We start from the raw sequence: 61,019 nt of genomic DNA, 5'->3' as shown, positions 1-61,019 counted from the left end.
GATCCCGAAGGCGTCAGAACCTGGAGTCCATGAGCTCTGCTTCACGCTGGACGATGTGTCCCGACACAGCGACTGCTGATATAACTGGTTAACGATCAATCACCATTGAGTGTTTGATCGTTGATCTTGCTGTTGATTGGCTGTGATGCTGCTGATGCTGAGCGGCGTCTCTTCACCCTCCTCACATCGACCGGGCCGCCTTCTTCATTCTGGACGTTTCCACAAGCCTTTGGTCTGTTGGGGGAGGAGCCTGGTGGGTGTTCCTGACGTCTGATTGGTAGAAACTCGTGAGTGAAGCAGCTGGAGCTTCAGAAACGAGCAGACGCCTACACTCGGTGCCAAATCCACAAAACACACACTCCTAATCCAGCCCACACACACACACTCCTAATCTAGCCCACGCACACGCTCCTAATCCAGCCCACACACACACACTCCTAATCCAGCCCACACACACTCTCCTAATCCAGCCCACACACACTCTTTATCCATCCCACACACACCCTTCTAATCCAGCCCACACACTCTTAATCCAGCTCTCACACACACTCTTAATCCAGCCCACGCACACACTCTTAATTAAACCCACACACACACACTTTTAATCCAGCCCACACACACACACTCTTAATTAAGCCCACACACACACTTCTAATCCAGCCCACACAAACTCTTAATCCAGCCCACACACACACACACACACACACACACACACACACACACACACACACACACACACACACACACACACACACACACACACACTCTCTTAATCCAGCCCACCCACCCACACACACGCACACTCACTCTTAATCCAGCCCACACACACACACACACACACACACTCTTAATCCAGCCCACACACACACACTCACTCTTAATCCAGCCCACACACACACACTCCTACGTCTTCTTCTCTGGTAACCAGGAGAAACGATGAGTCAGCACTTTGCTTCAGACAGGAAGCTGACGGCTTGACAGGCGGGAGTCGTAGTGGAGCTCCTGCTTGTGCGTGTGTGTGTGTGTGGGGGATGCTGCTACACACACTTTGTAGTCATGATGGTAAAATGTAGAAGTAGACACTGTTAGCTTGTAGCTTAGCTTGGAGAAGTTTGTACATGATTGTGTGTTTGAGTATTAGAGGAGCAGATTGAGGCTCCGCGCTAGTTTTCGGTGTGTCTTTACACTCTTCGTTCGCTCTTTTTACACTTTATACTCGACTTTTACTAAGATTAACGTGACTTTTGTAGATAGTTAGTGGTTTTCCTAGCAAAGCTTTGCGCAGCGTGTTTCTGAGCTGCTTCTGATGCCGTTCACTGTTTCAGATGGTTCGTCAGAGTCCTTCCACTCTGCTCACGTTTCAGCTCTTTCCCTCACTCTCGGCGGATTTCAGGCCTTTTAGGACAAAACAGTGTTCAGTACCAACAGATTTATGAATCGGCGACCATGTTTTTATTTCCACGACAACAAAGTCGTCATGTCTCATGACGGGAGAATCAGGTGAAACGAGAAATATGTGCCTTTTATGCCCAAAACAACCTGAAACAACCATTATGTAGCAGATCAGTAGAAGCTAGCCTGATCCTTCCTGTAATTCTACTATGTGCCACCAGGTGGTGCCGTGAGTCACTTTCAAGCTACCAATTAACAAAGTTATTTTCCAGGAGTCAAAATCCTGAGAAAACCTGAACACAACACGAATGCAAGACTCTGATTTTTTCTCAACTTATCAAAGCGCTTTATCATTCAAAGTTTTCTTGAAGATATAAAAAGATGACTGGAACTTCTTTCACGGGTTTTGTCACAAAATACCTGAGGTGCTGCCAAAGTAAAGATGTTTAAACCAGACATGACGAACTCCTTTTAGTTGTGATATCTAGAAGTGAACAAGATAGTAAGTGGCCGGCGTCGGCCTGCAGGCTTGGTGTTTCACCTCTGGTCCCTGGAACTGTCTCAGTGATGTGCGATACCAAGTGAAACCATCCATACCGATATGATGGATGCCATACCGATGCCACACTGATTCTTGACACTTTGGGGTGCAGCCTAATAGTCCCTCCTATCTCCTTTCCTATCCACTTCTCCTTAACCCCAGATGCATTTAAGAGGCAGCCATGATAAGGAGCGTTGTATTCTCAGTAGGCTCAGGAAAGGAGGCTCAATGCTTCCTTTAGAACCTCCTTTAGCCTAGGAAACACTGATGCTTCCTTTAGACCTAGGAAACAATGATGCTTCCTTTAGAACCTCATTTAACCTAGGAAACACTGATGCTTCCTTTAGAACGTCCTCTAGCCTAGGAAACACTGATGCTTCCTTTAGCCTAGGAAACACTGATGCTTCCTTTAGCCTAGGAAACACTGATGCTTCCTTTAGTGTCTCCTTTAGCCTAGGAAACACTGATGCTTCCTTTAGACCTAGGAAACAATGATGCTTCCTTTAGAACCTCATTTAACCTAGGAAACACTGATGCTTCCTTTAGAACCTCCTTTAGCCTAGGAAACACTGATGCTTCCTTTAGCCTAGGAAACACTGATGCTTCCTTTAGAACCTCCTTCAGCCTAGGAAACACTGATGCGTCCTTCACCAAAGGAGACCAGATCATGCTGCCCCACAATTCCTTGCGGTCGTTCTTCTTTTCCTGTGATTTACATTCAAACCTTGTGATATTGGACATTATATCAGTGTTTAGAGTCGCAGGGGAAAGTGAGACAATCTGCTTTTACACTACGTTTTCACTCACTTCTAGTTTTTTCACCACAACAGATGTCACTCACCTTCACCTCCGTCCATTATTAGAACACCACTATTAGGAAGTGTGGTCTGACTGTCACAACAACCTGACTGCCTTTCCTTAACTCCTTTAGGAAGTCTCCCAACACCTCTCCTTAACTCCTTTCGGAAGTCTCCTAACACCTCTCCTTAACTCCTTTCGGAAGTCTCCTTAACTCCTTTATGAAGTCTCCTAACACCTCCCCTTAACTCCTTTCGGAAGTCTCCTTAACTCCTTTATGAAGTCTCCTAACACCTCTCCTTAACTCCTTTAGGAAGTCTCCTAACACCTCTCCTTAACTCCTTTTGGAAGTCTCCTAACACCTCTCCTTAACTCCTTTTGGAAGCCTCCTAACACCTCTCCTTAACTCCTTTTGGAAGCCTCCCAACACCTTTCCTTAATCCTGTAACATCATCCACAGTGTTAAGGAGAAGTGGATAGGAAAGGAGATAAGAAAGCCCTTAAACACGCTTAACGCTGAACGTTGAAGGAATTGAGTTTGAGTGGTGAGATTAACAAAAAGGTATTTCATTTGAGATTACAGACCCTGACATCTGTTAGTCTTGATCTGAACACTGATCAGTTTGTGGAGCAAAACTCAGGAGAGCAGAGATCAATAACTTTCACCTTGAACAATAAATAACCAACGTAAATACTGATGTTCAACATGAACTAATCCATGGACGAGGAGCGTTTGGCATCTGCACATCACTGACACACACACACACACACACACACACACACACAGTTCTCTTTGCCTTAGCTCCACTCCGCCCCACAGGGACACGCTGCAGCTCACATCCAACACACCTCAGTGCACCTGAGCAGGAGCACAGCCACAACCTTCCTCCTCTTCCTCCTCCTCCTCCTCTTCTTCTTCCTCCTGCTCTGTTAACTGAATGTATCTGACATCTTTTTGGGCTGAAATGTTCGACTTGTAGCAAAAAAGTAAAAATCACCAAAGATGCTGATCCCTGATCGATGTATCGGGGCCGATCGATGTATCGGGGCCGATCGATGGGACTGATCGATGTATCGGGGCTGATCGATGGGAGGAGAGTAGGCTGTGGGATCGATTGATCAGGTCTGGTCAGAGCAGGACAAACTAAGTCTGTCTTGGTAAAACTTTTCAGAACCGATCAGAGAAACTTGATCAGCTGCCAATCGATGAAAACATCGATTGAACTATCGACAGTTTGACTGTTTCCTAATACATTGATCTGCTGTGAGGTCTTGATCCTCCTGCACCTGATTCCTCACAGAGCTGAACCTGAATGTAACGTGAACCGGGTCAGAACCCTGACCTGTTAGGGCTCCAGTCCAGCAGGGGGCAGCACATGTAGCTCTTAGTGTGATTAGCTTTATATACACACACACACCACACACCACACACCACACACACACTGCATGCTTTCCTCCGCTGGTCGTAGTTCAGTCATTGACTGTTAGAAGTGTAACTGTGAACTTTGTCTTGTGTCTCATTGAACCTGCAGCAGTTCTTTCTTCATCTCAAAAAGAATAACTCCAAAATAAAAGCTTGAAAAGATGCAGAGACTCTGTTTTGTCTTTAATGTAACGTCACAGTGACTTTGGCTCATGAAATTAAAATTACAAAACACACATGAACAAGACAAGTGGACACATCAGAAACAGGTGACAGTAGAAGGGGCGGGGCTCTGATGGTCAGGTGACAGAAGTGGGCGGGGCTCTATGATAGTCAGGTAACAGAAGTGGGCAGGGCTCTATGACTGCCAGGTGACAGAAGTGGGCGGGCCTCTACGATAGTCAGGTGACAGAAGTGGGCGGGCCTCTACGATAGTCAGGTGACAGAAGTGGGCTGGGCTCTATGACTGCCAGGTGACAAGTGGGCGGGCCTCTACGATAGTCAGGTGACAGAAGTGGGCTGGGCTCTATGACTGCCAGGTGACAAGTGGGCGGGCCTCTACGATAGTCAGGTGACAGAAGTGGGCTGGGCTCTATGACTGCCAGGTGACAAGTGGGCGGGCCTCTACGATAGTCAGGTGACAGAAGTGGGCTGGGCTCTATGACTGCCAGGTGACAAGTGGGCGGGGCTCTACGATAGAATCAGGTGACAGAATTGGGTGGGGCTTTATGACAGTCAGGTGACAAGTGGGCGGGGCTCTACGATAGTCAGGTGACAGAAGTGGGCGGGGCTTTATGACAGTCAGGTGACAAGTGGGCGGGGCTCTACGATAGAATCAGGTGACAGAAGTGGTGCTCTTTGAGACATTTATTCAACATTTGCGATATAAATATAAAATCAAGTTTTGCAAAAGATCGTACTCCAACCTCGCTTCTTCGGGTGGAGCTTCTTCCTGTTAAACGTCAACATCGTCGTGTGATCGTCTGAAATGTTTCTGTGAACATCGAGAGTGTGTGTGTGTGTGTGTGTGTGTGTGTGTGTGTGTGTGTGCGTGTGCGCATCAGACGGCACTGTGCAGTGGAGTCCCTGCGCTGTGGGTGGGGGAGGGGGAGTGTTCGGGGGAGGACAGGGAGTGGGTGGAGGCCTCTCTCTGCAGCTCCTCCACCCTCCGGTGCAGCTCTGCTCTCAGAATCAGCAGTTCCTTCAGGGTCTGATTCACCGGCACCTGCAAGTCACACAAGGCAGTATGGAGTTCCTCAGGGTTCTGCCTCCGGACCTGTGGAAGTTCACCAGGAAAGTCCAGGAACTTCCACTGCATGCAGATGATACATGAATCTATTCGGTAATGAGGTCAGGGTGGGATGGGGGTGGGGGTTCAGGGTCAAACTAGTGAACCCCTCCACCCTGGTGGATGCAGCCTACCTGTGGTCTCATGCGGGGGTTCCAGCGGGCGTAGTAGCTGGTCCACAGCTCCAGGTGTCTGGACGACACCAGAGGATACAGGACATGGTTCTGGTAGTCCACATAGAACGGGTTGGTGAAGTCCTCAGGCTGGCTGGAGAGAATCAGTCACCCACAGGGAGTCAGGGAGGAGACAGGAAGCGATGGCGGAATGACAGGAAGTGGGGGTGTATAGGAGATGGTGGGGATGACAGGAAGTGGGAGGGGGTACCTGTTGATGTAGGACCAAAGGGACACGGTCTGGCCCTGAACCTCCTGCAAGACAAAAACTCACTGGGTGAATTAGTAACAAGGTGAGTCACTGACTCAGTGAGCCGAAGACCCAGTGAGACAGTGACTCAGTGACTGGGTGAGTCAGTGACTGGGTGAGTCAGTGAATGGGTGACTGGGCTCAGACCCGCTACCTTGGTGACTCGCTCCTGCTCGCTGTTGTAGAGGAAGGTACCGAACAGGCAGCTGTACAGGTGATCCAGAACCGTGACCAGGAACAACTCGTTGAACTCAAAGGCTGCTGGGAACTGGAGTCAGAACAGAGTCAACGCTTAATTCCAGGTCAGACCATGTCCTGGACCAGGTCCAGGTCTGACCTGAAGACCCGGGAGGAACCAGACGCATCCCAGCCAGCAGAAACGTTTGATTGAATCACAATGAAGGTTCATGAAGAAAATACAGAGGAGAAATGAATCGTACAATCAGACCGGTTCAGCCCTGAAGGCCACACACACAAAGTCCACCAGCAGGCACCTCCTGGAGGTAAGACCTGGACCTGGTTCCAGGCTGAACAGGCTCCAAAAGTTAAAGCTCCACGTTCTATAGATCAAAGTCATGATGTGTTGGAACCGTTTCTGTCTGTCTGTCTATGTTTCTGTCTCGTTTGTCTGTCTGTTGCTATCTGTCTATGACTGTCTTTGTTTCTGTCTGTCTCAGTTTCTTTCTCTGTCTCTGCCTGTCTCTGTGTCCATCTCTGTTTCTGTCTCTGTTTCACAATGAGAGAAGACGACCTCTGACCTGTCGAGTCATCTGCCAAACGCAGTCGATGAACTGGACGAAGAGTGGCGAGCGCTCCGAGTTGGCGTGGTTCTCATCGCCATGTCCGACTCGCTGTAACACACAGAGCAAACACACCAGGGTGGAGGCTAAGGGTGGAGGCTGTGACCCACTGAAGAGTTGTAATGTGCTCCACCCTCAGCATGGTGGTGTAATGTGCTCCACCCTCAGTGTGGTGGTTTTATGTGCTCCACCCTCAGTGTGGTGGTTTTATGTGCTCCACCCTCAGTGTGGTGGTTTTATGTGCTCCACCCTCAGTGTGGTGGTTTTATGTGCTCCACTCTCAGTGTGGTGGTGTAATGTGCTCCATCCTCAGTGTAATTGGCTCCATCTTCAGTGTGGTGGTGTCATGTGCTCCACCCTCTGGGAGGTAGAGGTTTAATTTCTTACAGCAGAAAACTTGTGTCCAAAGCTGATCCACTCCTTCTCCACCAGAACCTGCAAGAACATCCCATCATTAGTGTGCGTGTCTCAAGTTGTGTGTCTGCTTGTCTGTCTGGTTGTGTGCGTGCGGTTGTGTGTCTCTAGTTGTGTGTCTCTAGTTGTGTGTCTCTAGTTGTGTGTGTGGTTTGTCTCTAGTTGTGTGTCTCTGGTTGTGTCTGGTTGTGTGTCTCTAGTTGTGTGTGTGTGGTTGTGTCTCTAGTTGTGTGTGTGTGGTTGTGTCTCGAGTTGTGTGTGTGTGGTTGTGTCTCGAGTTGTGTGTGTGCGGTTGTGTCTCGAGTTGTGTGTGTGTGGTTGTGTCTTTAGTTGTGTGTGTGTGTGTGGTTGTGTGTCTCTAGTTGTGTGCATGTGGTTGTGTGTCTAGTTGTGTGTGTGTGTGTGTGTGTGTATGGTTGTGTGTCTCTAGTTGTGTGGGTGTGGTTGTGTCTTTAGTTGTGTGTGTGTGGTTGTGTCTCTAGTTGTGTGTGTGTGGTTGTGTCTTTAGTTGTATGTGTGTGGTTGTGTGTCTCTAGGTGTGTGTGTGGTTGTGTCTCTAGTTGTGTGGGTGTGGTTGTGTCTTTAGTTGTACGTGTGTGGTTGTGTCTCTAGTTGTGTGGGTGTGGTTGTGTCTTTTGCTGTGTGTGTGTGGTTGTGTGTCTCTAGTTGTGTGTGTGTGGTTGTGTCTCTAGTTGTGTGTGTGTGGTTGTGTCTTTAGTTGTATGTGTGTGGTTGTGTGTCTCTAGGTGTGTGTGTGGTTGTGTCTCTAGTTGTGTGGGTGTGGTTGTGTGTCTTTAGTTGTACGTGTGTGGTTGTGTGTCTCTAGTTGTGGGTGTGTGGTTGCGTGTCTCTAGTTGTGTGTATGTGGTTGTGTCTCTAGTTGTGTGGGTGTGGTTGTCTCTAGTTGTGTGGGTGTGGTTGTGTCTTTTGTTGTGTGTGTGTGGTTGTGTCTCTAGTTGTGTGGGTGTGGTTGTGTCTTTTGTTGTGTGTGTGTGGTTGTGTCTCTAGTTGTGTGGGTGTGGTTGTCTCTAGTTGTGTGTCTCTGGTTGTGTCTTTGGGTGTGAGTGTGGCTGTGCCTCTAGTTGTGTGTAGTTGTGTACCTGGAAGCCGGTGAGTGTGCGGTAGTATCCGTCCAGCATCATCATGGCCAGCGAGGTGAGCTGAGCGGTTCGGTCCCAGCCGTCGCTGCAGTGGACGACCACCGAGGTTTTCCCCGCCTCCAGCTTGTCTGCCACCTTGGCGGCTCCGCCCAGCAGCAGCTGACAGAGGAGACACTGGGCATGAGCAGATGTTCGCTCCACCCACCACATCCCGCCCCCACCCCTCCACCCCCACCCCTCACCCGGATGTACTCCAGCCAGTGCGTCTGGTCCACTGCCGTCAGCCAATGAGCTTCGTCGATGGACGGGTACAGAACCTCCTTCATCTTCCTCAGAGACTCTCGCATCACATGGATGTTCGGGATTTCCAGGAAGTTCAGCTCAACGTTGGGGTAGAAACTCTCACTCTCATACCCTCCATCCTTTGCCTGGGGGGGGGGGGTATAAGGTCAGAATCCACCTTGTTGATGACAGCCATGGTGCTCTGCCGGTCGGGGGGGGTAGATCGGGGAGCAGTAGAGGGGGTTGGGGAGGCAGTAGGAAGGTATCTTGTTGGGGTGGCAATGCTGCTCTGGCGGGTCGGGGGGCAGTCGGGAGGTCAGGGAGGCAGTAGGGGGGGCAGTAGGGGTGTCAGGGAGGAGGTTATGAGATGGGGGGGGGGGCAGTAGGGTGGTACCTTGTTGATGACAGCCATGGTGCTCTGCCGGTCGGGGGGGGAGTAGGTCGGGGAGCAGTAGAGGGGTCAGGAGGGCAGTAGAGGGGGTAAGGGGGGCAGTAGAAGGGGTTGGGGAGGCAGCAGGGAGGTATCTTCTTGGGGGTGGCAATGCTGCTCTGGCGGGTAGGGGGGCAGTCAGGAAGGCAGTGGGGGGGGGGGGGACAGGGGGAGTAGGGGGGGCGGTAGGGGTGTCAGGGAGGAGGTAGTGGGGTGGGGTGGGGGGGGGGCAGTAGGGCGGTACCTTGTTGGTGACGGCCATGCTGCTCTGCCGGGCGTCGAACACACTCAACTTGTGTGACTGGGCGTTGGCGTCCATGACGAGCTGCAGGAAACGCTCGTCCTCTTTGCAGCGACGGTCTGAAGGTCCAACCAGCGGCTGGCTGCAGCGGATGATGGCCGCCTGAGAATCTGGGTGGATCCACGACAAGACCTGCGGGACCAGGACCAGGGTCACTGACCAGGACCAGTACAGTAAACGGAACAGTCCCTGCTATTGCCAAATAGTCCCTCCTATCTCCTAATAGTCCCTCCTGTCTCCTACCAGTCCCTCCTATCTCCTAACAGTCCCTCCTATCTCCTAACAGTCCCTCCTATCTCCTACCAGTCCCTCCTACCTCCTTTCACATTTACTTCTCCTAAACCCCAGATATGTTTTAGTGACCTGTGTTGGTACCTGGTTAGACTTTCTTGGAGACAAAGGTGTCCTCAGTCCTAGGAGATCTCCAGAAATGACATTTTGTCCCAACCTGGGCCTCGGTGAAAAGAGACTTGGAGCGCTGGCAGAATACGTTCCCTCAGCTCTTATGTCAAATGCTCCCTTCATATTTATCAAAGAAAACTAACCGAGACATAGAGAAGGCTTTTCCTCAATTGATCTGGCAAAGCAACAAACTAAAGCAGAGGCTAAAGACATCGCAGCTACATGCAGACATGGACGGTCTTTCTATGATTAACATGCTATGCTATAGCTGCAGCCACCTCTGGTCTGGGTTCCAATCATACATGAAGAAAGCCTGAAGGACAACAACTTACTGTCCTACCAACAACTGCAGGATACATTCAATATTCATAAAGAGTATTTTCGGGTAGTCTACAGATCACTCCTTCCTCTGCAGACGTCTCTTACAGCATCGCTGCTGAGGGATTCCTTCTGAAGTGTGAAAACAAAAATCTATCTTGAGCATCATTGTTAGCACGTCTTGGCTCTTCCGTTACATATAATTGTCCAGACATCTCTCATTAATGGGAAAAAGACTTGGGGTCAATCCCAATTCTATTTTTGAGTGAGGGGTGAGGTACGATGTTTATTCATAGGTTTTTAAAAAAGATGTCTTTTACTGTATATACAAGTGAGGGTGGAGGCTGTGACTCTAGGTGTTAGGAGGCTTCCTAAAGGAGTTAACCCCTTAGCCCTCCGCCTACCCCTTATCCCTCCACCTCAAAAATGAGGGCAAGGCAAAGGGATAAAGGTTTCGGCCCTTAGATTTGGGACACCCCTCTCCCTCTGCCTCTGCCCCCCCCCCCCCCCCCCTCCCCCCACCTCTCGCTCCGTCTCACAGTTTTGACATCATAATACGGCGCCGTTATATCAGCAGAGCTGAGCCACGGATGTTTGTTGATTTTCCAGCAGGAGCATCGTCCTGCCGTCCAAAATTCAACGTGTTGCAGTAGCTTGGCTGCTTTGTTTCCTTGTTTGCTCGGGGGTCCCTGTTTTCAAAACACCCATATATAAAGACTTTGGAACTCTACAGTGTAATAATAAAATGTTATAAACACGGTCTCTACCAAAGAAATACACACAGAAGCTCCATACGGCAGCGCTACTGCCGTTCTTACTGGTATAAAAGACAACAGGTTTATATAACTTTAGAAGCGTATATATGTGAAATGCGAGTCCTTCGGCGCCATGTTCTCCTACCCCTCTGTTTAAGTGTGCATCTGTAAACGCTTCGTTTTGAGGGGTGAATAGCCCTTCCCCTCACCCCTCCACCTCTGCACGGTAATGAAATGTGACACCCCTCAGACTCTCGTGAACGCGCATTTCAAAGGGGTAGGGGTAAGATGAAGGGCTAAGGGGTAGAATTGAGACGCAGCCTAAAACAATCAATATATTGAGGATGATTGGCAGACACCCATACGCTTGATCAGGTCCATAACTACTTGTAATCGGTGAAGAGAAACTCGGATACTTCACAGGCTGCATCCTACTCCCGTCATCGTAAACAAGTTTGACCGCTCAATTTCACCTCTAGGTACTAAATGCAACTTGGAAAGGGGGACGTATTTCCACTGCTTCTGGGAATGCTAATTCGTTTACAGATTTTGGCCACTAATCTCAAAAGAAATGTGTAGGATATATAAAAAGAAAACGTATAAAGACCCCAGGGTTTTCCTCCCCAGACCTACATCTCTCCACATCACACTATAAGCTGTTTGAAAAACTTCTTCTTGTTGCTCTGAAGTGTAAAACTACAATACTGGGTCAAAACGCTGCCACCTAGTGTCACTATCTGGTACAGCGAGATCTTTAATGCCGTCACTCATTAGAGGCTACAAGTTATGACAAAGAGTAAAGAGCAATTATTTGTAACAGTTTGGAGACTTTCATAAATTAAGGCCAATTCATGGCCTTAATTTAGGAACAAGACGGAAGTTGGGTTCTGCCGAAACGTCAGCAGGAACGTGGTGTTCCCCCTCTCTAATCACTATCAGTCATGTTTTAATCAGATTTAGCTTCCAACATTGCTGCTGTCTGATGGGGTTTTGTTTTTGTTTCTATTTTCTGTGTGCATAAAAATAAAATGTGTGAAAAAAACAAACAAACAAACAAACAAACAAACCAGACTGACCGGGATGCGATGCCTCGCTCTGAACATCGACACCCGCTTCACGTCGTCATCGGCCATGTTGGAGGGAATCACCAGGACGCTGGGGTACGAGTCGCACAGCTCATAGCTGCTGTTCAGCCGGCTGATCGTCCAGCTCTCGTTAGGGAGGCCCTGGCAGGAAGGGGAGGAGTCACAGTCAGGACGAAGAGGAGTCACAGTCAGTCCTTTCTCCTCATCTATGGACTTTACCAACCCCCCGGATGACATCACGGAGTTAAGGAAAGGTTTGAGGAGGCTTCCTAAAGGAGTTAGGAAAGGTGTGAGGAGGCTTCTTTAAAGGAGTTAGGAAAGGTGTCAAGAGGCTTCCTAAAGGAGTTAAGGAAAGGTGTTAGGAGGCTTCCTTAAAGGAGTTAGGAAAGGTGTTAGGAGGCTTCCTAAAGGAGTCAAGGAAAGGTTTTAGGAGGCTTCCTTAAAGGAGTTAGGAGGCTTCCTTAAAGGAGTTAGTAAAGGTGTTAGGAGGCTTCCTAAAGGAGTTAGTAAAGGTGTTAGGAGGCTTCCATAAAGGAGGTAGGAAAGGTGTTAGGAGGCTTCCTTAAAGGAGTTAGTAAAGGTGTTTGGAGGCTTCCTAAAGGAGTTAGGAAAGGTGTTAGGAGGCTTCCTTAAAGGGGTTAGGAAAGGTGCTAGGAGGCTTCCTAAAGGAGTTAGGAAAGGTGTTAGGAGGCTTCCTAAGGGAGTTAAGGAAAGGTGTTAGGAGGTTTCCTACAGGAGTTAAGGAAAGGTGTGAGGAGGCTTCCTAAAGGAGTTAAGGAAAGGTGTTAGGTTTCCTAAAGGAGGCTTCCTAAAAGAGTTAAGGAAAGGTGTTAGAAGGCTTCCTAAAGGAGGCGTCCGAAAGGAGTTTCCTAGGCTAAAGGAGGTTCTAAAGGAAGCATCAGTGTTTCCTTGGCTAAAGGAGGTTCTAAAGGAAGCATCAGTGTTTCCTAGGCTAAAGGAGGCTCTTAAGGAAGCAATGAGCCTCCTTTCCTTTGCTTATTGAGAATTCAGTCTTGGCAATCATGGCCGCTACACAAAACACTTCCGGGGTTCAGGAGAAGTTGGTAGGAAAGGAGATAGGAGGGACATTTCCGACGTACCCAAGGGGTCAGTCAGGAGGCAGGAAGAGGAGAAGTCATAGTCAGCTGTCGTCTACTCTGACTGACTGTACTCTGATTACCTGTCGTCTACTCTGACTGACTGTACTCTGATTACCTGTCGTCTACTCTGACTGACTGTACTCTGATTACCTGTCGTCTACTCTGACTGACTGTACTCTGATTACCTGTCGTCTGTACTCTGCTGCTGCGTCGAAAACCTTCCAGCCATCGACTGGAAACTTCTCCTGATACAAGAAGGCGAATAGAGGCTGCAAGAGGAGGAAGAGCCATTAAAACACACACACACACACACACACACACACACACACACACACACACACACACACACACACACACACACACACACACACACACACACACACACACACACACACACACACACACACATACGCACACGCACATGCACAGTGGAAGTGTTCCAGAAAGCGTCCCACCCAGACAAGAAGTGACAGGAAGAGTTGCACCCAAACAGGAAGTGCCCCATCCATAGAAGAAGTGTCCCACCCAGATTGGAAGTGTCCCATGCAGACATGAAGTGTCCCACCCAAATAGGAAGTGTCCCATGCAGACAGGAAGTGTCCCATGCAGACAGGAAGTGTCCCATGCAGACAGAAAGTGTCCCACCCAAATAGGAAGTGTCCCATGCAGACAGGAAGTGTCCCATGCAGACAGGAAGTGTTCCACCCAGACAGGACGTGTCCCATGCAGACAGGAAGTGTCCCATGCAGACAGGAAGTGTTCCACCCAGACAGGACGTGTCCCATGCAGACAGGAAGTGTTCCACCCAGATAGGAAGTGTCCAATGCAGACAGGAAGTGTCCCACCCAGATAGGAAGTGTACCATGCAGACAGGAAGTGTCACATGCACACAGGAAGTGTCCCACCCAGACAGAAAGTGGATGTACTGGCCTGGTTGTTGGACAGAGGAAAGGCATGTTTGGACAGCAGCTGCACCACATCTGGCTGGTTGTCGTCCGTCTTGTAGGCGAACCTTGGACTCCTCATGTCCTGAAGCACAGAAACAACAATCATCAACACGAACCTTAAGGGGAAGCAGTTCCTATACTTATTCCCCTCTAGAGCCCTTCTATAAACCATCTATAGCCCCAGTATAAACCATCTATAGCCCCAGTATAAACCCTCTATACTCTCTCTACAGCCCCTCTATAGAGACTCTGGGCCGTACCTTGCAGACCAGCTCCAGGCCCCTGGTACTCTGGCCCTGGTTGGGGACACTGATGGCCTCCAGCCGGCTGATGACTCCCAGGTTCACGTCCAGGGCAAAGGGAGAGTCCTGCAGGAGGTCAGAGGTCAGCAGACTGCAGTGTGTGTGTGTGTGTGTGTGTGTGTGTGTGTGTGTGTGTGTGTGTGTGTGTGTGTGTGTGTGTGTGTGTGTGTGTGTGTGTGTGTGTGTGTGTGTGTGTGTGTGTGTGTGTGTGTGTGTGTGGTGTCCTGTACCTTCTCCACACTGCTGAAGTACAGCTTGTAGTCGGTGACGGTCAGAGTTCCGTTAACCAGACCGCTGAAGGGACAGATGTACATCACATCCTTCACTGTAAACACAAGAACCTCCGTCACCTCCACCCTGGTGGTGTACACATCAAGAAACTCCATCACCTTCACGTCAAGAACCTCTATCACCTCTACCCTAGTGGTGTACACATATAAACTCCCTCAACTCCACCCTGGTGGTACATGTCAATAACCTCCACCCTGGTGGTGTACATGTCAAGAACCTCTGTCACCTCCACCCTGGTGATGCATGTCAATAACCACCCTGGTGGTGTACACATCAAAAACCTCCATCATCTCCACTCTGGTGGTGTACACATCAAGAACCTCCGTCACCTCCACCCTGGTGGTACATGTCAATAACCTCCGTCACCTCCATGCTGGTGGTGTACATATCAAGAACCTCCATCACCTCCACCCTGGTGGTGTACACATCAAGAATGTCTGTCACCTCCACCCTGGTGGTACATGTCAATAACCTCCATCACCTCCAACATGGTGGTGGACATGTTAAATACTTCCATCACCTCCACCCTGGTGGTGGGCACATCAAAAACCTCCATCACCTCCACATCAAGAACCTCCATCACCCCCACGCTGGAACTTCAAGGTTACAAGTTAACGTAAATGTTTCGTCGAGTTTCCTCCACCAGGCAGCTCTGAACCGTTAATGAATGCAGATCCAACCTGAGGGGCGTGGCCTCTCCCGGGGGGCGTGGCCTCTGCTGGGGGAGTTACCTGTAGTCTGGACCGTCTCTCCTGGGAGCAGAGGAACCTGGTCCTGGAACATCTTCACCTGAGCTCCGAACCTGAGAGCCGGAAGGTTCTGTGGACAGGAGAGCAGTCAGCAGCACTACAACTTCACCACTGACGCAAACTACAACCAGCGGGGGAGCGCTACACACCACACAATGAATGAATGAATGAATAAATGAATGACTGCAGAAACGTTGACTCTTCAGGTCCTGGAGGCTGCAGCCTGAATGTTCTTCATTCTCCTCCTTTGCCTCCTGCAGGTTCTGATGGTTCACCACCAGGTTGAGCACAAAGCCAGAGAACCAGCCTCACTACAATGAGCCTGTTGTGAGAACATGAAGGACTGCAGCCTCCAGGGCCTGAGGCACTGACCTCTGATGAATGAATGAATGAATGTAACTGGTAGAAAACAAAGGCCGAAACAGACGGGGAAGAAAGAAAGAAAGAAAGAAAGAAAGAAAGAAAGAAAGAAAAAAGAACTTGCCAAAGAGGCTGACGGATGCTCAGAATCACTTTCATCCAGAGAGTCCTGCTGGAGGGGAAGAAGAAAGGAAAGAGAAAGGAAGAACAGAGGAAGGAGAAAGGAAGAACAGAAGAAGAAAAAAGGAAGAACAGAGGAAGAAAAGAGGACGAATAGAGAAAGAAGAGAGGAAGAAGAGCGGAAGAAGAGAGGTTAAACAGATAAAATCTCATTAAATCCTTTCAAAGTGTAAGAACAAACAGGACGGGTCAAAGGTCACGACTCTTCTCTCATCTGAGCTATGAATGAACACTTGAGTGAAGTGGTGAACAAGTCAATTTAATAACTGTGAGAATTGATCTACTGACCAGAACCTTCAGATCTACTGACCAGAACCAACCAGATCTACTGACCAGAACCAACCAGATCTACTGACCAGAACCTTCAGTTCTACTGACCAGAACCTTCAGCTCTACTGACCAGAACCAACCAGATCTACTGACCAGAACCAACCAGATCTACTGACCAGTCCATGGTCTCCTCTCCTGGAAGAACCAGGCTGTTCAGAGACCTGACCAGCAGCTGTCACGAAGGAACATCAGAGCAGAACATTGAAGTATGGGGGATCTATACTGAAGCAGCAGGGGTGTCTACACTGAAGTAGTATGGGGTCTATACTAAAGCAGTAGGGGGTCTATACTAAAGCAGTAGGGGGTCTACACTGAAGTAGTATGGGATCTATACTGAAGCAGTAGGGGGTCTACACTGAAGTAGTATGGGGTCTATACTAAAGCAGTAGGGGTGTCTATACTGAAGTAATGTGGGTGGTCTATACTGAAGCAGTATGGTGGTCTATATTGAAGCAGTACGGGGGTCTATACAGAAGAACTACGGGGGAGTCTATACTTAAGTAGTATGGGGTCTATACTGAAGCAGTAGGGGGTTAATACTTTAGTATGGGGGTCAATACTGAAGGAGTTTGGGAGTCTATACTGAATCAATATGGGGTGTATACTGAAAAAGTAGGGGAGTCTATACTGAAACAAGAAGGCCGTTGCTGGGCTAATCCCCCGCCGGAGGGCTTTCTATTTTCTCACAAAGCAGCTCTAAGGCAGCACACTTGGTACACTAGAGGGTGTTCCATGGGTCCTAGTAGATCATTATGTAGAATCTGAAAGGTCTTCTTCATAAGCTATGTCAAAATACGTCTCCAGAGCCCAAAAGGTGTTTTTATGCACTTAGTGACCCTGTGACCTGATATGCAAATTAGGTCCTGGTCACCATGGTGCCCCTTCTCCCCAGGTGGAGTGTCCATGTGTGAAGTTTGGTGACTGTGGGCCCAGGAACTGCTGAGAAATGAGGAGAAATGTTTATATGAAAATACATGTATTGTGCAAACTTCAGACCCTACCAATCTTCAAGGTCAAGGTCAGGTCACTTGGTGTACTGGAGGTTCTCCCTGGAGTGTGTATCATGTGTGTATAAAATTTCAGAGCCCTACCTCAAAAACCTAGGCCTCCAGAGCCCAGAATGTGTTTTTTAGCACTTCGCGACCCTGTGACCTACTTAATATGCAAATTAGGTCAAGGTCACCATAGTATCCCTTCCCCCTCTGAGATGTATCCACATGTGAAGTTTGGTCACTGTGGGCCCAGGGGTTGCCGAGCTATAGGTAGAAACGTTCGAACGGACGGACGTACGGAGACTGTTTCAAGATCCCCCTTCGGGGCCTATCAGCCACGGCGGGGGATAAAAATAGGGGAGTCTATACTGAATCAGTATGGGGGTCTATACTGAAACAGTTGGGGGTCTATACTGAAGCAGTAGGGGGTCTATACTGAAGCAGTAGGGGGTCTATATTGAGGTAGTGGGAGGTGATGGAGTGAAGAAGAACATCAGGCCTGCCGGGACCCGACCGACTGCAGATCCAGAAGGAAGGAGCTGGAGCATTCACACTGTAGTGGAGCATTCACACTGTTGTAGAGCATTCACAGTCATGGTACATTTACACTGTAGCGGGGTACTGACACTGTAGTGTAGCATTCACACTGTGGTGGTGTACTGACACTGCAGTGGAGGATCACACTGTAGTGGAGCATTCACACTGTAGTGGAAGATTCACATGGTCGTGGAGCATTCACACTGTTGTAGAGCATTCACACTGTAGTTGGGTACTGACACTGTAGTGTAGCATTCACACTGTGGTGGTGTACTGACACTGCAGTGGAGGATCACACTGTAGTGGAGCATTCACACTGTAGTGGAAGATTCACATGGTCGTGGAGCATTCACACTGTTGTAGAGCATTCACACTGTAGTTGGGTACTGACACTGTAGTGTAGCATTCACACGGTCGTGGAGCAAACCCTGTAGCGGAGCATTCATACTGTAGGAGAGCATTCACACTGTAGTGGAGTACTGCCAGTGTCGGGGAGCATTCACACTGTAGTTGGGTACTGACACTGTAGTGTAGCATTCACACTGTGGTGGTGTACTGACACTGCAGTGGAGGATCACACTGTAGTGGAGCATTCACACTGTAGTGGAAGATTCACATGGTCGTGGAGCATTCACACTGTTGTAGAGCATTCACACTGTAGTTGGGTACTGACACTGTAGTGTAGCATTCACACGGTCGTGGAGCAAACCCTGTAGCGGAGCATTCATACTGTAGGAGAGCATTCACACTGTAGTGGAGTACTGCCAGTGTCGGGGAGCATTCACACTGTAGTGTAAATAATGTGTTCAATATTTATTTGTGTTTGTGTAGTAAAATCAGACAAATTGCATCTAATTGCCTCAGAAAGTTTCATGGACAGAAACAAAACAATATCTTTTCACGCAGACAAGCCGATTTACGTCCAGCACACCTAATTCATTCATTCATTTATTCATCCATTCATTCATTTGTTCATTCCTTCGTAATCTGGTTTGATTTGATCTGTGCAGCACAGTCTTACCCTGGGAGTCATCCTCTTGGACACCTGGAGGTCACACACACAAGATGCAAACAGTGACTCAAACACTCTGAATTAAAATAGTTACATCGAGCTACAGCGCTACAGAGCAACAGAGCAACAGAGAGCTCCAGAGAGCGACATAGACCTACAGAGCAAAAAAGCTATGTAGAGCTACAGAGAGCTACAGAACTACCTTGAGCTTCATAGAGCTACAGACCTTAAGAGTGACAGAGCGACGTAGAGCTACGGAGCAAAAGCGCAACAGAGAGCGACATAGAGCTACAGAGCTACAGAGTGACGTAGAGCCATGGAGCAATGTAGGGCTATGGAGCAAAAGAGCTATAGAGAGCTACAGAGCTACATAGCAAGAGTTACAGACCTAAAGAGCTACAGCACTACACAACTACAGCGCTACAGAGCGACGTAGCGCTACAGAGCAACATAGAGCTACAGAGCTAAAGAGCTCCAGAAAGCTCCAGAGCTACTGAGCTACAGCGCAACAGAGCTACGGAGCAAGAGAGCTACAGAGCTACAGCGCTACAGAACAACAGAGAGCTACAGAGCAAAATAACTACAGAGAGTTACATAGAGCTACCGAGTTACTTTAATGGAGGAAAACCTGCACAAGAGCTGAAAAGAAAGTGAAGACTGTAAACCACAGAGAAAGACAGGAAACACATACACCATGTCCTCCTTTATCACTTCATCTTACATCACTTCCTCCTGCATCACTTCATCTTACATCACTTCCTCCTGCATCACTTCTTCTTAGATCACTTCCTCCTGCATCACTTCCTCTAGATCCCTTCCTCCTGCATCACTTCCTCTAGACCACTTCCTCCTGCATCACTTCCTCTAGACCACTTCCTCCTGCATCACTTCTTCTTAGATCACTACCTCCTGCATCACTTCTTCTTAGATCACTTCCTCCTGCATCACTTCCTCTAGATCCCTTCCTCCTGCATCACTTCCTCTAGACCACTTCCTCCTGCATCACTACCTCCTGCATCACTTCTTCTTAGATCACTTCCTCCTGCATCACTTCCTCTAGATCCCTTCCTCCTGCATCACTTCCTCTAGACCACTTCCTCCTGCATCACTACCTCCTGCATCACTTCTTAGATCACTTCCTCCTGCATCACTTCCTCTAGATCCCTTCCTCCTGCATCACTTCCCCTAGACCACTTCCTCCTGCATCACTTCTTCTTAGATCACTTCCTTCTGCATCACTTCCTCTAGATCCCTTCCTCCTGCATCACTTCCTCTAGACCACTACCTCCTGCATCACTTCTTCTTAGATCACTTCCTCCTGCATCACTTCCTCTAGATCACTTCATTCTGCATCACTTCCTCTAGATCACTTCCTCCTGCATCACTTCCTCTATATCACTTCCTCCTGCATCACTTCCTCCTGCATCACTTCCTCTAGATCCCTTCCTCCTGCATCACTTCCTCTAGACCACTTCCTCCTGCATCACTTCTTCTTAGATCACTTCCTTCTGCATCACTTCCTCTAGATCCCTTCCTCCTGCATCACTTCCTCTAGACCACTACCTCCTGCATCACTTCTTCTTAGATCACTTCCTCCTGCATCACTTCCTCTAGATCACTTCATTCTGCATCACTTCCTCTAGATCCCTTCCTCCTGCATCACTTCCTCTAGACCACTTCCTCCTGCATCACTACCTCCTGCATCACTTCTTAGATCACTTCCTCCTGCATCACTTCCTCTAGATCCCTTCCTCCTGCATCACTTCCCCTAGACCACTTCCTCCTGCATCACTTCTTCTTAGATCACTTCCTTCTGCATCACTTCCTCTAGATCACTTCCTCCTGCATCACTTCCTCTAGATCACTCCCTCCTGCATCACTTCCTCTAGATCACTTCCTCCTGCATCACTTCCTCGAGATCACTTCCTCCTGCAGAAAAGAAAACCAGCTTCTGTTGGTCTTACCATGAAGTCAGGTTGTCTTCCAGCCTATCACATGATGAGAGATACTGTTAGTGGTGTGTGTGTGTGTGTGTGTGTGTGTGTGTGTGTGTGTGTGTGTGTGTGTGTGTGTGTGTGTGTGTGTGTGTGTGTGTGTGTGTGTGTGTGTGTGTGTGTGTGTGTGTGTGTGTGTGTGTGTGTGTGTGTGTGTGTGTCACCTTGCTGTCAGGCCCAGAGGAGGAGATCTGACTGGAGATGGTGGCAGCGATCAGCTGTTTGCACCATTCAACATGAGAACCTGAAGGACTGAACACAAAACAGGAAGTGAATGAAAAACTGCACTGAGTCCGTCTCCATCACCCATCATCCACCATCCATCACCATTCATCCACCATCCATCACCATTTATCCACCATCCATCACCATGCATCCACCATCCATCACCATTCATCCACCATCCATCACCATTTATCCACCATCCATCACCATTCATCCACCATCCATCACCATTCATCCACCATCCATCACCATCCATCACCATTCATCCACCATCCATCACCATTCATCCACCATCCATCACCATCCATCACCATTCATCCACCATCCATCACCCATCATCCACCATTCATCCACCATCCATCACCATTCATCCACCATCCATCACCCATCACCATCCATCACCCATCATCCACCATCCATCACCATTCATCACCCATCATCCACCATCCATCACCATCCATCACCCATCATCCACCATCCATCACCATCCATCACCCATCATCCACCATCCATCACCATTCATCACCCATCATCCACCATCCATCACCATTCATCCACCATCCATCACCATCCATCACCCATCATCCACCATCCATCACCATCCATCACCCATCATCCACCATCCATCACCATTCATCACCCATCATCCACCATCCATCACCATTCATCCACCATCCATCACCATTTATCCACCATCCATCACCATTCATCCACCATCCATCACCATCCATCACCATTCATCCACCATCCATCACCCATCATCCACCATTCATCCACCATCCATCACCATTCATCCACCATCCATCACCCATCATCCACCATCCATCACCCATCATCCACCATCCATCACCCATCATCCACCATCCATCACCCATCATCCACCATTCATCCACCATCCATCACCATTCATCCACCATCCATCACCCATCATCCACCATCCATCACCCATCATCCACCATCCATCACCATCCATCACCCATCATCCACCATCCATCACCATCCATCACCCATCATCCACCATCCATCACCATTCATCACCCATCATCCACCATCCATCACCATCCATCACCATTCATCCACCATCCATCACCCATCATCCACCATTCATCCACCATCCATCACCATTCATCCACCATCCATCACCCATCATCCACCATCAATCACCATCCATCACCCATCATCCACCATCCATCACCATCCATCACCCATCATCCACCATCCATCACCATCCATCACCCATAATCCACCATCCATCACCATCCATCACCCATCATCCACCATCAATCACCATCCATCACCCATCATCCACCATCCATCACCATCCATCACCCATCATCCACCATCAATCACCATCCATCACCCATCATCCACCATCCATCACCATCCATCACCCATAATCCACCATCCATCACCATTCATCCACCATCCATCTACCCATCCATCACCCCAGGAGATGCCGGTACGGAGTTCTAAGATGGTGGTGTAAGGCGCCGCCATACTTAATTCGTGCTCGCCTCCATCTTGAAATGATGCAAAGAGAGTAGCAGTAGTTAAATCAGTATAGATGAGAGTATTGGTAGTTATATCAGTATAGATGAGAGTATTAGTAGTTATATCAGTATAGATGAGAGTATTAGTAGTTATATCAGTATAGATGAGAGTATTGGTAGTTATATCAGTATAGATGAGAGTATTGGTAGTTATATCAGTATAGATGAGAGTATTAGTAGTTATATCAGTATAGATGAGAGTATTAGTAGTTATATCAGTATAGATGAGAGTATTAGTAGTTATATCAGTATAGATGAGAGTATTAGTAGTTATATCAGTATAGATGAGAGTATTGGTAGTTATATCAGTATAGATGAGAGTATTAGTAGTTATATCAGTATAGATGAGAGTATTGGTAGTTATATCAGTATAACTACTGCTAGTAATACTTTATTGCCTCAAATAGCAACGATTTCATTTCTTTTCAGAAACGTTTGTAGATGTTTGCAGTTCTTCCATCTGAGCCTGGATCAGTCAGAGGCTGTGTTTTGATGATATGTTGAATTCTTCAATTTTCAGATCCTCCTATGTACCAGTATGTCGGCGCCCTAACGCCGCCATCTTGATACCGCACTGGCAGGGTTTCAATACTGGAGGTCATGCTGCGGATCATGTACCACTGCCTCCCGCTAACAGTGGCGCCGTGCTTCAGAATAAAATGGCAGCGATCCCTGGAAGCGGCCATATTGTCGGCCATCTTGGATTCTCCACTGGCAGCCTCTCCATCACCCATCCATCCATCACTCATCCATCATCCAGACATCACCCATCATCTATCCATCCAACATTCATCCATCACCCAACCATCCAACATTCATCCATCCATCAGTCACCCATCCATCCATCCATCATCAATTCAACACCCATCCATCAGTCACTCATCCATCCATCATCCATCCAACACCCATCCATCATCATCCATCCAACACCCATCCATCAGCTACCCATCCATCCAAAACCCATCCATCAGTCACCCATCCATCCAACACCTATCCATCCATCATCCATCCAACACCCATCCATCAGTCACCCATCCATCAATCACCCATCCATCCAACACCCATCCATCCAACACCCATCCATCAGTCACCCATCCATCCAACACCCATCCATCAATCATCCATCCATCATCCATCCAACACCCATCCATCAATCACCCATCATCCATCCAACACCCATCCATCAGTCACCATCCATCCATCATCCATCCAACACCCATCCATCAGTCACCCATCCATCAATCACCCATCATCCATCCAGCACCCATCCATCAGTCACCCATCCATCCATCACCCATCCAACCATCCATCAATCACCCATCATCCATCAGTCACCCATCCATCCAAGACCCATCCAACACCCATCCATCCATCATCCATCCAACGCCCATCCATCAGTCACCCATCATCCATCCAACACCCATCCATTTCGCATGTAGCAAGCACGTGTGTCAATCAGACCAAATTGACCAGCATTCGTAAACGCGCGCACACGCACGCGCGCTCTCTCTCTCTCACTCACACACACACACACACACACACACACACACACACACACACACACACACACACACACACACACACACACACACACACACACACACACACACACACACACACACACACACACACACACACACACACGATGTGTCGGTATACTGTAGTATCGATGCAGTAACGAAGGACCGACCTGTCCAGCGGCTCCGCGGCCCCCGGTGCTCCGGTAGCGGGGCACCACGGCTTCCTGCCGGGCCCCGCTCCTCCGGTCTGCCGCTCCATCCGCCTGCTGCTGAGCTCCGGTGGGTCGGAGACGATCCGGTCCGTCCGGTACAGAGAGAGCGTGGGGTCGAGTATGTGTGTGTGTGTGTGTGTGTGTGTGTGTTAATGAATGTGTATTGGTTTAGGAGTGTGTTGCATCCAGCGGATGTTGTGGTTTCATCTGCTGTTCTTCTTCCTGAAGCATCTCGGACACAGACTCCGCCCCCTTCACGTAGCTCCGCCCCCCTCAGCATATTTACACGAGCCCGGCCCTCTCACTATAGTCCCGCCCACCAGCCGCCCACACAGCGGAGACATTGATGACGTCAGAGAGGAAGTGTCAGAGAAACTGAATATCAAGTCTATTTAACAGAGTTGTACTGAAGAAACGTTTTGAGGACTCAGTCCACATTGAACCGACTGTTTTAATGACGAACGAACACACACACACACACACACACACACACACGCACACGCACGCACACACAAAAGACAAGGTAAATGTAAGGTGTCAAATATACAAAGCAGTTGATTACGTGTAGTTTCAGATTCAGCAGGGTTACAAAGACCAATAAAACTCTAGAATAACTCCTGATTCTAATATAGACCTATATAACTAGAAAAACTGAAGAACATGCCTCTAGCAGACGATATAACTCTAGAACTGAAGACCTGACTCTAGCAAAGACCTACATAACTAGAATAACTGGGGGGGGGGGGGGGGGCACGACGTTCAGGGTGTGTGAGGGAAGGTGAACCACCTTCCCAATGAACCACCTGCTGATCAGGAAAATGTAGACCCCCTGGAGGAGGGTGTGTGTGTGTGTGTGTGTGTGTGTGTGGTGGTCCTGTCAAGACTGACTGGACGTTACAGGACCTGGTCATCTAGACTGGACGTTACAGGAAAACCGGCCGGCACAGAGACAGGAGTCAGAAATCCTTAAATTAATTTAATCAGTAATATTTACAGGAACGATTCTTCCACCAGCTGGAGGACCGAAGACGATTGACAGAAAGGAGAGAAACTATGAAGCTAAATAGTTTGGAGACGCAATGGAACCAAGAGGAAACTTTTTATAAAATTACTCCATAAAATACCTGTATTGTACAACAATAGACCTTTAGACAGTAAAATAGGTTTCCATTGAGGTAATTACATCATATTACAAAATAAAAAAAATAGATTTTTTATTCCCTAAAAAGCCAAAGACCTGCAACACACTCATGTTCCTGTGATGTCCCTGCAATGTCCCTGTAATGTCCCTGTAATGTCCCTGCAGACACACCAAGTTTGAAATGTACCAAAGGAAACCCACTGAAACCAGGTGACCCCGGTGACCCTGGTGACCCCGGTGACCCTGTCTGCAGTGTTCGGATGAAAGCAGCTTGAGGCAGGCTGTGGCCTCACTGCAGCTCTCTGGCGCCCCCAAGAGGAGCAAACCAGGAGGCTTGTTAGAGGAGAGAGCAGGAGACTCCTTGGAGGAGAGAGAGCAGGAGGCTCATTAGAGGTGAGAGAGCAGGAGGCTTGTTAGAGTAGAGAGAGCAAGAGGCTTCTTGGAAGAGAGAGAGCAGGAGGCTCCTTAGAGGAGAGAGAGCAGGAGACTCCTTGGAGGAGAGAGAGCAGGAGGCTTCTTGGAGGAGAGAGAGAGAGCAGGAGGCTCATTAGAGAGAGAGAGAGAGAGAGAGAGAGAGAGAGAGAGAGAGAGAGAGAGAGAGAGAGAGAGAGAGAGAGAGAGAGAGAGAGCAAGAGGCTCCTTAGAGGAGCGAGAGAGAGCAGGAGGCTCCTTGGAAGAGAGAGAGCAGGAGACTCCATGGAGGAGAGAGAGAGCAGGAGGCTCATTAGAGAGAGAGAGAGAGAGCAGGAGGCTCATTAGAGAGAGAGAGAGAGAGAGAGAGAGAGCAGGAGGCTCCTTGGAAGAGAGAGAGCAGGAGGCTCATTAGAGGAGAGAGAGCAGGAGGCGCTATAGAAGAGAGAGCAGGAGGCGCCTTAGAGGAGAGAGAGCAGTAGGAAGGACATCTAAAAGTCAACACATCCGATTGTCTTCTGGCTGACGGTACCAAGTAACGGTCTCTACAGAGTGAATTAAGTGAAAACAGAACCAATAGAGTCAGTAAAGAACCAATAGTCATTAAAGAACCAATAGAGTCAGTAAAGAACCAATAGAGTCAGTAAAGAACCAATAGTCAGTAAAGAAGCCATAGAGTCAGTAAAGAACCAATAGTCAGTAAAGAAGCAATAGAGTCAGTAAAGAAGTAATAGTCAGTGAAGAACCAATAGAGTCAGTAAAGAACCAATAGTCAGTAAAGAACCAATAGAGTCAGTAAAGAACCAATAGTCAATAAAGAAGCAATAGAGTCAGTAAAGAAGCAATAGAGTCAGTAAAGAAGCAATAGAGTCAGTGAAGAAGCAATAGAGTCAGTAAAGAAGCAATAGAGTCAGTAAAGAAGCCATAGAGTCAGTAAAGAAGCCATAGAGTCAGTAAAGAAGCCATAGAGTCAGTAAAGAAGCCATAGAGTCAGTAAAGAAGCCATAGAGTCAGTAAAGAAGCAATAGAGTCAGTAAAGAAGCAATAGTCAGTAAAGAAGCCATAGAGTCAGTAAAGAAGCCATAGAGTCAGTAAAGAAGCAATAGAGTCAGTAAAGAAGCAATAGAGTCAGTAAAGAAGCAATAGAGTCAGTAAAGAAGCAATAGAGTCAGTGAAGAAGCAATAGAGTCAGTAAAGAAGCAATAGAGTCAGTACAGAAGCCATAGAGTCAGTAAAGAAGCAATAGAGTCAGTAAAGAAGCAATAGAGTCAGTAAAGAAGCCATAGAGTCAGTAAAGAAGCAATAGAGTCAGTAAAGAAGCAATAGAGTCAGTAAAGAAGCAATAGAGTCAGTACAGAAGCCATAGAGTCAGTAAAGAAGCAATAGAGTCAGTAAAGAAGCAATAGAGTCAGTGAAGAAGCAATAGAGTCAGTGAAGAAGCAATAGAGTCAGTAAAGAAGCAATAGAGTCAGTAAAGAAGCAATAGAGTCAGTACAGAAGCCATAGAGTCAGTAAAGAAGCAATAGAGTCAGTAAAGAAGCCATAGAGTCAAAACAGAATCAATATAGAGTCATTCTAGCAGAGCACCATGTGGTTGCAGACCTCTGGATTGGAGTATATTGATATTGCGGAGGAGCTGGTCAATACTGCTGAGGTGGGCGGAGCCTAACCAAGTGACAAACATTCTGAGAAACACATTCCACATCAAACCTCAAACACCTGGTTAAATCTAGAAAAATAGGTGAGTGACTTCCTGTGAGGAAGAGGAGAAAGAGGAGTATAAGGAGGAAGAGGAAGAAGAGGAGGAGGAGGAGGAGGAGGAGGAGGAGGAGGAAGTCGACTGGCAGCCGAAGCTCCAGAATTAGAGAGACTCTAGAACCAGTGACGTTTTGTAACAACCAATAACGTCAGAGTCTCCAATACTGTGAAGGATCGATCGTATTAATGCAGTAGTGGCCGTGATCGGGTTCATTTATTGATAAGACGTCATGCTGTTTCAGTAAATGACTGGATTATTGATCTGTTATTGGTTGTTACCGCGTCATTAAAGGGACAGGAAGTGGGATTAACCCTTGCTGTGCTGGAGGCACTGCGCCACCTTTGTGGGGCAAAGTGGATTCATCCACCTAAAATGAAGCGAGCTGTGTGTGCATACACACCGTCTCTCCTGAAGTGAGTGTGTGCTGCAGAGCGTCAGCACCGTGTGTGTGTGTGTGTGTGTGTGTGTGTGTGTGTGTGTTAAGGCGTGGCTGGACACCAGAGTGTAGAAAAGAGTGGAACAAGGCCGTACGGTGACATATTGCATAAACACCACGTTAACGTTACACTGATTATCTGAGACACTTCTTAGACCTACACTCATCCATTCCCTGTGTGCGTGTGTGTGCGTGTGTGTGTGCGTGTGTGTGTGTGTGTGTGTGTGTGTGTGTGTATAGCCCTCAGAAAGGAGTGTGTAGGTGTGTGAACTGCTGCGATGGCGAGGAGGTGGAGTTGGAGGTGTCGGAGAGTTGCAGCTGCTCCAGTTTCTTCAGGTACTCGTCTCTGAGAGCAAGAAGCTCCTTGTAGCGCTGTTCCACCGGACTCTGCTGCTGCACACACACACACGCACACGCGCACACGCACACACACACGCACACGCACGCGCGCACACACACACACACAAAATGTTTACAATGTTTCTTCAAAACATCAGATCCATAACGGAAAGTTCTGTAAAACATTCCATAATGTAACATTCCATAATGTAACGTTGCATAACAGAACGTTCCATAATGTAACGTTCCATAATGTAACATTCCATAACGTAACATTCCATAATGTAACGTTGCATAACAGAACGTTCCATAACGTAATGTAACGTTCCATAACATAACATAACATTCCATAATGTAACATTCCATAAGATAACGTTCCATAACGTAATGTTCCATAACATAACATTCCATAACGTAACATTCCATAACATAGCATTCCATAACGTAACATTCCATAGCGTAACATTCCATAACATAACATAACATTCCATAATGTAACGTTCCATAATGTAACGTAATGTTCCATGATGTAACATTCCATAAGATAACATTCCATAACGTAACATTCCATAACATAACATTCCATAACATAACATTCCATAACGTAACGTTCCATAATGTAACGTAATGTTCCATGATGTAACATTCCATAAGATAACGTTCCATATCGTAATGTTCCATAATGTAATGTTCCATTACGCAACTTTCCATAATGTAAAGTTCCGTAATGTTCCTTAACGTTACGTTCCATAACGTAACATTCCATAATGTAACATTCCATAATGTAGCATTCCATAATGTAACGTTCCATAACGCAACGTTCCATAACGTAGCGTTCCATAACGTAACATTCCATAATGTAACATTCCATAACGTAATGTTCCATAATGTAATGTTCCATCATGCAACTTTACATAATGGAAAGTTCCGTAACATAACGTAATGTTCCTTAACGTTACGTTATGGAACGTTACTTTATGGAGTGTAAGGACGAGACGAGCTTCACCCTGAAGCAGTGAAGTCATTAAGGCAGTTAAGCATCACAGATCTATCAGGAACAGTTGGTGAGTCCTTCATTATACAAGAGACTCATCCTAATGCCTCACTCTAACCCGACAGACATTTGGCTTCCGAGATTAAGACTTCATTGTCTTCCCAAAACGTCCTTGAGTTGTTAATGTTTTCTGTAGTCTCAGCGAGGTAGTACTTGCATTTATTACGCAATTGACTAAAGTGCAGCCAATCCTTCGAGAAATCGTTAGAGGAACATTAGAGCAGGGTGTCAAACTCAGATCCCGGAGGGCCGAAGCTCTGCACGTTTTCCACGTCTCCGTCCACTGAATGTCCTGACGCTTCATCACCAAGTTCCGCACAAAGCCAGAGAACGAGCTGCTCATTGCCATCAGCAGTGTGGAAGCAGGGACACAACCAAATCCTGCAGGGCTGCGGCCCTCGAGGACCGGAGTTCAACACGTGTGCATTAGAGGAATCGTTAGAATTTTTTATTTAGCCGTTATTTAGTCAGAAGAACCATATTGACTCTCTTTGACAAGCGTGTCTTGGAGAGCTGGGGGCGGAACCATTAGAAGAATCGTTCGAGGAACCACTAGAAGAATCGTTCGAGGAACCATTAGAAGAATCGTTCAAGGAACCATTAGAAGAATCGTTCGAGGAACCACTAGAAGAATCGTTCGAGGAACCACTAGAAGAATCGTTCGAGGAACCATTAGAAGAATCGTTCGAGGAACCACTAGAAGAATCGTTCGAGGAACCATTAGAAGAATCGTTCGAGGAACCATTAGAAGAATCGTTCGAGGAACCACTAGAAGAATCGTTCGAGGAACCATTAGAAGAATCGTTCGAGGAACCATTAGAAGAATCGTTCGAGGAACCATTAGGACAGTGTTTTTCAACCTTTTTGAGCCAAAGCACACTTTTTTGTTTGGAAAAATCTGGAGGCACACCACCACCACCTGAAAATATTAAAATGTGAAACTCTGTAGCCTCTATTAACAATATAAAGCCATTGTCATCAAAGTTTTATCAACAGGAATCAAATAAATACAGAAAAAAAAGTATTTCCCAATTTCTTTTTTTAATAGTGACTCCCTCAGTGTGAAACCTGGACCTGATGGATGAAGAGCTGAGATCCTGGTTCACATTCTTCCTTTTCAAAAACTTCTCCATCACTGTCACTGACACAGTACTTTGATACAAGATGGTAGCAGGAGGTGGAGATGAACCACACTGACGTCTGTTAAGTTTCCATTTCAACGGCAAAGTTCTGTGCTGCCATCTAGTGGTGAAGAGTATTTATACATGATTACTCTGCAACACACTGCTCTCACAGCTGACAACGACTGTGAGAACAAATGATTGTTAGAAAAAAATGTGAAATTGGATACTTTCCCACGGCACACCTGACTAGATCTCGTGGAAACACCAGTGTGCCATGGCACAGTGGTTGAAAAACACTGAATTAGAGGAACCACTAGAAGAATCGTTCGAGGAACCGTTAGAATCGCGAGAGGAACTATTAAGAGGAATTTGTTAAACCGTTAAGAGGAACCGTCAGGTCTTGGTCCCACCCAAGGGGACCTGAAGCCATCCCGGTGAGGATGGTGGAACCGGAGCGAGCGAGCGGGGGAGGGGTACCTGGTGTCCCACGCGAGGGTTCCAGCGGATGTAGTAAGTCACCCACAGCTCCAGGTGGCGCATGCTGGCCACGGGGTAGAGCACCCGGCCGGACTCCGGGGTGTAGAAGGGGTTCAGGTAGACCTCCGTCTGGCTGTTGACCAGAGACCACAGCGACACCGTCTTGGACCTGACCTCCTGCGGCACACAGGGGCCGGCGTTAGGGCCTGACCTTTGACCTCTGGGAGGGCGGGGGGGGGGGGGGGGGGGGGGCAGGTGCCACTCACCTGCTGCTCCCGGGCGCTCTCGCTGTTGAACAGGAAGGTTCCGAAGCGGCAGCTGTACAGGTGATCCAGGACGGTGAGCAACAACTGGTCGTTGAACTCAAAGGCTGTGGGGAACTGAGAGGTATAGACAGTCAACGCTCAGCATGAAGGGCAGTAGGGGGCAGTAGTGAGGGCAGTAGGAAGGGCAGTAGGAAGGGCAGTAGTGAGGGCAGTAGTGAGGGCAGTAGGGAGGGCAATAGGAAGGGCAGTAGGAAGGGCAGTAGTGAGGGCAGTAGTGAGGGCAGTAGGGAGGGCAGTAGGAAGGGCAGTAGTGAGGGCAGTAGTGAGGGCAGTAGGAAGGGCAGTAGGAAGGGCAGTAGTGAGGGCAGTAGTGAGGGCAGTAGGGAGGGCAGTAGGAAGGGCAGTAGTGAGGGCAGTAGTGAGGGCAGTAGGGAGGGCAGTAGGGAGGGCAGTAGGGAGGGCAGTAGGGAGGGCAGTAGGGGGCAGTAGGGAGGGCAGTAGGGAGGGCAGTAGGGAGGGCAGTAGGGAGGGCAGTAGTGAGGGGCAGTAGTGAGGGCAGTAGTGAGGGCAGTAGGGAGGGCAGTAGGGAGGGCAGTAGTGAGGGGCAGTAGTGAGGGCAGTAGTGAGGGCAGTAGGGAGGGCAGTAGTGGGGGCAGTAGGGAGGGCAGTAGGGAGGGCAGTAGGGAGGGCAGTAGGGAGGGCAGTAGTGGGGGCAGTAGGGAGGGCAGTAGTGAGGGCAGTAGTGAGGGCAGTAGGGAGGGCAGTAGGAAGGGCAGTAGTGAGGGCAGTAGTGAGGGCAGTAGGGAGGGCAGTAGGGAGGGCAGTAGTGAGGGCAGTAGGGAGGGCAGTAGTGAGGGCAGTAGGGAGGGCAGTAGTGAGGGCAGTAGTGAGGGCAGCAGGGGGCAGTAGTGAGGGCAGTAGGGAGGGCAGTAGTGAGGGCAGCAGTGAGGGCAGTAGTGAGGGGCAGTAGTGAGGGGCAGTAGTGAGGGCAGTAGGGAGGGCAGTAGGGAGGGCAGTAGTGGGGGCAGTAGTGAGGGCAGTAGGGAGGGCAGTAGGGAGGGCAGTAGTGAGGGCAGTAGGGAGGGCAGTAGTGAGGGCAGTAGGGAGGGCAGTAGTGAGGGGCAGTAGTGAGGGCAGTAGTGAGGGCAGTAGGGAGGGCAGTAGTGGGGGCAGTAGTGGGGGCAGTAGTGAGGGCAGTAGGGAGGGCAGTAGGGAGGGCAGTAGTGGGGGCAGTAGTGAGGGCAGTAGGGAGGGCAGTAGGGAGGGCAGTAGTGAGGGCAGTAGGGAGGGCAGTAGTGAGGGCAGTAGGGAGGGCAGTAGGAAGGGCAGTAGGAAGGGCAGTAGTGAGGGCAGTAGGGAGGGCAGTAGGAAGGGCAGTAGTGAGGGCAGTAGGGAGGGCAGTAGTGAGGGCAGTAGGGGGCAGTAGTGAGGGCAGTAGTGAGGGCAGCAGGGGGCAGTAGGGAGGGCAGTAGGGGGCAGTAGTGAGGGCAGTAGGGAGGGCAGTAGGGAGGGCAGTAGGGAGGGCAGTAGTGAGGGCAGTAGGGAGGGCAGTAGGGAGGGCAGTAGGGGGCAGTAGTGAGGGCAGTAGGGAGGGCAGTAGGGAGGGCAGTAGTGAGGGCAGTAGGGAGGGCAGTAGTGAGGGCAGTAGTGAGGGCAGTAGGGAGGGCAGTAGTGAGGGCAGCAGGGGGCAGTAGGGAGGGCAGTAGGGGGCAGTAGTGAGGGCAGTAGGGAGGGCAGTAGGGAGGGCAGTAGTGAGGGCAGTAGGGAGGGCAGCAGTGAGGGCAGTAGTGAGGGCAGCAGTGAGGGCAGTAGTGAGGGCAGTAGTGAGGGCAGTAGTGAGGGCAGTAGTGAGGGTAGCAGGGGGCAGTAGTGAGGGCAGCAGGGGGCAGTAGTGAGGGCAGTAGTGAGGGCAGCAGGAGGCAGTAGTGAGGGCAGTAGTGAGGGCAGTAGTGAGGGCAGTAGTGAGGGCAGCAGGAGGCAGTAGTGAGGGCAGTAGTGAGGGCAGTAGTGAGGGCAGTAGTGAGGGCAGTAGTGAGGGCAGTAGTGAGGGCAGTAGTGAGGGCAGTAGTGAGGGCAGCAGGAGGCAGTAGTGGGGGCAGTAGGGAGGGCAGTAGGGAGGGCAGTAGTGAGGGCAGTAGTGAGGGCAGTAGTGAGGGCAGCAGTGAGGGCAGTAGTGAGGGCAGTAGGGAGGGCAGTAGAGAGGGCAGTAGTGAGGCAGTAGTGAGGGCAGCAGGGGGCAGTAGTGAGGGCAGCAGGGGGCAGTAGTGAGGGCAGCAGGGGGCAGTAGTGAGGGCAGCAGGGGGCAGTAGTGAGGGCAGTAGGGAGGGCAGTAGTGAGGGCAGTAGGGAGGGCAGTAGTGAGGGCAGTAGTGAGGGCAGTAGGGAGGGCAGCAGGGGGCAGTAGTGAGGGCAGTAGGGAGGGCAGTAGGGAGGGCAGTAGTGAGGGCAGTAGGGAGGGCAGTAGGGAGGGCAGTAGTGAGGGCAGTAGTGAGGGCAGTAGGGAGGGCAGTAGGGAGGGCAGTAGGAAGGGCAGTAGTGAGGGCAGTAGGGAGGGCAGTAGTGAGGGCAGTAGGGAGGGCAGTAGTGAGGGCAGTAGTGAGGGCAGTAGTGAGGGCAGTAGGGGGCAGTAGTGAGGGCAGTAGTGAGGGCAGTAGTGAGGGCAGCAGGGGGCAGTAGTGAGGGCAGTAGGGAGGGCAGCAGGGGGCAGTAGTGAGGGCAGTAGGGAGGGCAGTAGTGAGGGCAGTAGTGAGGGCAGTAGGGGGCAGTAGGGAGGGCAGTAGTGAGGGCAGTAGTGAGGGCAGTAGTGAGGGCAGTAGTGAGGGCAGTAGTGAGGGCAGTAGGGAGGGCAGTAGTGAGGGCAGTAGTGAGGGCAGTAGTGAGGGCAGTAGTGAGGGCAGTAGGGAGGGCAGTAGTGAGGGCAGTAGGGAGGGCAGTAGTGAGGGCAGTAGTGAGGGCAGTAGTGAGGGCAGTAGTGAGGGCAGTAGCAAAGAGGGTAACCAACCTGCTTGGTCATCTGCCACACACAGTCGATGAACTGGACAAAGACGGGTGAGCGGTCCTGGTCAGCGTGGTTCTTGTCTCCGTGTCCTATCCTCTGGACACACACATCAATCACGTGTTCGTTATGACAGGACGACTGGAACCGTGTCATCGTGTGCTTGTTTCACATTCAATGTTCCCTCTGTTGAAGTCTGACACTGAAGCAAATCCACATCTATGAGTCAGATCTTGTGTTTTCAGTGTGGAGGTGCAGCTCTATGCTTTTGGTGTCTTTCTAAGCAAGTCTTCAGTCCTCCTCCTCTTCAGCTCCACCTTTTTCCCTCACCTCTCCGTCCCTGTCAGAAACATGTGGAGGCGCATGACGAGGTGACGTCCGGGTGAACAAGGCCACACGGAGGGGCGTGGCGGCGGAAGTGACGTCATTTGGCCTCACGAAGCCGTGGGGAGCTCGCAGACGTGTCAGGTATAGAACAGCCTTAAAGGTTGTGGTTCTGGTGACTGTAAAGGTTCTGGTTCTAGTGACTGTTAAGGGTGTGGTTCTAGTGACTGTAAAGGTTGTGGTTCTGATGATTGTAAAGATTCAGGTTCTGATGATTGTAAAGATTCAGGTTCTGATGATTGTAAAGATTCAGGTTCTAGTGACTGTTAAGGGTGTGGTTCTAGTGACTGTTAAGGGTGTGGTTCTAGTGACTGTAAAGGTTGTGGTTCTGATGATTGTAAAGATTCAGGTTCTGATGATTGTAAAGGTTGTGGTTCTAGTGACTGTTAAGGGTGTGGTTCTAGTGACTGTAAAGGTTGTGGTTCTGATGATTGTAAAGATTCAGGTTCTTGTGACTGTAAAGGTTCTGGTTCTAGTGACTGTTAAGGGTGTGGTTCTAGTGACTGTTAAGGGTGTGGTTCTAGTGACTGTAAAGGTTGTGGTTCTAGTGACTGTAAAGGTTGTGGTTCTGATGATTGTAAAGATTCAGGTTCTGATGATTGTAAAGATTCAGGTTCTAGTGACTGTAAAGGTTGTGGTTCTGATGATTGTAAAGGTTCTGGTTCTAGTGACCGTAAAGGTTGTGGTTCTGGTGACTGTAAAGGTTGTGGTTCTAGTGACTGTAAAGGTTGTGGTTCTGATTACTGTAAAGGTTGTGGTTCTAGTGACTGTAAAGGTTGTGGTTCTAGTGAATGTAAAGGTTGTGGTTCTAGTGACTGTAAAGGTTGTGGTTCTAGTGACTGTAAAGGTTGTGGTTCTGGTGACTGTAAAGGTTCTGGTTCTAGTGACTGTTAAGGGTGTGGTTCTAGTGACTGTTAAGGGTGTGGTTCTGATGATTGTAAAGATTCAGGTTCTGATGATTGTAAAGGTTGTGGTTCTGGTGACTGTAAAGGTTCTGGTTCTAGTGACTGTTAAGGGTGTGGTTCTAGTGACTGTTAAGGGTGTGGTTCTGATGATTGTAAAGATTCAGGTTCTGATGATTGTAAAGGTTGTGGTTCTAGTGACTGTTAAGGGTGTGGTTCTAGTGACTGTTAAGGGTGTGGTTCTAGTGACTGTAAAGGTTGTGGTTCTAGTGACTGTAAAGGTTGTGGTTCTGATGATTGTAAAGATTCAGGTTCTGATGATTGTAAAGGTTGTGGTTCTAGTGACTGTTAAGGGTGTGGTTCTAGTGACTGTTAAGGGTGTGGTTCTAGTGACTGTTAAGGGTGTGGTTCTAGTGACTGTAAAGGTTGTGGTTCTAGTGACTGTAAAGGTTGTGGTTCTGATGATTGTAAAGATTCAGGTTCTGATGATTGTAAAGATTCAGGTTCTGATGATTGTAAAGATTCAGGTTCTTGTGACTGTAAAGGTTCTGGTTCTAGTGACTGTTAAGGGTGTGGTTCTAGTGACTGTTAAGGGTGTGGTTCTAGTGACTGTAAAGGTTGTGGTTCTGATGATTGTAAAGATTCAGGTTCTGATGATTGTAAAGGTTGTGGTTCTAGTGACTGTTAAGGGTGTGGTTCTAGTGACTGTAAAGGTTGTGGTTCTGATGATTGTAAAGATTCAGGTTCTTGTGACTGTAAAGGTTCTGGTTCTAGTGACTGTTAAGGGTGTGGTTCTAGTGACTGTTAAGGGTGTGGTTCTAGTGACTGTAAAGGTTGTGGTTCTAGTGACTGTAAAGGTTGTGGTTCTGATGATTGTAAAGATTCAGGTTCTGATGATTGTAAAGATTCAGGTTCTAGTGACTGTAAAGGTTGTGGTTCTGATGATTGTAAAGGTTCTGGTTCTAGTGACCGTAAAGGTTGTGGTTCTGGTGACTGTAAAGGTTGTGGTTCTAGTGACTGTAAAGGTTGTGGTTCTGATTACTGTAAAGGTTGTGGTTCTAGTGACTGTAAAGGTTGTGGTTCTAGTGAATGTAAAGGTTGTGGTTCTAGTGACTGTAAAGGTTGTGGTTCTAGTGACTGTAAAGGTTGTGGTTCTGGTGACTGTAAAGGTTCTGGTTCTAGTGACTGTTAAGGGTGTGGTTCTAGTGACTGTTAAGGGTGTGGTTCTGATGATTGTAAAGATTCAGGTTCTGATGATTGTAAAGGTTGTGGTTCTAGTGACTGTTAAGGGTGTGGTTCTAGTGACTGTTAAGGGTGTGGTTCTAGTGACTGTAAAGGTTGTGGTTCTAGTGACTGTAAAGGTTGTGGTTCTGATGATTGTAAAGATTCAGGTTCTGATGATTGTAAAGATTCAGGTTCTAGTGACTGTAAAGGTTGTGGTTCTGATGATTGTAAAGGTTCTGGTTCTAGTGACCGTAAAGGTTGTGGTTCTGGTGACTGTAAAGGTTGTGGTTCTGGTGACTGTAAAGGTTGTGGTTCTGATTACTGTAAAGGTTGTGGTTCTAGTGACTGTAAAGGTTGTGGTTCTAGTGACTGTAAAGGTTGTGGTTCTAGTGACTGTAAAGGTTGTGGTTCTAGTGACTGTAAAGGTTGTGGTTCTAGTGACTGTAAAGGTTGTGGTTCTAGTGACTGTAAAGGTTCTGGTTCTGATACTCACTGAGGCAAACTTGTGTCCAAAGCTTATCCATTCCTTCTCCATCAAAACCTGCACACACACACACACACCCACACTCTTACAGCTTGAGAACACAGCTGTGAACTGAGCAGGGGTCAGAGGTCAGAGGTCACTGACCTGGAAGCCTCTCAGTGTGCGGTAGTGGCAGTCCAGCATCATCATGGCCAGAGAGGTGAGCTGAGCGGTTCGATCCCAGCCGTCGCTGCAGTGGACGACCACCGAGTTCCCCCCGGACACCTTGTCAGCAACCTGGATGGCTCCGGACAGCACCAGCTGGAAGGACAGCGCCACCTTAAACACCGTCTTTACACCACCTCAACATCACTGGCTGGAAGGACAGTGTCACCTTACTGCCTTAACACAACTTTAAATACCCCCTTAACTCAACTTTAAATACCCTCTTAAATCCACCTAGTTATGCCTCAACTCCATCTTAAAAATCGCCTTAACACCACCTTAAATACAACCTTAACATCGCCTTAAATACCACCTCAACACCATCTTAAAGACCACCTTAACACGACCTTAAATACCACCTCAACACCACCAGCTGGAAGGACGGCGCCACCTTTAATACTGCCTTAACTCCACCTTAAATGCTGCCTTAATACCACCTTAAATACCACCTCAATACCACCAGCACGAAAGACAGCGCCACCTTAAATACTGCCTTAACACTACCTTAAATACTGCCTTAACACCACCTCAACACCAGAATCAGAATCAGAACCACCAGCTGAAAGGACAACGCAACCTTAAATAGTGCCTTAACTCCACCTTAAAAACTGCCTTAATACCATCTAAAATACTGTGGCGGTTGCTAGGATCCAGGCGAGAGGCCTGGATCCTAGCAACCGCCACAGTGCCCAAAGGAACTATGGGTAAAGGGGCGGCTTTTGCGCTCTCCCACGCTGAGGCTTTTGTGGGCTGTTCCAGTGTAGTTCTGTGTTCGCTACAATAAAGACGTGTTCCAAGATTCAGCTCTTCGTCCTGCCACAATACCACCTTAACACTGTCCACCTGGACCAAGTGAACTGGGAGTTCCCACCGGGAGGTGGTTGAACTGGGAGTTCCCACCTTGACGTGCTCCAGCCAGTGGGTGGACTCCAGGCTGGACAGCCAATGGGACTCCTCCACGTTGGGGTAGACGATGTCCTTGAGCTTCTTCAGAGATTCTCTCATGACGTGGATGTTTTGGATGTCCAGGAAGACGAGCTCCGCATTCTGGTACTCATCACCCTCATAGCCTCCACCAGTGGCCTGCAGGGGGACCACGTCAACACGTCAACACATGAAGACGTCAACACATGAAGACATCAACACGTCAACACATGAAGACATCAACACGTCAACACGTCGACACATGAAGACATCAACACGTCAACACATGAAGACATCAACACGTCAACACGTGAAGACGTCAACACATGAAGACATCAACACGTCAACACATGAAGACATCAACACGTCAACACATGAAGACATCAACACGTCAACACGTGAAGACGTCAACACATGAAGACATCAACACGTCAACACGTGAAGACATCAACACGTCAACACATGAAGACATCAACACATCAACACGTCGACACATGAAGACATCAACACGTCAACACATGAAGACATCAACACGTCAACACGTGAAGACGTCAACACATGAAGACATCAACACGTCAACACATGAAGACATCAACACGTCAACACATGAAGACATCAACACGTCAACACATGAAGACATCAACACATCAACACATGAAGACATCAACACGTCAACACATGAAGACATCAACACGTCAACACGTGAAGACATGAAGTCGTCAACACTTCAACACGTCAACACATCAACACATGAAGACGTCAACACATGAAGACATCAACACGTCAACACGTGAAGACATGAAGTCGTCAACACTTCAACACGTCAACACATCAACACATGAAGACGTCAACACATGAAGACATCAACACGTCAACACGTCGACACATGAAGACATCAACACGTCAACACATGAAGACATCAACACGTCAACACATGAAGACATCAACACGTCAACACGTGAAGACGTCAACACATGAAGACATCAACACGTCAACACGTGAAGACATCAACACGTCAACACATGAAGACATCAACACATCAACATGTCGACACATGAAGACATCAACACGTCAACACATGAAGACATCAACACGTCAACACATGAAGACATCAACACGTCAACACATGAAGACATCAACACGTCAACACATGAAGACATCAACACGTCAACACGTGAAGACATGAAGTCGTCAACACTTCAACACGTCAACACATCAACACATGAAGACGTCAACACATGAAGACATCGACACGTCAACACATCAACACGTGAAGACATGAAGACATCAACACATGAAGACGTGAAGACATAAACACATGAATCCATCAACACATGAACACATGAAGACATCAACACATGAAGATGTGAAGACATGAAGACATCAACACATGAAGACGTCAACACATGAAGACGTGAACACATGAAGACATCAGGACATGAACACATGAAGACGTGAAGACATCAACACATGAAGACATCAACACGTCAACACAGCAACACGTCAACACTTGAACACATGAAGACATCAGGACATGAACACATCAACACGTGAACACATGAAGACGTGAAGACATCAACACATGAAGACGTGAACACATGAAGACATCAGGACATGAACACATGAAGACGTGAAGACATCAACACATGAAGACATCAACACGTCAACACATCAACACATCAACACGTGAACACATGAACACATCAGGACATGAACACATCAACACGTCAACACGTGAACACATGAAGACGTGAAGACATGAACAAATCATCACATGAAGACCAGGCGAGGCCAGTCCAGATCGAGTCCTGGCTGGTCCAGACCAATCCAGATCCGGTCCAGACCTGGTCCAGGCCGGTCCAGACCCGTGGAGACCTGGTCCTGGCTCACCTTGTTGGCCACGGCGTTGACGTTGGGCCGGGCGTCGAAGATGGTGAGCCTGCTGGTTCCGTTGGCCTCGCGGATCAGGTCCAGGTAGCGCTCGTCGTCACGGTTACGTTTGCCCGACATGCCGACCAGAGGCTGACTGCAGCGAGTGATGACGGCCTGGTTCTCCCTGTGGATCCACGACAGAACCTGGACACACAGGGAACCCTGCTTAAACACACACCTCTAGTGGCCGTCTGGGGTGGTGCTGGACTGGGTCCTGCTGCTTTACTTTGAAAAGTTCAGTTCACAACCACTTCCTCTCTTACCTTCTGCAGGATTGATTAACATACCAGGATATCTCCGTTATCTGGATTAATATACCAGGATATCTCCGTTACCTGGATTAACATACCAGGATATCTCCGTTACCTGGATTAATATACCAGGATATCTCTGTTCCCTGGATTAACATAACAGGATTTCTCCGTTACCTGGATTAACATAACAGGATATCTCCGTTACCTGGATTAACATAACAGGATATCTCCGTTACCTGGATTAACATGCCAGGATATCTCCGTTACCTGGATTAATATACCAGGATATCTCCGTTTTCTGGATTAACATACCAGGATATGTCTGTTCCCTGGATTAACATACCAGGATATCTCTGTTACCTGGATTAATATACCAGGATATGTCTGTTACCTGGATTAACATACCAGGATATCTCTGTAACCTGGATTAACATACCAGGATCTCTGTTACCTGGATAAACATGCCAGGATATCTCTGTTGCCTGGATTAACATACCAGGATGTCTCTGTTACCTGGATTAATATACCAGGATATGTCTGTTACCTGGATTAACATACCACGATATCTCTGTTCCCTAGATTAACATACCAGGATATCTCTGTAACCTGGATTAACATACCAGGATATCTCTGTGCCCTAGATTAACATACCAGGATATCTGCTACCTGGATTAACATGCCAGGATATCTGCTACCTGGATTAACATGCCAGGATATCTGCTACCTGGATTAACATGCCAGGATATCTCTGTTACCTGGATTAACACGCCAGGATATCTCTGTTACCCTAACCCTCACTGTGATGTTATCCAGAACAAATCCTGCTCCAGAGCAGGTTAGACATTCAGTGTCAGTTACCATGGTGATTTAATCTGGGAAGATGTGAACCAGCGTTGTAGTACGGAAAACCTGAGTTAATCCTGAAGTTACATGGATAAGAGAAAGCCTGAGTTGTAGTTCAGGACCATGATGATGTCCTGCAATGATGACATGTGATGTGATGTAATGATGTGATGATGTCATGTGATGGTGTGAAGATGTGATGTAATGATGTGATGATGTCATGTAATGGCATCCTCACCGGGATTCGTCCTCTGGAGCGGAATGCTGACACTCGTTTCAGGTCCTCGTCTTTACTCTTGTAGGGGACGGCCAGCACAGTGGGGTAGGTGTCACACAGGTCATACATCTTATTGATGAAGGAGATACGCCACTTGTTATTGGGTAAACCCTGAAGGAGGAGGGAGGAGGAGGAGAAGAGAGGAGGAGGGAGGAGAAGAGAGGAGGAGGAATTACTCCCATGAACAGAGAGAAATCCACAACAGTATGAATCTCGGTCTAAACTCAAAACTAAAGGATCGACCTCCACCCTCTGTCCTCTCTCACCTCCACCCTCTGTCCTCTCTAACCTCCACCCTCTGTCCTCTCTAACCTCCACCCTCTGTCCTCTCTCACCTCCACCCTCTGTCCTCTCTAACCTCCACCCTCTGTCCTCTCTCACCTCCACCCTCTGTCCTCTCTCACCTCCACCCTCTGTCCTCTCTAACCTCCACCCTCTGTCCTCTCTAACCTCCACCCTCTGTCCTGTCTAACCTCCACCCTCTGTCCTCTCTAACCTCCACCATCTGTCCTCTCTAACCTCTACCCTCTGTCCTCCACCCTCTGTCCTCTCTAACCTCCACCCTCTGTCCTCTCTAACCTCCACCATCTGTCCTCTCTAACCTCCACCCTCTGTCCTGTCTAACCTCCACCCTCTGTCCTCTCTAACCTCCACCCTCTGTCCTCTCTAACCTCCACCATCTGTCCTCTCTAACCTCTACCCTCTGTCCTCCACCCTCTACCCTCTGTCCTCCACCCTCTGTCCTCTCTAACCTCCACCCTCTGTCCTCTCTAACCTCCACCCTCTGTCCTGTCTAACCTCCACCCTCTGTCCTCTCTAACCTCCACCCTCTGTCCTCTCTAACCTCCACCATCTGTCCTCTCTAACCTCTACCCTCTGTCCTCCACCCTCTGTCCTCTCTCACCTCCACCCTCTGTCCTCTCTCACCTCCACCCTCTGTCCTCTCTAACCTCCACCCTCTGTCCTCTCTAACCTCCACCCTCTGTCCTCTCTAACCTCCACCCTCTGTCCTCTCTAACCTCCACCCTCTGTCCTCTCTAACCTCTACCCTCTGTCCTCCACCCTCTGTCCTCTCTAACCTCCACCCAGGCCTGTAGCGACACGACATCGTCGTAGGCCTAAAAAACCGTCGACGTCAAACCCGTAAGTCGCCGTGCTGCCACGCCCACTCGCCACACACACTGAGTGACCAGAACCAAGCAGCATGGAGGACGAGACTGATCTCCAACCAGCTCTCAGGCTCAGCAGCAAGCCGCCGCTCCACCTCAAAGGTGTTTGGAGACTTTAAAGCAGCCAGAAGCGTAAAGGGAGAGTTATTTGCAGTCTTTGACGATGCAGCTAGCACGTCACAGCAGCACAACTTCCTGGTGGAGCGTTTGAAGTGGAGGCGTCCCGTTGTTACTTGTACCGCCGGAGAACAGAAGGAAGGAACGTTACCGTCGCCAACGTTTGATAAATTCATTTACTTTCAGTTGTGCGACGTGAGCTTGAGCTCTGCGCACCTCGGTGGTGCTAGCTAACTGTGTTTGGCTACTGTTAGTAGCTGGTGGCTAAACAGCTGTGTTTAGCTAGCATTAGCTAGAAATAGCATATCATGCTGGCATGAATGGAAACGGTGGCTAACTTACAGCTAGCAGAACACGGCTATCTCGCCACAAGCACCACCAAAGTTTAGAGCTGCTAGCTACGGTAGCAAGCAGATTGTAGTAACATTAGACGCATCTGTTCAACGTCACGTTTGACAATTCATGATTAGCGTTAGCTCAATCACGCTGTGGTCGTTTCCCAGTGAAACACATTATTAGACTGACGTTTGCTAGCTTAGCATCATGATTCACTACAACAAAGTTAGTTCACCAATGAATGTGAACTAACGGAGCCAAGGCAACGTTAGAATAGTCCACTATTATATTAAATAATCGCCCAAAATAATAGTTTTAAAAATAATCATTTACCCCCAGCCCTACCTCCACCCATCTAGAGCGTTTACCTGCCGTCTGAACTCCTCCACAGGCTTGTAGATGCCCCAGCCGTTCTCAGCGTACTTCTCCTGGGTGACGTATGCGAACAGATGCTGGGTGGAGAAAAGACCCGAGACATGAACAGGTGTTGATGTCGCAGCACCTTGACCACTGCAGGTGGAGGTCAAAGGAAGTCAAATGAAACGAGGCTGAATGCAGTGCCTGTGTGGGCCAGCAGGGGGACAGTGAGTGCAGTGCAGTGCCCGTGTGGGCCAGCAGGGGGCGGTCTTACCAGGCCGTGGGAGAGCGGGAAGGCATGTCTGAACAGAAGATCAAAGATGTCTCTCCTGCTATGTCCCTCCTGCTTCAAGGCAAACCTCAGGTTCCTCATGTCCTGCAGAAACAGAGCCATCAAGTTCATCGCTCCCTGACTGATGTACTGATCACTTTCATTGATCTGATCAATCTCCAGGAGCCAAAGTGACAGTGGACTGGTCCTTTGTAGTGATCCATAAGGAACTTGATGTGTCACCATGGAAACCAGCGGCTCACAAGGTTATTGAGTCCTGGTGGTTTGAGGTGCTTCATGTTGTTGTAACGCTTTCTGTAAATGATGAGGTTCTGTTGGTTCTTTTTCTTTAGTGTTACTTGAAGGCACCGTTAGAGTGAGCTGGCGTCTGATTGGCTGAGAGTGGAGAAGGGGGTGGCGTTAGCAATGTGGCAGCGTCAGCCCTGAGCTCGGGAGTCGATCCAGGATCAATGCTTGATCCTTGATGACGCACACACACGCACACACCTTGCAGGTGATGTCGAGGCCGTATGAATTTTCTCCTCTACTTGAAGCTCCACCCATCTTCTCCACCCGACTGATGGCACCCAGAGGAACGTCCAGCGTCAGCGTCACATCCTACCACACACACACACACACACACTTCAGGAGAGAGAGAGAGAGAGAGAGAGAGAGAGAGAGAGAGAGAGAGAGAGAGAGAGAGACTTACAGTATCGGAGCTCTTGAAGTACAGTCTGTAGTTGGTGATCAGTACTTTTCCCTTCACGGCTCCGTTGAACGGACAGACATAGATAATTTCTTTATCTGAGGAAAAACAAACATTTAAGTGATTTATATAAATATCACACAACTGATTTACTGCTTTTAATTTCAGTCTCTGGTGTGTATGTCTGTCCATACACCTGTGTGACCTGTGTGTGTGTGTATATATAGATATATAAAAGCAGTGTGTCTCTGATTATTAACTCCGTCACATCTCTTCTCACGGTGCACCTATGCGCTGCATATAGTTCATACTAGGGCTGCAACAAAAAAAATCGATAAAATGATTAAATTCGATTATCAAAAGTCTTGGCAACAAATTTCATTATCGATTTGTTGTGTCGTGCGATTTCTGTGCCACTCGCCATGCTGCGGAGCCATTTACTGCACCTCCGGAGCTTTGTCAATGGGTTTCTGATTGAAACGAAGTTCAAAAAGGAAGTGAAGGGAGCGAGGCGGAGGCAGGGCGGAGGCATGGCGGAGGCAGGGCGGAGGCGGTGCAATAGAACCTGTGAGCAGTGACCTGGTAAGAGTGACACCCTGTACTGGACGACGCGTCACTGAGCACCGACACATTGTTAACTGTTAACACACCTTAATGAGGACAACCTGCCTGACGAGGACGACGACAGGTTTTCCTGGAACGTTTCAAGCTGAGTGACACTGAAATGACCAAAATCCTGATTATTGAAATATTCAGACGTCGTGGTGTCAGGAGGGTGAGGGTTGTATACATGTGTATAGGTAGATAGATTGTATACATCTTTGTATTGCTTCAGTTATGTTCTTTTAAATAATCATAACATATTTGATGTTTGGTTCGTTCAATATCAACTGGTCCTACAATTTGGATGCTTTTTTTGTTTTCATATTTAACCGATTAATCAATTAATGAAAAAAAAAAAATCGACCGATTAATCGATAATTAAAATAATTGTTAGTTGCAGCCCTCCTTCATTCCATCCGTTTGCGCCACTGGGTACAAACTCACAAGTATCCATTTTTTGAAAAGCAGAGAGAGAGCGAGACAGAGAGAAAGAAAAAGAAAGACAGAAGGAGAGAGAGAGAGAGAGAGAGAGAGAGAGAGAGAGAGAGAGAGAGAGAGAGAGAGAGAGATGCTGAGAGAGAGAGCTTGAAATGTCCCAAGTTCATCTTCAGTCTTTTACTGGACCACGTGTTTCTTCCAACCTTTTACATTGTGTGACACTGCGACTGAGTGCTGTTTCAATCTATTGATCAGCTCAGTTTGATTGATGATTGGTGGATGTGATGGGCTTGTCGTCAGCTCACCTATGATTCTATCTTCTCCAGGAAGCAGCGACACGTCGGCTAACAGCTCCATCTTCAGAGATTCCCGGGGACTCTGGAAGACAGAGAAACGGCCAATCAATATGCTATCAATAACAGCTGATCAATATGCTATCAATAACAGCTGATCAATATGCTATCAATAACAGCCGATCAATATGCTATCAATAACAGCCGATCAATACGCTATCAATAACAGCCGATCAATATGCTATCAAAAACAGCCGATCAATATGCCATCAATAACAGCTGATCAATATGCTATCAATAACAGCCGATCAATATGCTATCAATAACAGCTGATCAATATGCTATCAATAACAGCTGATCAATATGCCATCAATAACAGCCGATCAATATGCTATCAATAACAGCCGATCAATATGCTATCAAAAACAGCCGATCAATATGCCATCAATAACAGCCGATCAATATGCTATCAAAAACAGCCGATCAATATGCCATCAATAACAGCCGATCAATACGCTATCAATAACAGCCGATCAATACGCTATCAATAACAGCCGATCAATACGCTATCAATAACAGCCGATCAATATGCTATCAATAACAGCTGATCAATATGCTATCAATAACAGCTGATCATTATGCTATCAATAACAGCTGATCAATACGCTATCAATAACAGCCGATCAATACGCTATCAATAACAGCCGATCAATACGCTATCAATAACAGCTGATCAATATGCTATCAATAACAGCCGATCAATACACTATCAATAACAGCTGATCATTATGCTATCAATAACAGCTGATCAATCCGCTATCAATAACAGCTGATGGAAGGAGAACATTGATGAGAGAAGGAGTCCTCCAGAACAGTGTTTTTCAACCACTGTGCCATGGTACACTGGTGTTTCCGCGAGATCTAGTCAGGTGTGCCGTGGGAAATTATCCAATTTCACATTTTTTTCTAAAAATCATTTGCTCTCACAGCCGCTGTCAGCTGTGAGAGCAGTGTGTTGAAGAGTAATCATGTATAAATACTCTTCGCCACTAGATGGCAGCACAGAACTTTGCCGTTGAAATGTAAAGTGACAGACGTCAGTGTGGTTCATCTCCACCTCCTGCTACCATCTTGTATCAAAGTACTGTGTCAGTGACAGTGATGGAGAAGTTTTAGAAAAGGAAGAATGTGAACCAGGATCTCAGTTCTTCATCCATCAGGTCCAGGTTTCACACTGAGGGAGTCACTATTAAAAAAACACATTGGGAAATACTTTTTTTCTGTATTTATTTGATTCCTGTTGATAAAACTTTGATGAGAAAGACTTTATATTATTAATAGAGGCTACAGAGTTTCACATTTTAACATTTTCGGGTGGTGGTGGTGTGCCTCCAGATTTTTCCAAAGAAAAAAGTGTGCCTTGGCTCAAAAAAGGTTGAAAAACACTGGTCTAGACCACCATCAGTCCAGTCTACAGTGTGAAAACAGCCAGCATGGAGGAAGGAGGTCTGGTCAAAGGAAGTAAACCTGAAGGAAAACCAGCACTGAACACACCACCCCCCTGGGAGCAGGGTGGAGGCAGCATCATGCTGAGGAGGTGAAGAGTGACGGCGGCTCAGACACACACAGTGAGAGATGTGGCGTCTTGTCTACGCTGGTCAGGGACATGGTGGACGCAGACTGCAGGACGACAATCAGCAAAATGACTTGTCATCCGGCAGACAGTCATCCTGCAGACAGTCGTCCTGCAGACAGTCGTCCCGCTGAGTCGTCCCGCTGACAGTCGTCCCGCTGACAGTCGTACCGCTGACAGTCGTACCGCTGACAGTCGTACCGCAGACAGTCGTCCCGCTGACAGTCGTCCCGCTGACAGTCGTCCCGCTGACAGTCGTACCGCTGACAGTCGTACCGCAGACAGTCGTACCGCAGACAGTCGTCCCGCTGACAGTCGTCCCCGACAGTCGTCCCCGACAGTCGTCCCGCTGACCGTCATCCCACTGACCGTCATCCCACTGACAGTCATCCCACTGACAGTCATCCCACTGACCGTCATCCCACTGACAGTCATCCCACTGACCGTCATCCCACTGACCGTCATCCCACTGACCGTCATCCCACTGACAGTCATCCCACTGACAGTCATCCCACTGACAGTCATCCCACTGACAGTCGTCCTGTAGACAGTCGTCCCGCAGACAGTCGTCCCGCTGACAGTCGTCCCGCTGACAGTCGTCCCGCAGACAGTCGTCCCGCAGACAGTCGTCCCTCTGACAGTCGTCCCGCAGACAGTCGTCCCGCTGACAGTCGTCCCGAAGACAGTCGTCCCGAAGACAGTCATCCCGCAAACAGTCGTCCCGCACACATTCGTCCTGCAAACATTCGTCCTGCAGACAGTCGTTCCGCAGACAGTCGTCCTGGAGACAGTCATCCTGGAGACAGGGACAACATGGAGTTCCTCAGGGTTCTTACCGAGGGCATGTGTGTCTCTAACGTGTTGGAGTTGTAGACCGAGACTGGAGATGCCATCGCTCATCGGGGGCTTCAAAGACTGAGAGAGAGCGAGAGAGAGAGAGCATTAGCATTAGCATTAGCATCAAATTTGGGCTCAATGCCACGTCAGGAGAAAAAGGAAAAAGAATAGGAAACATTCCAAAAACAACAGCGTCCTTCAGAGGCCTGGCCTTTTGGGTCTCTAAGAAAACCTCCTGAGTCCAAGTCTGTTTGGCTCCACGAAGGCTAATCTGGAACGACGAGCCTAATAATAATGCTCACGCTGCATTAACTGCACAAACAGGAATTTCTGGAAGCAGAACTCCTCCTGTTGTCATGGTGATGAATTAATATTCCAACAGGAAACACACTCACGGAGGAAACTCCGCCTCCAAATCAGTGGATGTCAAATGTAAAGTCAAAGAAGAAGAGTAAGGAAGCTCTGCTGGAGCCTTTCTGCTGGAATCTAGTGAAAGTGAGTCCCTTTCTATTGTCCCATCAATTAACGTGCTCTAATCTCACCAAGTCAGCATTAACAAGTCAGCATTAACAAGTCAGGAATGTTCTGCTTTGGCTGCAGCAGCAGTGTTGCTTTGAGCTGCTGGATGTGTTTGAATTCTTCATAATCTCAGAGATTAACTGCTCCTCTATGGTAAAGTCAGCTGCTCTGCAGGGTTTCTCCCTCTGTGATTGGTCACACGCTGCAAGCTCCGCCCCTTTCATGTCAACGCTCTGATCCTGGAGGGAAACTCTGGGTTGAACCAGTGAGTTGAGAACCTGCTCCGTGTTAATGCTGCTCAGGATCCAGAATGTCTGGGTTAGTTAATCCAGCTAACAGAGATATCCTGCTATGTTAATCCAGGGTCATAATCCAGGGACCAGGGGAATTCACCCACTCATCATTTTTACTGCTTTATCCTGTTCAGGATGTATATGGTACATACATACTTTTTTCTTGGTATAAATTAGGGTTGTACATGCATACATACAGAAATCATAATAATGCGACGGCGGTACAAGTTAGTGACGTCTGCCATGGCGAGGAAAGAACTACAAGTTTCTGAAAATGGACGATAAAAAGCTCATTTGGGTTCTAGAGGATTTCCAGTGGTTCCAGCAGATCATTGCTTTGGTAACTTACATGATCTGCTCCTTTTCATCCTGAGTTTCCCTGAACGCTACGATGAGCCGGCCCTTTAAATGTTGTTGCTGCAAGGAATTGTGGGGCAGCATGAGCTGCTCTCCTTTGGTAAGGGAAGCATCAGTGTTTCCTAGGCTAAAGGAAGCATCAGTGTTTCCTAGGCTAAAGGAGGCTCTAAAGGAAGCATCAGTGTTTCCTAGGCTAAAGGAGGCTCTAAAGGAATCATCAGTATTTCCTAGGCTAAAGGAAGCATCAGTGTTTCCTAGGCTAAACGAAGCATCAGTGTTTCCTAGGCTAAAGGAAGCATCAGTGTTTCCTAGGCTAAAGGAAGCATCAGTGTTTCCTAGGCTAAAGGAAGCATCAGTGTTTCCTAGGCTAAAGGAAGCATCAGTGTTTCCTAGGCTAAAGGAAGCATCAGTGTTTCCTAGGCTAAAGGAAGCATCAGTGTTTCCTAGGCTAAAGGAAGCATCAGTGTTTCCTAGGCTAAAGGAAGCATCAGTGTTTCCTAGGCTAAAGGAAGCATCAGTGTTTCCTAGGCTAAAGGAAGCATCAGTGTTTCCAAGGCTAAAGGAAGCATCAGTGTTTCCTAGTCTAAAGGAAGCATCAGTGTTTCCTAGGCTAAAGGAGGCTCTAAAGGAAGCATCAGTGTTTCCTAGGCTAAAGGAAGCATCAGTGTTTCCTAGGCTAAAGGAAGCATCAGTGTTTCCAAGGCTAAAGGAAGCATCAGTGTTTCCTAGTCTAAAGGAAGCATCAGTGTTTCCTAGGCTAAAGGAGGCTCTAAAGGAAGCATCAGTGTTTCCTAGGCTAAAGGAAGCATCAGTGTTTCCTAGGCTAAAGGAAGCATCAGTATTTCCTAGGCTAAAGGAAGCATCAGTGTTTCCTAGGCTAAAGGAAGCATCAGTGTTTCCTAGGCTAAAGGAAGCATCAGTGTTTCCTAGGCTAAAGGAAGCATCAGTGTTTCCTAGGCTAAAGGAAGCATCAGTATTTCCTAGGCTAAAGGAAGCATCAGTGTTTCCTAGGCTAAAGGAAGCATCAGTGTTTCCTAGGCTAAAGGAGGCTCTAAAGGAAGCAACAAGCTTCTGTTCCTTTACTTATTGAGAATTCAGCCCTGGGGCCTCCTTGATAAAGCTGCTGAAGCACAAAACAGGTCCTGAAAGATACTTACGCCACTTCCCATGCAAAGTTTGTGATTTACAAAACTAAACTTTGTGGGAGAATGCTGGTACCGGTACGACAACTTAGATTCTTGAGCAGCACATTTTGGAGACGGGGAACCTGGTGGTGCTGATGGTGAGGCGGAGAATTGAACCAGATTCACCTCGTACATTGAATATCTTCAAATATCAGACTTATTGATCCACATAACTATAAACAGCCAAGCTGCAGTGGTATAGATGTTTCTATAGTGAAACATTACTGGTGAATCAGTAGCTCGATGTTCATATGTCAAACTTTTATCTTCAAGTGATGCAGAGTGGATCGAACTGATGTATCAACTGTGACAAAGTGTGTAACAACCAGTCTAAGTTCAGAGTAAACTCAGAAATAGTGCGGAGAAACTGTAAAAACTGATTGGAGAGCACCGACCGTCTGTTGTTGGGGACGTTTGTTCTCTTCCTGCTGCTTCTATTAGGATTTACAGCTTTAAGGTACAAATATACTGAACTGTATGAACACGGCAATAAAGTGAGTCTCTGGGAAAATCTCATGCAAAAAAGATCTACAATTGAGATGAATTACCATGGGCTACCTGTAAAATAAAGACATTAAAGACTTCATATTGTTTATTTTATTATTATACATACATATATTTCTACGATATGGCTGTAAATCCTGATAAAAGCTGCTTGCAGTACGGTCATGTGCTCTGGATGCAGCGCTGCTGCTGGAGACAGACGACCTCTTCCTCCACCTCTCTAGTGGCTGAATGAACATCCACACCACCAATAAAATCTTTTCTCTCTCTAGATCTTTCCTCTCCCCAGCCTTCTCTAAAAAACCTCCGTCCACACGTCGCTATGACCACGGCTCATCGTCAGGCTTCAGGGCATGTAGTACACATGCCAGGCCTTTAGGGGTGCTGTGACTCAACAAACACACCAAAAACACAGAAGAAGACAGAGCAAATAGAACTTTAGAAGTAGAGTCCTGCTCAAAAACCGCATATATACACATATATATATATTTATATATACATATATACACACACACAAACATACATACACACACCCACACACACACATATATATATATATACACACACACATATATACATATAAATTCTATAGGTCTCTGGCCCTGCTCCTCCTGCTGCTAGCATCAGTAGCTTCTGCAGCGCCATCACGGATGGTGATTACCTCATCTTTTTTCCACAGATGATAGTCTTTGTCGTCCACACCCCGGAGGGTCAGACAGCACGAGCCGGGGTTTTAGAATTTCCCCACTCTGGGACCAGTGTTAAAAAAAACACCTGTTTTCACACTTCTAAAACTGCCTCATGTGGACGACAGGCCAGAAACATCTGGTTTAGGTGAACCGGGTTCCTGGTGTGGACGACCGGCCAGAAACATCTGGTTTAGGTGAACCGGGTTCCTGGTGTGGACGACCGGCCAGAAACATCTGGTTCAGGGGAACCAGGTTCCTGGTGTGGACGACAGGCCAGAAACATCTGGTTTAGGTGAACTGGTTTCCTGGTGTGGACAACAGGCAGGAAACATCTGGTTTAGGTGAACTGGTTTCCTGGTGTGGACGACAGGCCAGAAACATCTGGTTTAGGTGAACCAGGTTCCTGGTGTGGACGACAGGCCAGAAACATCTGGTTTAGGTGAACTGGTTTCCTGGTGTGGACAACAGGCAGGAAACATCTGGTTTAGGTGAACTGGTTTCCTGGTGTGGACGACAGGCCAGGAACATCTGGTTCAGGGGAACCAGGTTCCCGGTGTGGACGACAGGTTAGAAACATCTGGTTTACGCAAACCGGGTTCCTGGTGTGGACGACAGACAGGAAACATCTGGTTTACGTGAACCTGGTTCCTGGTGTGGACGACAGGCCAGAAACATCTGGTTCAGGGGAACCAGGTTCCCGGTGTGGACGACAGGTTAGAAACATCTGGTTTACGCAAACCGGGTTCCTGGTGTGGACGACAGACAGGAAACATCTGGTTTACGTGAACCAGGTTCCCGTTGTGGACGACAGGCCAGGAACATCTGGTTTAGGCGAACCAGGTTCCCGGTGTGGACGACAGGCCAGAAACATCTGGTTTATGCGAACCGGGTTCCTGGTGTGGACTACAGGTTAGAAACATCTGGTTTACGCAAACCGGGTTCCCGGTGTGGACGACAGGCCAGAAACATCTGGTTTCGGTGAACCTGGTTCCCGGTGTGGACGACAGGTTAGAAACATCTGGTTTAGGTGAACTGGTTTCCTGGTGTGGACAACCGGCAGGAAACATCTGGTTTAGGTGAACCAGGTTCCCGTTGTGGACGACAGGCCAGGAACATCTGGTTTAGGCGAACCGGGTTCCTGGTGTGGACGACAGGCCAGAAACATCTGGTTTATGCGAACCGGGTTCCTGGTGTGGACGACAGGCCAGAAACATCTGGTTTATGTGAACCGGGTTCCTGGTGTGGACGACAGGCCAGAAACATCTGGTTTAGGTGAACCGGGTTCCTGGTGTGGACGACAGGCCAGAAACATCTGGTTTCGGTGAACCGGGTTCCTGGTGTGGACGACAGGCAGGAAACATCTGGTTTAGGTGAACCGGGTTCCGGGTGTGGACGACAGGCCAGAAACATCTGGTTTAGGTGAACCGGTTTCCGGTGTGGACGACAGGTTAGAAACATCTGGTTTACTTGAACCTGGTTCCCGGTGTGGACGACAGGTTAGAAACATCTGGTTTCGGTGAACCGGGTTCCCGGTGTGGACGACAGGCCAGAAACATCTGGTTTAGGCAAACCGGGTTCCCGGTGTGGACGACAGGCCAGAAACATCTGGTTTAGGTGAACCGGGTACCTGGTGTGGACGACAGGCAGGAAACATCTGGTTTATGCGAACCGGGTTCCTGGTGTGGACGACAGGCCAGAAACATCTGGTTTAGGTGAACCGGGTTCCGGGTGTGGATGACAGGCAGGAAACATCTGGTTTAGGTGAACCGGGTTCCCGGTGTGGACGACAGGCCAGGAAACATCTGGTTTAGGCGAACCGGGTTTCCGGTGTGGACGACAGGCCAGAAACATCTGGTTTAGGCAAACCGGGTTCCTGGTGTGGACGACAGGCCAGAAACATCTGGTTTGGGTGAACCAGGTTCCCGGTGTGGACGACAGGTTAGAAACATCTGATTTACGCAAACCGGGTTCCTGGTGTGGACGACAGGCCAGGAACCTCTGGTTTAGGTGAACCAGGTTCCTGGTGTGGACGGGGCCTCAGGATAAAACACAAGTCCACTGAGCCTGCTCACACTCCCTGTTCAAAGATCTAACTCATACATGTAATAAACAGATAAAACTGGACTTTATCAGTTTGCGGTGTCGCCACCAAAATGTCTCCTTCCTTTCCGATACATGCTGGAGTCACAACCATGATGCTGTTTTGGGGGTCCAGCAGTGAGCTGGGGTGCTGGCCTCTGTGATGTCACTGTCCTCTGTGATGTCACTCCCCTGACCTCCACCTTCAGATCAGTCTCTTCTCCTCCACCTCTACAGTCACTGATCTCTCTGACTCTCTCACTACCGACAGCAGTGACGACGTGCAACCGATCTCTTGTTTTTCTTTTATTAGTGGTTCCACTACTGTGACACCAAATATCATTCTGCTGACCTCCACCTCCGCCACCACTATTTCTCTCTCCGTAAAATTCCTTTTCCGCGTCTTTCAAATGCCGGCGATCAGCTGATTGAGCTGTAAAAACATTGACGAGGCACTTTGCATTGACCATATATGGTAGAAAGTGGGCGTGTCGAGGGGGCGGGGCCTGAACTGGACCTTCAGGTGGAACATGATCTATAAAACGAAAGTGCGTGCAGATGTGCGTACGCACGGTTTCGTCGATCAGAATGTCTTTGGGCACGCCATTTTCAGCTGTTGGGGGCACGCTAGGGCTGCTTAATTAATCGAATCTTAACTTTGATGACGATTTTGGCTCCAGACGATCTCAAAATTCATACAATCGAGGAAAAATGATGTGGTGTTTTCATTCTGAGATGTGCAACTCAACCGCTACGGCCCCACGTGCATGAAGAGTGGCGATCCAGGATAACGCTTCACGAAGTTATAAAAGGTGCTAATGCTAAAGCTTCACTTGGTTATAAAAGGTGCTAATGCTAAAGGTTCACGAGGTTATAATGATACTAAAGCTTCACTAAGTTATAAAAGGTGCTAATGCTAAAGCTTCACTTGGTTATAAAAGGTGCTAATGCTAAAGCTTCACTAGGTTATAAAAGGTGCTAATGCTAAAGGTTCACGAGGTTATAATGATACTAAAGCTTCACTAAGTTATAAAAGGTGCTAATGCTAAAGCTTCACTAGGTTATAAAAGGTGCTAATGCTAAAGCTTCATCAAGTTATGATCTGAATGCTAAAGCTTCGCCAAGTTATAAGGATGTTAATGCTACAGCTTCACCAAGTTATAAGGATGTAAATGCTACAGCTTCACCAAGTTATTAAGATGTTAATGCTAAAGCTTCACCAAGTTATAAAGATGTTGATGCTACAGCTTCACCAAGTTATAAAGATGCTAATGCTAAAGCTTCACCAAGTTATAATGATCACAATACTAAAGCTTCACCAAGTTATAAAGATGTTAATGCTACAGCTTCACCAAGTTATAATGATCACAATACTAAAGCTTCACCAAGTTATAAAGATGTTAATGCTACAGCTTCACCATGTTATAATGATCACAATACATAGCTTCACCAAGTTATAAAGATGTTAATGCTAAAGCTTCACCAAGTTATAATGATCACAATACTAAAGCTTCACCAAGTTATAAAGATGTTAATGCTACAGCTTCACCGAGTTATAATGATGTTAATGCTAAAGCTTCACCAAGTTATAATGATCACAATACATAGCTTCACCAAGTTATAAAGATGTTAATGCTAAAGCTTCACCAAGTTATAATGATCACAATACTAAAGCTTCACCAAGTTATAAAGATGTTAATGCTACAGCTTCACCGAGTTATAATGATGTTAATGCTAAAGCTTCACCAAGTTATCATGATCACAATACTAAAGCTTCACTAAGTTATAAGGATGTTAATGCTACAGCTTCACCAACTTATAAAGATATTAATGCTAAAGCTTCACCAAGTTATACAGATGTTAATGCTAAAGCTTCACTAAGTTATAAGGATGGTAATGCTACAGCTTCACCAAGTTATAATGATGTTAATGCTAGAGCTTCACCAAGTTATAAAGATGTTAATGCTAAAGCTTCACCAAGTTATAATGATGTTAATACAACAGCTTCACCAAGTTATAAAGATGTTAAAGCTAAAGCTTCACCAAGTTATAAAGATGTTAATACAACAGCTTCACCAAGTTATAAAGATGTTAATGCTAAAGCTTCACCAAGTTATCATGATCACAATACTAAAGCTTCAGTAAGTTACGTGAAGCAGCCAGTTTCAGTTCAGGTCCCCTGAGGACGAGCCATCATTTGACAGGAAAAGCTCCAGTGACCCGAGCGGCCCGCCAGCTCCCGGTCCGCCAGGGGCCCCGTACCTGGCGGGCCGCTCCCAGACCACCCTCGGGCCCCTAGCGGGCCGGTACCGGTCCCGGTGTTTGATGGGGTTCTGTAAACACGGAGCTCCGGTCGTCGAGCCGCTCCGAAACGGAAGCCCTTAAGAGTCCCCGAGGACCGATTGGTTCCGACCCGGAAGCTCCGAGCGCCACACGGACCTCCAGAGGCCGGACCGAACTTTTCCAACTTGGACCAGGAAACAGGCCCGGACGGAGCCGCAGCTCGGCCCGGTAGACCCGCGCTCTGACCCCAGCCCCGGGACAATGCGAGCAGACTACCGGTACCGAGCGCACGGACTCAACACACGCGCGCGCGCATACACACACTCGTCGGTACTGACCCGCAGAACGCGATTCTCCCGAGGCTTGACGTCGACCTGCTTCCCTCAGACAACAGCACAGACTCGGCAGGAACTGACACGAGTCACGTGTCCCAGCTGTCGCCGCGCTGCTGCGCAAAGCATCATGGGAACCGTAGTTTTTTTTTTATGTGGGCCAGAGGAAGAAGAGACGCTTCACCCAGAACATCCGTCCACCTCCCTTTTAACACTTGTTTAATTCACCTCCACACTTTAATTCTTTAATTTACCGGTAATATACTGGACTCGGGAGCCCCACGTATCATGAACGACAAACGTTTATTTTCTTCTTCGGTCTCCTGTCTCCAAATCACACAGTCAAATAACAAAAGACAGTGCTTTCTACTGGTGACACGGAGTTTGGCAGTTTCAATTTAGATACATTACATCATAGATATAAAACACTAGATGCCTCTCTTGACGCTTGTGACGTGCCGACAGCGCCGCCATCTTGGCGAGGTCGTCCCCTTGCGCTAAACACATGGATCCCAGGCTAGAAAATCCACAAAAACGTTCGTAGCTCGCTTGTTTGTCTACGTTGCAACACAAGTAATGCCTACGGTGGCCCTGAAGTGCAAACCACAACAACAAATCATTAAACACAACAATAAATTGAAAAACACAACTGCAAATTGAAAAACACAACTGCAAATTGAAAAACACAACACAAATGAAAAAACACAACTACAAATTCGAAAACACAACACAAATGAAAAAACACAATAACAAATTCAAAAACATATCACAAATGAAAAAACACAACAACAAATTGAAAAACACAACGACATTAACTTTAATGTATAATAATTTAATAGCGTCATCTCTGATTGGACGACGGAGCAGTTCAGCCTTTGAACCGGAAGTTATTCTGCCTGGATCAGTGCCTTGAATTTCAAAACATGGAAAAGTTTGTTGACTCCTCTACCAACTCTTTCTCGCAGCTTGGACAAAACATTGTTACTTCTTTCCTTCCCGATATTTTCTCCTCTTGAAACTAAACATGCCACAAGCGAAATGACCTCCGGTTCATAAGCGCTACTTTCCCATCGTCCAATCAGCGAGATCTCTCGCTGCCAACTGGTGCCTACCTTTTCTGTTTAAGTTACCGTCTTTGTGTTTTTTCATTTGTGTTGTGTTTTTCAATTTGCAGTTGTGTTTTTTCATCTGTGTTGTGTTTTTCAATTTGCAGTTGTGTTTTTCCATTTGTTATTGTGTTTAGTGATTTGTTGTTGTGGTTTGCACTTCAGGGCCACCGTAAATACCTCATTTTAAAGCTGAGGAAAAGCTCTATCCCGTGGAAACCTCATGGGAAAATTATTGGGGTGGGGGGGGAGTCTTCCAGAGCTTTTCCTAAGCTTTAAAATGATGTATTACTTGTGTTGATACATAGACGAGCAAGCAAGCCACTAATGTTTTAGTGGATTTTCTAGCCTGGGATCCGTAAAACACAATGTTTATCTATTTATTTATTTACACCGGATACTATTTTTAAAAAGTATGTATGTACCATATACATCCTGAACAGGATAAAGCAGTAAAAATGATGAGTGGGTGAATTCCCCTGGTCCCTGGATTATGACCCTGGATGAACATAGCAGGATATCTCTGTTAGCTGGATTAACTAACCCAGACATTCTGGATCCTGACCAGCATTAACACGGAGCAGGTTCTCAACTCACTGGTTCAACCCAGAGTTTCCCTCCAGGATCAGAGCGTTGACATGAAAGGGGCGGAGCTTGCAGCGTGTGACCAATCACAGAGGGAGAAACCCTGCAGAGCAGCTGACTTTACCATAGAGGAGCAGTTAATCTCTGAGATTATGAAGAATTCAAACACATCCAGCAGCTCAAAGCAACACTGCTGCTGCAGCCAAAGCAGAACATTCCTGACTTGTTAATGCTGACTTGTTAATGCTGACTTGGTGAGATTAGAGCACGTTAATTGATGGGACAATAGAAAGGGACTCACTTTCACTAGATTCCAGCAGAAAGGCTCCAGCAGAGCTTCCTTACTCTTCTTCTTTGACTTTACATTTGACATCCACTGATTTGGAGGCGGAGTTTCCTCCATGAGTGTGTTTCCTGTTGGAATATTAATTCATCACCATGACAACAGGAGGAGTTCTGCTTCCAGAAATTCCTGTTTGTGCAGTTAATGCAGCGTGAGCATTATTATTAAGCTCATTGTTCTAGATCAGCCCTCGTGGAGCCAAACAGACTTGGAACAAGTCAAGAACAAGAACAAGAACATCCTTCAAAGCTCAGTGACCAGGATTTATTGATTCTGTCAAAAACATTGTTCTAAATACTTTCTCCTCTCCTCTCCTCTCCTCTCCTCTCTTCTCTTCTCTTCTCTTCTCTTCTCTTCTCTTCTCTTCTCTTCTCTTCTCTTCTCTTCTCTTCTCTTCTCTTCTCCTCTCCTCTCCTCTCCTCTCCTCTCCTCTGCAGCTCAGCGCTGAACCCCACCACCAATCACCTTCATTTAAGAATGGGCAGGGCATTTTCCAAGAGATCTGATTGGTCAGGAGGTGGAGCTTTACACTCACTGTGATCTTATCCAGAACATATCCTGCTCCAGAGCAGGTTCGACATTCAGAGTCAGTTACCATGGTGATTTATCCTGGGAAGAAGTGAACCAGTGGTGCAGTACAGAGATCAAGAGATAATCCTGAAGTTACCTGGATAAGAGAAAACCAGAGTGAATCCTGAAGTTACCTGGATAAGAGAAAACCAGAGTTAATCCTGAAGTTACCTGGATAAGAGAAAACCAGAGTTAATCCTGAAGTTACCTGGATAAGAGAAAACCAGAGTTAATCCTGAAGTTACCTGGATAAGAGAAAACCAGAGTTAATCCTGAAGTTACCTGGATAAGCGAAAACCAGAGAAAACTAAAGTTACATATGTAACTGCAGATCTATGAATCCTGGATGACCATCAGACGTGGTGCTTTAACCACTGGATGATCACCCTTGTGCACAGTGGCGGCCCCAGAGATGTTTTTTTGCAGGTGCTATGGGGGAGTTTGATCTTACAGTGGCAGTTCTGGGCCATTTAGGGATATTTTCTACTGTAATGCCGACAATATGTGCCACACCGCACATGTAACAGTTGCACACGTAGAGTAAAAGCTCCGCTGTTTAAAACAATATTATGTGACACAAAACGCAAGATATTTATCCAAAGTGATAAAAATGAAAGGATTACCAGCCTTCCTCTTAAACTCAGAGTCAGTTACCATGGTGATTTATCCTGGGAAGAAGTGAAGCAGCGGCGTAGTACGGAAAAACTAAGTTAATCCTAAAGTTACCTGGATAAGAGAAAACCAGAATTGATCCTGAAGTTACCTGGATAGGAGAAAACCAGGATAAGAGAAAAATAGAGTTAATCCTGAGTTAATCCAGAAGAGAAAACCAGAGTTAATCCTGAAGTCACCTGGATAAGAGAAAACCAGAGTTGATGCTGAAGTTACCTGGATAAGAGAAAACCAGAGTTAATCCTGCAGGTACCTGGATTACAGAAAACCAGAGTTAATCCTGAAGTTACATGGATGAGAGAAAACCAGAGATAATCCTGAAGTTAATCCAGAAGAGAAAACCAGAGTCAATCCTGAAATTAATCCAGAAGAGAAAACCAGAGTTAATCCTGAAGTTACCTGGATAAGAGGAAACTCGGTGTCGTACTTTAGCCTCCAGTGTGACTTGTTTTCCAGGCTGGTCGGGAGCAGCAGTGCGGCTGCAGTACTCGTCTGCAGCAGTAGAGGGCAGCAGAACCCGGATGTAGTGGAACAGAGACCATGTCGAGCCAAAGGAAGCGTCATGAGCCACAGTCTTTACTTTTTGACTCCACCAGAGGGCGCTGTGGGTTTGAAGATGGAGGCCGAAAGACTGCCTCTGATGTTTGCTTTCAAAAATGTGTTGACCAGACAGCGCCACCTCGTGGCTTCAGAAAATAAAAGCAGTGGTTCATGAAGTTTCACTTGGTCGTAACCAGCAACTGGTTTCCATTGAAAGCTTGTGAACTGAGATCATGAATCAGAGCTGTACACACTGACATGTGAAATACTCTAAATACACTGTTTTGTTTCAGTGATGTTAAATAGAACACAATTTAAATACAGTAGAACCTGTAAGGAGTGACCCCCTGTACTGGACGACGCGTCACTGAGCACCGACACATTTAACTGTTAACACGCCTCAACGAGGACAATCTGCTGAACAATGACAACGACAGGTTTTCCTGGAACGTTTCAAGCTGAGCGACACTGAAACGGCCAAAATATTTGGTCTGGACCCGATAATTAGAATATTCAGAGGTGTGAGCGCTGCACTGGCCGGTCCCGGCTCGGCGGCTCGGCGGCTCGGGTCGGGGCCCGGGGCTTTGCGCCCTTTATCCTTCTCTTGTGGGCCCCTCTGGCCTGGGGGGGGGGTCCTCTCTGCGCGCTCCGTCTGGTGCCTTCCGGGTTGGGGCGTGGCTCTCCGGGGGGGTTTGTCGGGGCCTCCCTGGATCCGGTGGGT

General features: G+C 47.7%; 2 protein-coding genes across 3 annotated transcripts; both read right to left on the bottom strand.

The window, feature by feature from the left end:
- Positions 1-4,318: 4,318 nt before the first annotated feature.
- Positions 4,319-24,257, bottom strand: mtmr1a (myotubularin related protein 1a). Its single transcript, XM_080518954.1, has 18 exons — positions 24,012-24,257; positions 20,711-20,798; positions 18,562-18,585; positions 15,124-15,211; positions 14,332-14,426; positions 14,060-14,167; positions 13,783-13,881; positions 13,038-13,121; positions 11,744-11,893; positions 9,136-9,324; positions 8,422-8,607; positions 8,180-8,338; positions 7,053-7,100; positions 6,624-6,716; positions 6,020-6,133; positions 5,827-5,870; positions 5,577-5,709; positions 4,319-5,379 (listed from the first exon to the last, which is right to left on the bottom strand). The coding sequence occupies exons 1-18, from the start codon at positions 24,098-24,100 to the stop codon at positions 5,215-5,217; spliced, it is 1,956 nt and encodes a 651-aa protein (XP_080375080.1). The 5' UTR covers positions 24,101-24,257; the 3' UTR covers positions 4,319-5,214.
- A 2,720-nt stretch (positions 24,258-26,977) lies between these two features.
- Positions 26,978-56,553, bottom strand: mtm1 (myotubularin 1). Of its 2 annotated transcripts, none has more exons than XM_080518953.1 (16): positions 56,489-56,553; positions 48,242-48,320; positions 45,785-45,857; positions 44,442-44,536; positions 44,240-44,350; positions 43,736-43,837; positions 43,473-43,556; positions 41,444-41,593; positions 40,067-40,252; positions 38,153-38,335; positions 37,193-37,348; positions 37,058-37,105; positions 34,061-34,153; positions 31,061-31,174; positions 30,795-30,971; positions 26,978-28,193 (listed from the first exon to the last, which is right to left on the bottom strand). In XM_080518953.1, exons 2-16 carry the CDS (start codon positions 48,296-48,298, stop codon positions 28,044-28,046), a joined length of 1,779 nt encoding a protein of 592 aa, XP_080375079.1. In that variant the 5' UTR covers positions 48,299-48,320; positions 56,489-56,553; the 3' UTR covers positions 26,978-28,043. The 2 variants fall into 2 exon arrangements, with proteins under 2 accessions (XP_080375079.1, XP_080375078.1); XM_080518952.1 differs by having other exon boundaries at positions 30,795-30,963.
- Positions 56,554-61,019: the final 4,466 nt, after the last annotated feature.

The sequence above is a fragment of the Blennius ocellaris genome (assembly GCF_963422515.1).
Source record: "Blennius ocellaris genome assembly, chromosome: 23".
Lineage (NCBI taxonomy): Eukaryota > Metazoa > Chordata > Actinopteri > Blenniiformes > Blenniidae > Blennius > Blennius ocellaris.
This window is presented reverse-complemented; position numbering and strand designations above follow the sequence as displayed.

Bases quoted from the DNA above. Each gene is read 5' to 3' on its own strand.
- mtmr1a (XM_080518954.1), bottom strand. From the start codon at position 24,100: ATGGAGCGGCAGACCGGAGGAGCGGGGCCCGGCAGGAAGCCGTGGTGC. The intron at 11,894-13,037 runs GTAATCAGAGTA...CCTTCCTGCCAG, and splicing joins CAGCAGAGTACAGACGACAG to GGCCTCCCTAACGAGAGCTG. The intron at 8,339-8,421 runs GTGAGGGGTGGG...CTCCTCTGTCAG, and splicing joins ACTGGCTGGAGTACATCCGG to CTGCTGCTGGGCGGAGCCGC.
- mtm1 (XM_080518952.1), bottom strand. From the start codon at position 48,298: ATGGCATCTCCAGTCTCGGTCTACAACTCCAACACGTTAGAGACACAC. The intron at 43,557-43,735 runs GTAAGACCGCCC...TTCTCCACCCAG, and splicing joins TCCCGCTCTCCCACGGCCTG to CATCTGTTCGCATACGTCAC. The intron at 41,594-43,472 runs GTAAACGCTCTA...CTCCTCCTTCAG, and splicing joins TGGAGGAGTTCAGACGGCAG to GGTTTACCCAATAACAAGTG.